The following is a 60,948-nucleotide window of genomic DNA, read 5'->3' as shown; positions in this document are numbered from 1 at the left end:
TCTCATTATGACAGCATAATTAAAATTATTTTAAAATTTCTTCTAGATATTCCTATTGCCAAACCTCTTCTTGGTCTCAAAATGACTGTCTGCAAGGCAAGAGAATGTGAATGCACCAGGGCATAAAAAAAGATGTGTGTTGGAGGGAGGCATGGGGTAGAAGAGATGGCTGCATTGTCTCATTGCTGGCATGGGAGAGTGCTGAAAAGAGAATAGAAGGGAAATGATGTCTGAACAAAAGAAAGGATGCCAAGAAGGGAACAGAACAAGAAGTGGTTACAGGACTGGGATGTTGTGGTGGTATACTAGAAGCTGGCTGGCCCAGAACAGCTATATCTTTGATGTAAATGCAATCACATCACAATTACAGCTCTTTGTTAAGTGAGAACTAAAATGGTCATGATCGCTGACTAGAGACAAAACCGACTACAAACACATGGGCTGGGGATTGCTTTGAGTGCTGTCTGTGAAAATGAGGTGGCTCAAGTATGGTGGAGAACAATAAAAAAATCAAAGACGCATTTACAGCGTGAACCTGATGTAAGCAACAAAAATGCTTCCTCAGTGATCTGGGAGACAGGACTTCATGTTCACTGCGTAAAGAAATAGAATTGAATCAAAGAATCCCAAAGTGGATTATATAATTCCTTTCATAAAGGCAATAAAACCCCAAACCTTCAGATCATCTCAAATATATGCTAAGCATTTGAGTTAAAATCAGTGTAACACAGAGAAACACATGAAGGCATATCAATCTCAGAGGGAGTAAGGGTGGAAGGAAGCTGATAGACAACAATGCAAAGGACGATTAAAGTGGTGGGAGTTTGGGAGACCAGGCAAAAGAAAAGTTTAGAGACCCCTGAGAGTACAATGAATGCCGGGCAAATAGCAAATATAGGAAAAAGAAGTGTTGACAACTGTGGGGAAATGGTTTCTTTACATGAAGATAATATCTCCATCACCTTGTTCCAGACACTAATGACAGAATCAGTCACAGAAAAACATTTGCACTAAAAGGCAATAATGCACATTTTGTTTCTAAATGAAAAACAGAGGAATTTGACTATCTTAATTTCACAGGAAATGCAGGGAAAATTGGTGTTGTATCTCATTTACAAGAAGGAAACTTTTTAATATGTTCTAGATTTTGACCACCAAGGGAAAGGGCATAGTGCTGGGTAATCCAGCTCCTAAAGCTCCCCTGGGGGTCCTCAGGCAGTCCCATGCTAGTACTTCAAGGCTCTTGGTGGTTAACAAGAACGTGCCCTGAGGGCTTGGGGGTTTTGGCACTCCTCTGACCTCTCTGAAGTGTTTGGAAATCTACACTACAGAAGAAGAACAGCAAGCAATGGAACTATTAAGCACCAGGGAAAATACTGACAAGGTTGTGATTAAGTTATTTTATTACTATACAAATATCTGATTGTGATTTGCATACCATTGATCACAACTGTAACTGGCACATGAAAGTAAATTCTTCTTTTTAGTAGTTCTATCTACTGTATTCCTTTATAAATAAAAAAAGGTTTTTTTACCTGAGATTACAAGTTTCAGTTGCAAAAAATAATTCCAGATGGATACTGACATATACAGTGAAAAATTAAACATGTATCAACCAAAGCACATGGCACATTATGCAAACAAGAAATTAGCACAGTGATTTTTATTCCACTTGTAATGCTTGAAAATATCAAATAACTTACAAGTAAGTTTAGTATTGAACAATTCTGATGGTGTTGACTGGACATTTGTTTAAGACAACATATATCTTATTCTCGTAGGGAAAAAAATAACATTAATGCTTTAATATAGTGAATGCACTGAAATTTATCATCTTGTTCTTGATCAGCATATTTAAAAAATCACACATCTAATTGTCACCCACTTTGTTTTAAATGGCCCAGATTCAATCAAATCCAAGACACCTAAATCATGCAATTCCATTTATGTAACGAGGACTACTACTGTGAGTGAGGATTACAACCTTGTTTGGGACAGCATAAGTAGCAATTGGTGCTAAAACATTTGGTAATAATTTTTCCAGAATTTTCCAAATATTCCTGAAAGGACCCAAATGTCACTGGGACCTCAAGTTTTTATGTTTGAAAAACAAACAGAAAATAGCTAATTGTTATGATTGCTATTCTTACATATTTTATACAGGAAACTACCTCCTCCTTTCTTTCCCGTTTCAAAATCTGTTTTATTTCCATTATCTCACTTCAGCAGAAGGAAATCACTTGTAAATTTGATATGTTTATTAGTCCCTAAGAAGAAACTGTTGCACACAAAAATATCTGATACCTATATAAAGTTTGAAACCTAACCTAACCACATACACTTATTGCATAGAATAATTTTAGTATGCAGACTTCTTTTTTAGCTGTTATTCTAGCAACTTTAGTCAGAGCAGGAAGTTAGGTGTGACACATACAGGAAAAAATTCTGTGGGCCCAATTCTGCAGTCATACACAAGCAAAACTCTCACTGAAATCAAGTCATTATTGGGTCTAGAGAAGGCTTATCTTCGATATTTTATTTTGACACTTTTAAGCCTCTTATGCAAAATTAAGTCTTTACTTCTTTCAAAATGAGATCATACTAAATTATTAAAAATCTTCTACATGTTAAGCCAAAACATAAGGAGGGTAAGGCATTCCAGTCAGCACAAAGAATATCATGTGACTCTCTCACTTATAAAAGGAGATTCCCAGCCAGCACGTGAAACTAGCTGGACCACTACAAAGCAAGCTAGTATTGATGGATATGTTGTCCCCACAGTTCTAACCAGGAGTCTCTGCCCTAGGGAGCTGAGATGCAGGTTGTAACAGTGGCACTAATTTGGAAGATGCTCAAATGCTTTCTGGTACTCAGAGATTATCCACCATTACCGCTTAATTCTCAAGCCATAAGAACATGTAAGAAATTTGGAATAGTTTTTCTTGGAAGGTCAATAACCTTATTAGCCCCCATCGCATGCATTCAGAAAACCTGTGAATAACAGTACATTTATAAATTACCTCCTCTTCACATACAGACATTCCTCTGGAGGCGAAACTATTGTTTGTGGCAGGTCATGAAAATATGTTACTCTTGTAAATCTTATTGTCTTTAGTCTTGACATGGAAACAAAGATTATTCACATAATGTGGTAGTTTTTAGATAAGGAGTAAATGTCAGATGACTATTCTGCAGCAGTAATCGTGAGTGTGGTTCTCTTCTGCAACACTACATAGAGGACAGGAGATGTTTTTTGTTATGGCTTGAAATAATTTTGATAAAACTACAGGTGGACACGGTGGTAAATGAGTAGGAGTGGTTGACCTCACTGAGTTTTTAAGAAACCTAGCCTTCTACATGAGATTTCAAAAATTTCAGCAACACACAAGATCATTGTAATCACAGTAAATGTATACATTGCAATAAGAAAAATTGTCTTTTCAAAGTGCTCTGGCACCATGCACCGGGTAACGTTAAACTTTTTTTCAAGTGCTCCCACATCGCACATGTAGATTGCGTTCACTTTGAAACCAAAGAGCTGAATCTGAAGCCAAAAAGCAACAACTTCGAGGACAATCCTTAAGAAAACAGAGAAGATATAAAACCCCGTGTAGGATGACTTTTGGAGAATATCTTCCTGTTTGATGCTCTTACATGCAGCATAAAGGTGAAAAAAGGCTCCAGGTACGAGTACAATCACCAGCTGTAAAGCCCAGAATACCTAAAATGTAGCAGAAAGGTAGCTGTCAGATCATTTACAACTGCATAGGGAGAGTTAAAATGCACACATATTGGAACATTTTGCAAGTCTGTTTTTAACATGTATTAAATGTTTAAACACTTAGATGACAATAAAGGTAAAAATCACTGTTATGTTTTGATTTGAAATTTCAGTTGGTTTCTGAAACATTAGGAGTGTTGTCATGAAGGACAGAAAGCACAAATCCATATTTAGTCACAGATAAAGGGTTATTAAAAGGAATATACTAATGAAAAAAAGATAGGGATAATTAGCCCAGTCAGTTACTACTTCTTATATGGAACACTCATGTTTAAATTTTGCAGTTTATTTTCTTCATATTAGATTTTTGCAATTATAAAAACAAACAAACAAAAAAAGATAATTACCTGAGGAGTTATAGGCCTGAACTGGTTGTAACAGAAAAGATTAACCTCTCTCTTGTCTGGGTCACAGCTGAAATGCAAGGCCTCATTTCCATAAACAGCAAAGCCCAAAACGCCAAGGAAAAACATTCGAATTGAGCCAAAAAAAAGAGTGTGGAATTGGCCAATTACCGTTGGTGGCCTGAGCTGCAAGTCACAGGGTTATTCACCATAAAAACAAAAATGAACACTGTTATTGTTGGAGGTCTACTTGCTCATTTTCATTATCCAAAATATTTATTTTATTCTACTTGTTTTAAAAGGAGTTTGCCTATGAAGGCTGCAGTAGCTTTCTAACAAAATAACGGCTTACAACACTTTTATTGTTCCTACTAATTTTATATAAACGTTCATTTGTCTAGCAGTTGTCAGTTCATTTGTTTCACTGCCTTTATCTGTATTCCGCTGCTGCAGAACGCGCCAGACGGAGCTGAGCGTTTCGACCCAAAGTCTATTCGTTTTGCTGTTGACATGATGTCAGGTGATGGCAAAGCACGGACCGCCGTTCCACCATCAAACCCGACCATACTTATAACCATACTTATTCCTGCAAATTAAAGTTCAGGTCCCCACAGGGCCATTTACAGCCCCCCTCAAGCCGCCTTCAGCGTCCCACCCGGGCAGCACCGCTGCCCTGTGCTCGGGGGCGGCGGGCGCGGCGCGGCCCCCGCGCGGTTTGGGGCCAGACCCCGGCTCCGGGCAGTGCCGTGGGGAGCCGCCCCCAGGTACTCACACATCCCTCCGAGAAGCTCCGGATGTAGTTGGGGGACATGTCTGGGGAAGGTACTCTGCGTGGGCGGCGGCGACCAGAGCCGGAGCCCCCCCTGGCCCCGGCCCTGGCCCCGGCCCCGGCTCGCTCCGCCCTTTGCCCCGGGCGGGCCCCCGCGGTCGGGCCGGCAGGGGCGCAGCAAAAGCGGGGTCAGTTGGCGCCGGACGATAATCCCGGGCCAGCACCGTCAGCAGCGCTGGCCGCCACCGCCGCCCCCCTGCCGGCTGCTCACTTGCCCCTGCCCCGCTGCCTTACGCCGGCCTTTCACCGCCGCTGTACCAACCATCACCCCGGCCCGGCCCCGGTCCCGGTTAAGAACCCGGCGCATCGCTATCGGGGCTGCCGTCGGCTGGAGGACCGGGCACCCAGCGAGCCGGAACATCCAGAGTTTAATAGCTGCTTTTTAACTAAGTCCAATAAAAAAGAAAGGACACAACAAGACGTGGAATCTGTTGGTCCACAATTCTGAATTCAAAGAACTAGCAATTGAATTAAATATTATTAACCACTCTACAATTGCTATTAATAACTTAATGGTTATAATTGCAATTGATAATTTGCCAGCTTACTCAGTATGTGCAGTTGAAAGATCTCTAGAAGAGCTAGGCATGTGAGCCCACACGGATGCTAGACACTCCTGCTGGTAAATAGGCTCAAGGATGTACCTCAACTCAGTGGTCTGAACCCAGTGGGAGTTTTACGAGAAGATGGAGAGAGGAAGAAGAAGACAGGAAAGGGGCAAATGCTAACTTGTCAGTCACTGAAGCGCAATAGTTTATTTGGTATTTTGGGCGCACAAGAAAGTGAAATCCAGACGACAAATCCAAAGAGGGGCATTTATTCTTTTCCCTCTATCATGAGATAACCTCTCTTGTAACTGGTTGCAGCGTGACTTCAGGCTGATGTAACAAAAGGCATTGTTCCCTCTGTGATGAATGCTCAGAGGCATGGAAGCCTAGGCAGAAGGAGGGAAGAGATGGGAATCACGGTTCATTTTATGTATGGATTTAGCTGTTGTGTGTGTACAAGGTACCTCGATGTGACTGCATTAATGACATCATTAAAATAACTGTAGTAAGACATCAGAACATCCTTTGTAAGGGGAATCTGCCCTGTGTCTGCTGAAGTAGCTCAATTGCAAAGATGTTGAAAAATGCTTCAATAAGTACATGTTATTTACTACAATTTCTAGTTCAGGCAGTTAATGAAATGTCTGTTTATCTCATGGAGTACTGTAAAAGGTGCTGTATCAGTAATACCGAGACTGGGTTTCCAAACTTTTAATAATGCAATCTGCTGCTCTGCTCTGCTCTGCTGCATAGAGTGAATGCTGAGGTTTGCGTATGTGGAATGAACTAAAAGCAATAATGCCTCATAGTGGTATGTAATCTATAATAAAGTACTGTGGTTCCCAGACTGTGTGACTAACCTTCACCAAAACGCGGTAATTGTGCTAACAGTGAATTGTTTTTCAGTACATAATATATCTGGAGCTTAATTATCATCCAAAAGTAATTTGAATGTTCCCACAATAGTATGCAATGACTAAATTAGCTCAGCACACTGTGCAGATGTTTAATGTCAGTAATATTTCAATAATTTCATTATTTAAAATGTGAATTGCTATTGAAAACCTGCTGCTGAATATACTTCAAAAAATACTTGTTTTAGTATTTATTATCATCTCTTTAAGCAGAAATGTTTATAAATGCAATAACAGGAAAACTGAAAATTTCCTAGTTTCTAAATGAAGATAGATCTTTCCATGCTTTTCATTATGCTTGGTATAGTAGTAATTATTTGCACATTAATTGATGCACATGAACACACAATAGTCATGAAATTTGGTCAGCATTTGATTCCACTATAGACAGAAATAATATTTAAGAACACATTTTAGGTAAAAAAACTGCACTATACAAATGCTACTTTGTATCTTGTTATTTTTAGGTGAGGATCATGTAATTACTTACCTGACTAGATCATCTAATCTTAAGACAATCAAATCATTCTCTGTAGAACTTCAGAAACAGCACTATGGAAACTTGAATTTCTGTCCTGTGATAAAGATGCTAAAAGAAGAGTTATCTGGCAATGCCCTGATTTAGTTCTGGGAACACATAAGGAATACAGCTGCACTGAACTAAAAAAAAAAATAAAATTCTGGAGAGGTCGTCAAATAAACCCAGTACAAACCCCATGAGCGTCTGCACTGAAACCCCCCTGAGTGTGATAAATGTGCCCACAATAAAATTGTCACTTTCTTTGAAGTGGCTCAATACCTGCCATGTGAGATCAAGCACAGGAATCCCATTATCTTCACACTAGGAGAAACTAATAGCAATGTTTTTCTTTTGTCATGTGTGTTCAATAATGTGCTTTGCAACACCACATTAGGAGGATAACTTGAGATGGAAGTAGAGTAAGTTGGCATTGTGCAGTCCTTTTGAATGCAGTCTGCTGACAAAACTCAAGCCATTGCGTGGGACTTTGTTGACAGAAAATCAGTATTTGTTTTGAATCTATAGAAGCAGCTGTCTGTTAATTGTCTATCACAAACAAATGGGACGGAAGATGTTGATATCACACTTGTTTCCAAGTCAGTCCTAAGCCTATCTTTCGACTCAAGTTGGCAACTCAGCTATGTGCTCTTTAACCTTTTAATGAGTTGGAGTCCTACTGAAAAATCATAGTAAAACAAATGGAATCTAAATGCATGCATAAAGCTGCAGTTGTGCTTGGAGGGATGAGCTGTGTGTTTAACATTAAGCACCCAATTCATTGCTTTAATAGAATGGTTAAATGCAGTGGCCCCTATTACCCTTGTGCCATGAAAGAAACAGCACCGTGAAAATGGCACAAAAAATTGAATAGGTATCAATAAAATAAGTTTTTTTCTGCAAAAAGAGAGGTAGCATGCTAAATATTGGAGAACAGCTGCTTCTGACAGCTTTCCAGCTTTGTCTAATGTTGGAAGCACCTGAATTTCCATTTTGCTTTGCAGAGTTCCCTGTGTTGAAGCTTAGGTCCAGTGGAGGCCTCTATCAGTTGCAGACTGGTGCCTGCACTTCAGTTTGGATCTGAGATGGAGGTTGCTTCACCTTCCACTAGGCCAGGAGTCTTAGGAGTCAGGTGACTTCCTCAGATCCTCCTCACTGCTGATTTATATGTGGCACAAAAAATAGGAGGCAGGATGTAAAGCCTGAGAGCTGAGAGGGGTGGACTAGTGTCTAGGTTTATTGGACAGGGATATGGCTCAGCCATGCCACACAATATGGGAAGATGTATCATAAATACAGCTTCTTCCCCACTTTTTTTTAAAATTAATTCAAAGTCATTTTAATCTAAAAAAGTTAAGAAATACACATGATGAATCACTAGTATTCTTTTCTACACATGGTTTGCCCAGCCATACAGACTTAACAGGAAGAATTTCTATATTGGTGTTTGTTGGAGCTTTCCAGGCTTGGGAGGCCACAAACTTCTGCTTGTAGCCCAGTGCTCCAGGGATATAGTACTGGTGTTAGACAGAGCCCAGCATCAACCACAGAATGTAGGTATTTCTTCTGTTCCCTGGAGTCTTGAAGAGGAAAGGACTACATGGCACATATCAGACATATTTTATGTTAGTTAGCTTATCCCTGAGCAGCCATAGTTGAACTTAGTGTTTCTCTTTTAAACATATTTAGTTTTCTAGCTTATGCTATTTGTGACATTCTCCACACAAATCCACGATAATTCTTATCTTTAGAATAATTCTTCTCATATCAGCTTCTCCCAGGGAGTGCACTGGCAATGCCTATGAGATGTTTAACTTCCAGTGCTATTTTACTAGTAAAAGAATTGTAGAGGCTTGATGTTTGAATGTCTAACCTTAGAGTTTGAGGTCTGGTCTTAGAGATGTGATCTTAGAAACTGAACAGTTGTCCTCCTTGACTCCAAACATGGAGTATTTCATACCGAGCTAGAGAGACCTTGTCTCCTTCCCAGCCTTTCTTCGACTCTGCCTACTCTTCCCAGCTGCTTCTTGGACCCACTTCTAGCTACCCACATAGGAACAGTTGCAAACCCTGTTATGTATTCTGAAACCTGGGGAAATGATCTATTTCAGTAGCCTCTTGTCCTTTAAATAGAGCCCCTAACTCAAGAAGCTGAAATGAAAATCTCTGCCAAAAAAACCCTCCATCAAAATAAGAAAGCCTCTATTGAGAAGTAACAAGAAAGAAAACAGGAGTTACTTAAGGTTATTGTACATTTGACTGTCTGGAAGAAGTCACTCTCTGTTACAATGCATGCCCACTTTTTCCAGCTGTGTCCGCTGGTCTAAGGTGTGATACTACAAAATTTATTGAAAGGCTTGGTTCCCGATGCTCAGTGTTTAAAATCAAATACTATTTCTTCCTTGGTTGTTGCCATGTTTCTTTTTAATGTGACTGATGATCAGGCTTTCAAACATGATCCCTTCCAGGGCTGCATTTGAACCCAGTTTTCATTTAATGTGCAAGCACACATACTGAATAAAGTCTTCGTACTGCAGGTAGTTTTGGTGGCAGATATGCTTGAATTTTCATGGGACTACACAAAGCTTGTTGTGATGTGCAAATCTGGAATTAGCCCTGGAATTATCAAGTGCTTTGAGCCGCACAAACGTGGGAAAGAAGTGTTTTTCTCTGTCAGAACAACTTCTCGGTAGAGGGCGTTTGTGAGGTGTGTGGAGTTCCTCATTCCTACATGAACTGATGAATCCCTACCTTTGGGAATTACTGATGAAGAGTATTTACCTCTCACGTTTGTGGTTCCTGCCCTATGGTGTTGCATTCCCAGATACACTCCATCTGTGCTGGCTGATTGTGCCTGTGCAGTTTCTTTCTCACTAAGGACACTTACCTGTGGCACTCTCTCCCTTGCTCTTGTGCCAAGTACTGTGTCACAGCTGCATGACGAGATGGTCTCAGGGCTGTAATCTGAAATAAGATCCAAAGACGTGGGTGTACTAATTTTGTTTGAAAAGAGAATGAAGAACAGTTTATGTGGAGATCTGAATTCCGACTGGTTTATGTCAGGGTCTGTGGATCTTCCCCCCAATACCTTTTTGCCTCTGTGGGAAATTATATTCATACTGTTTGAGTGTATTCCCTTGTCTTTACACAGACATCTGTTGAACAACACTAGAATCATAATCTAAATTTTTGTTTTCTCTGAGCTGGAGTCACTCACTCTCTCCAAAGCTTATTTCCTTGCTGTTCAGAGTTCTGAAAAACATAGAATAGATAAAATCAAGTACCGATAAAAATCAAGAACATAAATTCACACTGAAAATGTTTCTAATTCCTTAACCTTAGGAATTACTGTGGACTAAAGGACAGATAAAATTTATTAGGATAGAAGAAATTCTCCTGGAAGGCAGCACTAGGAGTGGTAATATTGTGCAACAAAAAGCAAGGAGTCTCACTTCTCTCCACTCAAACTGCAATAAGCTTCTGCCAATAGAAGCTTTTAAAAAGTTCTTCTGATGATATTCATGCAAAAAGACTCAACTTCCTCTTGTCCCAAATAAATTAATATTAAATATATGTTGAATTTAAACTGTTCTCCCAATGGGAAGCATATTGATTGTTCATATATAAACCCACTTTCAAATAAATTAGCAAAAGGATCATACTCTCAGCGTTACAATTTAGCTCACAGTGTTAAAGACATATATTAGATCCCGCAACGGGAACCAAAAAGACTGATTCAGAGCGTTAGCAGAGACCGGAATATTGATGATCTTAGAAAAATTCATGTATGCTCAGCAAAGTAGAGGGTCACACCAATTTAGATAAATATCTAAGCCATCAGTAAGGCTGCCTCGGAGGAACTGTAGATGCATTTAACACTGTGTGGAGGAAACTTGATCAGTAACAAGAATCACTTCCAGAGGAGCTCTGTGACAATTCCAATGAGCCGCCTAGTGGTAAAGGTGAAGTCTCTAGCCTGATCTTTTCTGAGGCGAAGCACTGGCTGGGTCTCTAACAAATTATTCAGCATTATATGAATCAGTAATTTACACAACTTTAACACATTTATATCTTCAGGGATGTGAGAAGAATCACAACGATCAATCAATTGATACAGAGAGGTGTAACTTTTAAGAAACATTAATGCTTTTTGTTTGATAATCTTAGTAAAAATTTATTTAAGAGAAATCTCTGATTTAATTCCTACACTAGACAGCATGCCATGGACAGACTATGTATCACTGCACATGGGACATGCTTTGCTTCTGATATTTGAGTGGACAGACTCTCCATACACCTGTCCTAAACTCACAGAGCTTCAAGAGAACTCTTAATAACATGAATAAGCAAGTTTGCTACAAGCTCATACATCCTCCTTTTGAAAAAAAGAAATAAAGGAATAAGTCTGCAGAGCATGTTAATGGCTAATGCTGTTATTCCTCTGCGTTAATACTTTGTCTTGAAAACTTCAGTTCAGTAGGTCTGCCTGTCTTCCAGCATATCTACACGGCTATGTACATTCATGGCTTCTGCTGGAAACAGATGGAACTGTTTGGAAAGCCTACACACGTGCAGACACTAGGAAGTAAAAGACATTACCTCACTGAAAAGCGAGAAACACTAGGGACAAATGCTACTCTTCAAAAAGGCAAACAACATTCATTCTCCACTGTGTTATACCATTTGCATAGTAAGTCACGGATAAAAGACACCACCTGTCTCCCTTTCCATGTCGAGACCACTATGAAATGCAACTTCGCGAATCAAACCCTAAAACTTTAAACACAGCTGATGCCTTTGAGTAAAATCTATGCAGAACCCACAAATGGATGTCAGGAATAAAATCGCTTTATTTCCAAGTCCCTCGCTCCCCGTCACCCTGCGTTTCAAAGCGCCGTGGTTTCACCTGGGTAAAATGCTGGAAGACTGGTTTCCGGAGGCGATCCCGCGTTCTGCCCGACGTGGCGGACAGCCCTCCGGTTTGTCGGAGAGCACCTCTCGGGGACTGCTTGCGGAAGGCAGCGGCGGGGGGTGAAGCTCCCCTCGCCCCTCCCGCTCCTCCCGTCGTCTCCATCGCGCTCAGGGGCTGGGACCCCGCGGGACGGCGTCGGCTCCGGGATCCGCCTCTCCCTTTCGCGCAAGATCCACCTCGGCAGCTCGGGGCTGGGGGCGAGGGCACAGGCGCCTGCAGGAGGAGAGGCGGGGCGGCCCCTCCCGGTACCAGGTATAAACCGGGGCTGCGGAGTAAGGAGGGAGCTTGCTCTGCGCCTCACCCCCGCCTCCGGCGCCGCCGCCCGCAGCTGCGGGCCGAGCAGCGCCGGCGCCGCTGGACAGCGCTGGCGGCCCCGGGGCCGCTGCGGGCGCGGGGAGGTGGCCGGACCGAGCATCCGAGGGCTCTCCCGGGGACGAGGGCAGGCGGCCGCTGTCCTGACGGCGTTCGCTGCCCGCAAGGCTCAGGATCTCTTGCCCACCTGCCCACTGGGACAGGCTTGTGCGAAAAGCCGAGGGGCAGAACATGGGAATTTTTATTTCCCTCCCCCGCCACTGCACCGTTGGACATTCTTCTGCATTTCTGAAGGGAAAAAACTCGTCAAAGAAGGGGAAGGAAGAAAGGCAGTAGGGAAGGGGGGAGAAAGTTGGTTGACTTGCAGAAAAGTAAAGCTTTCCAGTGGCTCCCACTGCACTTTGCGCTAGAGATCCTCAGTCCACCCGAAGCTGGAGGATGGAGCCAGAGCTCTCGCCCGAGCTCACAACAATGCCCCTTGGGGAGAATGGGAGTGCCCACCTGGTGCCCGACACAGCCCTGCTGCCCCCAGAGAAGGGCACGGCCATGTTCATCATCCGTTGTGTGATCCCATCGCTTTACCTCCTCATCATCACTGTCGGCTTGCTGGGCAACATCACACTTATGAAGATCTTCATTTCCAACAGTGCCATGAGAAGTGTGCCCAACATCTTCATCTCCAGCCTTGCAGCTGGTGATCTGCTGCTGCTAGTGACCTGTGTCCCCGTGGATGCCTCCCGGTATTTCTCTGAGGAATGGCTCTTTGGGGAGCTGGGCTGCAAGCTCATCCCTGTCATCCAGCTCACCTCCGTTGGTGTCTCCGTCTTCACTCTCACTGCCCTCAGTGCTGACAGGTAGGAAAGCTGGGCTGCCAGTTCTCAGCTCTCTGCAGCTTGGGCAAAGGCTGGCCGGAGCTAGCATGAAAGGTGAAGTGCCCCTCTGGATAAGGTGTCCCTGGTTTGCAGTCCCCTCATTCCAGCTTGTGAGGTGCCCGTGCTGCTTCCCTCACTGAGGATGGCAAGTCTGGTATTAACTGGAGTTAAAAGGTATCTGGAAATGGGTGTGCCTGGGCCTTCAGCTTCCAGGGTGTCAGCTGCAAAAACTGGGTTTAGCCCTGTCTTCTGCGCCTCTGGGATGGGCCTGTAACAGGCCATATACTGAAATCTTATTCTTTTGAGGAAGGTTTTAGATGCCAGATATGACCCTTGCCAAGTCACAGTGTTATGCTAACAGGCAGTGAGCAACTTAAACCAAGTCAAGTACAGAGGTACTTTTAATCAATTTGTTTCTTTCTGCTGAGAAAGTGTATGTACGTGTATCTGTACCTTAGTAGAAGAGCAGGTTACCAGAGGTGACTGCCAGAACTAGCTTGGCTTCTGGGAATTCAGAGGATCCAAACTGTTCTGTTGTAATTGTCAGTCTTAAACTTTTGTTCAAACTATTCTTTTTGTCTTCTGAACTTTTAGAAAAGTGGAAAAAAAAGAAAATACCCCAAAACAAATAGAAAGTAACACTTTCATCTTCAGTACTTGTCAAATTAGGAAGAAACAAAGAGCTGGATCCCCAATTTTTCCTTCCAATTACTGTGAATGGGTACTTAAGGAATTTATAACAACTGAGTGCCTGTTGGACTGTGCTTCAGGCTCTGAAAGACAAAATCTTACAGTGTAATTGCAACCTTGAATTAAATGAAATTATCTTTCTTCTGTTATCTAAGCAGGGTTTTTTTAAGTCAGAAATGAAAATATTTAATTCATTCTCCATAGAAATTATCCCATTTTATTTTGTTGGGTTTTAAACCGAGGCACTGCATTATATTGGTGCATAATGTGAAGTCTTGAGTTTAGTGATATATCTTCACAATTACAGTAATGTTTCTTTAAAACTAAACTTTCTTTAAAACTTAACCCCTTTTTTTTAATAGGGTCTTGTAATTTTTGGGGTTTTTTTTGCTAATTCAGTAAATTGTTTGATTACACCTGAGGATAGTCTTCAGTAGACATAAATTTCAGTTGTATTCGAATCAGGACTGAACACACTTGTCTATAAAGACTTCATAACTTATGAAAATTGGTTATATTTTTTTAATAATAGCTTGCAAAACATACCTTAAAGTGAACACCTGTAGCACTCCGATTAACTCAGTTAAAGAGTATGTCAAAATCTGTCCTTAAAGAGCCAAGGAAACCCTGCAGTGCTCTTTCTGCTCTATTTCCACTGTTTAAAATTATGATTGTGGTATCTTATTTGAAAAGGGAAGAAGTTGCTTGTAGTGGAGATCGTTTCCCAGTGAAATGTAATGTGAGAGAATGCCAGTGATTTAAGTGTTCATTCATTTGCTTTTTATATGGATTTGGAGCACTCATTGTTTGATCCTTCCTTTAATATCAGTAAAGATTGAAGAAGTAATAATGCTGAATCTGTTTACACTGAAAGCATTTAGGATTGCACATACCAGAAAACAGCTTCAGTTTGTGTGCTGAGATCATATAAGCTCATAATAAATACATTCCTCTAGCATTTTGGAGTCTGCAGTATATACCAATGTCAGAAGTGGGTTTTACTAGGAATTAAACAACTCTGTTTCTTTAAACTCTGCAATTTTATTTTTGGTTACTGAGAAAAAAAGCATTTATTTTCCAGTCAGAAGATCAGCCACTGACTTCAGAGACCAGTCTCCTAGGGGCCCAAGATATCGCTGAGTGAAGCTGGCTAAACTGTCGGTGGAGTTTGAGCTGGAATCACATCTACTTTTTTTTGTACGACACTTGTGTTGAACTAGAGGGTCCACTGGTGTGGAGGGGTTTGCATCACACTAATTTGTAGCCTGATCCTAACATGTGTCGTCTTGACTAGATCAGTTATGGGTAATTATGCAGGCAGATCAGGAGTGGTGGCAGCATCCTGCACCCAAGAGGTGCTGAGGAGGTGAGGCCTGGCTGGGTGCAGTGTTTTCTCTAGATAAGTGAATCTAGCATAGAATATTTGTATGTAGTGATGTCACTACATGGGCTCCATTATAATCCAGTACATATTTGGTCTGATACACAATGTCTTCTCTGTCTCTTTCACAGATAATGCTCAAAGTACATTTTAATATATGATAATTAAAGCCTTTCCTGCTTTTTATTCCCTGTTACCATGGGACTCTATGGAATGCCAGACATTGATTCCACTAAGGAACAGATTTAGGAATATTTAGAATTCTTTGCAACATGCCTGCGTGAATTAGGATAAGGAAGGTTGTCTTGGTTTCCACAGTGTAATTAGCACTTATTGCTTATGTGGAAATTCTGCATGATGGTTTACATGTATGTTGATAATTTAACAAAAGCAGCTACAGAAGCTATAAACTCTGAATGACTGTTACCAACAAACTGAAGATTTAAGGAAGAAAAAAAATAGTACTAATTGCGTATATATATATATATTCTAAAGTTGCTTTATTTCATATGGATTTTTGTCACAGAAGTCCCTTTCAGCATCAGTAATGCTTTCTGTCTGACAAACATGCACCTTTTAACTGAAAGCTTCTTTATCTTGTACTGAGATGGTTTGAGTTTTGTTTTGGGTTTGGGGTTTCTTTGTGTATGTGTACAAACATGATATGTAATTTTTAACAATTCTTCCCAGTCTTCCCTAGAGCACACTTGGAAACTGAAATTAGCAGCACACAGCATAGGTTGCTACCCACCCCCATCACAGGAATAGAAGCTGGTTCTTCCCATCCCTGAACTCCTGGTGGCCTGACTGACCAGGGAGTGGTGCCCAGATGCAGCCCCACACATGTTGGGGCAGAGAGGGATGGGAGTGGTAGAGATGGTGGGGATGGTGGTGGTAGAGATGATGCACTGGTGGTGCAGGGTGTTGGTGTGAGAGCAGGTTGCGATCTCCCTCTGCTATGGTGTGGGGAAGGCAGCATAGGAGCTGTGCTGCTGAGCCAGACATCCCTTCTCACTGCCATGCAGGAGATGTGTAGGGACAGCACCCGTGCCCCCCATGGCCACTCTTCTCTATTGTGGAGAAACCAGATCACGTCTGGAAATGCTAATATTTCTCTGGTTTATAAAACCAAGGAAAAAAGAGAAGGTGGATTACAGAAAGAGAAAACCTAGTAATTACAGTGGATGACAAATGAAAAAAAAAGAAGGGGGCTGAAGGAGAAAAATATACTAAACAACAAAATAAAAGGAACTAAGGGCACCATAGGGCAGAACACCCCCAATAGCACTCAACACACCCTGAAAGTGCCCACAGGGCTGATGTATGAAGGCCAGGGGTGCACTTCCTAAAGATGCGATGGGACAAGGAATTAAAAGTGGGGTCTCTGATGAGCTTGTTTCTCCAGGGTTCATGAACTGCAGTTTTGACCAGATCTAAAGGATATTACTGAGAAAGTCCTAGGATTTGGTGTGGTCTTTGATAAGGAGGATAAAAATAAAGAGCGTGAAGTGTTGCCAGAGGTACTGCAGCATGACACACATGAAGAAAATGTGTGCCAATATCTCCTCACTGCAAAAAAGGGCAGAAGCCACAGATGAATCTGACTTGGACCATCCCATGAACTTGTTCACTACTCCAAGGAGTGCCTTTCCAACTTATGTCCATGGTGGACCATGCAGTTAGCTCAGAATGCAAACTGGGCCCATGAGGTTCCTCACTCTCTTCTCAGAGTAAGAGGTCTTGCTGCTTTGTTCCTGGGAAGGAGTCTAGGTAGGGCAAGGACCTGTTCCTGGTAAGGAATCCAGGTAGGGTAAAGACATAGACAGCAAGAACAGAAAGGTGTTTCCAAGGTGCTTTTCAGAGCTAGCGGTCTGAATGACACGTAAACCTTGGTGTGGAGGGGTGGCTGGAAAAGCTCAGGAGGCAGTGAATTAAGAGTGAGTAACAATATGTGCCTTTGGCCATTACTGCATTATTGTGTGGTACCCACAAAATGCCAAGACACTGGAGTAAACTTTGAAGGAATATATGTCAGTGTCTTCAAACAGCTCTAGATTTGTCCCACATAGTCTTTTCTTTTCTCCTTGGCTGTGGTTTATGCCTCATTTTTAATGTAATCTGTAACAATAGGATTAAATTTAATTCTGCTACTTTTCCTACATTGAATTTTCTTTCTAATGAAGGATTTAAATGTGTTAGCTCAAATGCAGTCCTGCTACACTCTAATGGAGACAGCAAAGCTGAACTCACCCTGCTGCAGTTAAAATAGCATCCTCTTTGCTTTCTTTCTAAAAAGTGTGACGTAAGGACACCTTTGATGAGACAAATACTTGATTAACCAGGTAAGAGTTTGAAAATTTAAATTCATACTTAAATAACTAAATACAGTGCCTGAGATGTTTAAAATATATTCTATAGATTTGCATAGCTAAACTATTTGATCCTTCTTTTGTTGGTTTTATTTCTTTGTTTATTTGCTTTAAACGTGTAAGATAGTAATCTGTATTTTTAAAACTGTAAAAAGGCTAAAAAATGGTTTTTGCAAGTTTACTATTTATGTGATGACTTCTGATGACAGTTGGTAACAAAATCCGTTTTGGCTCAGTTTGCATGTCTATTATATCCCTTTTTTGGGGGAACTAGGGAAGTGTTTTGAAGATGCTCAGAAGTATAAAAAGCTCCACTAATAACTCCTTTAGGTTTTTCATTAGTAATAGCACCTTAATAAAAATTTCTTTTTACTCTTTTCAGAACTTACTTACTGTTTCTTCTTTTGTTATGGAAGATGCTGATTCAGGCTGAAATACTGTGATTGGAGAAATGTGAAATCCTCATTTCTTATTACATGTGGTGGAGCAGGTGAAGCAGGAAAGTGGACATGATTTCCTTTTGAGCTCTTATAGCTGATATTCAGGGATTAAAGAGCCTTTACAAGGAAAGTAGTATTAAATGACATCTTGAAAATTAACTGAAGAATAAAGAAAAAAAATCAAATGTAAAATGAAAGATTATCTGTATAGGAGAAAAACTGTATATAGTAGATGGGGAAAAAAAAATTATATGGACCAAGTAGAAGTATGAATCTTCTTAGAAACACATACACTTGAGGTAAATGTATTGAATGAATGAGTCACTGAAGAACATTAAAATAAATCACAGTCCAGATGTTTCTCTCACTGTAGGCTGTAGCAATATGGTTATAATTGTGCAATAACAGGCAAAGCAAAAGAAAAATAAGAGTCATTTGGCAAGCTTTGTCTGTCACATTTTTTCAACTCGTATTTTAGTTTATGTGTGACAACTTGATTTACAAAATAAACCTTGCTAAAACACCTTTGTCAAGTTAAACAGTGAAGCCTGTTCTCACCTATCTCCACTCTAAAATGTTCTTATTGATTTATATTCATTTTATACAGATGAAAGAATATGATGGCAAATATTTCAGAAGAAACAAAAGGGATGTCAGAAAACTCCCATAGAACATTGCAGAAAGAATTTTATGTCTGGAGTAGGTTAAAGAGTTAACTATTCTAGGGTAATATTGTCCAAGCCAGGCAAGTCAAATCAACTGTTGGAGAAATTCCACTTGTGTCCATTTTGCACAGCTGAAAATGATTTTTCAGTAAATAACATTTTCCTCCCAAGTTAGGCAACTGTTTCTCAAAATTCATGCAGACACCTACATCTGTTAAACTCCTGCCTTTGTGCCTGTGTCCTGTGTGTGCTCTTCAACTCATACAGAAGCAGCTTAGATAGAGGATGGCAAAGTGAGAAATGGCTGTGATGTTTATCCTGGTCAGTGATCAATGCAGTGGCTGTGTTGCGCTGGCAACAGCCAGCTTTGCTTTGACTAATGCAAATGCCAGTGTCCAGTAGCCTTTCACAGGCCACAACCTAAACCCTGGGAGGCAGTTTCAAAAGCATCCCTCCTGTTTCCGGCTTCTTTGATCAATTCAGTAAAAGCCTGTGCCGGGGACAGACAAAATAGCTGCTAAACACCAAATCCAGCCCAATTCTTACCAAGCATGTAAATCTCCATTCATTTATTTTATCTGTTTGGCTCTTGCCATGACATGGTACACAACTACCTTGTATATTACATTGCAATGGGTTAATACAAATCGAACTGTTGGAATCCTCAAGTCTGCATTTGTCATGTCCTTAGAAATTATGTCAAAGATCAAGTGTGCTTTCTTTAGGGAAAAGCTTTTACATGTTTACTGTGATGATAAATTTGTTAGAGAATAAATAATAGATCTCTTTTCTATGTGTGCAGTGTGATGGAACTCTCAAATATTCTCCGGAAAAGGGACAGTTTAATTGAGTCCTCATTTTGAATAGTTTAATTATAGAAGAACTTCTGTATTTATCATATGAGTTTTGCTGCAGAACCATTCTTCCAGACTATATATTCCAGGTGCTAAATTATTTTTATGTGTTTTTATATGTACTAATGAAACAATGTATATGCAGTCACAATCCCTAGGTCTAGACATGTATCTCCACTACGAAATTCTAAATTTATGCTGAGATTCAGCCAAGTTTGATGGTGTAATTACAAATGGCAAGTAAGTTATTACTAGTTCATGAAATTTGTGGAATGTATGAGGAAACCTCCTTTGGTGTCCATTACAGAGAAGTGTGTTTTGGCATTAACTTCACACAACTTGTCAGATATCAGAGAAAATAACCAGAGACAAACAACCCACATGAAGCTTGGTGTAATTACATCTGCTGCATACAGGTTTGTATATTTCCAGCTTTGTGTGAGCATATATACAAATAAAATTGTGGTGTGTGTACAAACATGAAAGAAATGGATTATTCAATATGTTGTCATTGTATCTCGTATGATTTTGTTTTTTCCCTCACATGACTATCCCCAATATGGTTTCATTTTTTTCCAACTGATTTTCACAGTATTTTTTTAAAAATAGTGTCATGTTTGTGTTTTGGCTCCATGTTTGTCTGATTGTTTGTATTTTAAGGATTGCTATATTAACTTTTTCCTCTGATTTTTTTAATCTTCCCTTTTTTTCCATGGTATTTACTTGTTTTTTCCATCTACACTGATTTCAGGGTAGACTAAGAATAGAAGTTGCAAATGAAACTGAACTGGAAACTTTTAAAAAAGTGGCAGAGTGGAGCCTTCTAGATGATAATACTGGAGCAAATAAATGAAGTTGCTGCTTTTTGAATTTAGAAATTAGAGATTTGGGATCTAAATTCTCAAATAGTAAAATCTAAGTCTGTTCTAGATATATTAATAGAGATTTGGTTATTTAATTCTTCCTGGCTTGTAACATTTCTAAAAATCATCTGACCATGTGATGTTCTCTGCAATAGTATGCTATCTGCCATGGCATGGACTGTAACTGAGTTCCTCAAGGAAACGGGAGGAAATGTTTTGTAACAGCAGAACTTTTATAAAGGTAAACTGGCACTAAACATAGTTTACACTCAGGATTTCTGCTTCCAGGCACTTTAGTGTCTGTGACTGATATTTTTATTGACCTTCTGCTCCATCAGTGATGATTTTGTGAGATCTTCTTCATTCAAATATGTATAGATATTGTTGCTGGGAGACATGTAGTAAGCATGCCGTGAATATGCAGATAAGTATGCATCTCTGTCTCATCAATTGAAAGGTAGGGGTATCAATGGAATTTGGATCAAACCCATTTGGAGATACGGGTTTCTCTTTTCTCAAAGTCCTTTGACCCTTGAAGTTTCAGAACATAAACTCTGGAAGGATAAAACAAGATTAGTTCTTGTTTTCCAGGTGGTTTTTTTTTAAATGGAGAGCAGAGAACGAGTGAACAAAGCCAATAGTAGGTAAGGTGTCCTAGCTCCACATTGCAATGCCTAGTGTCTAGCCTAGGTGCTGACTTTCCCCTCCACCTCTCCACCCCTCCAGAGCAGAATCCAAAATCCAGAATCCCAAATTAGTGTTGGAATGAGGTAAATGCTCCAGAAAGGCAATAAAAGCCAAGAGCATACACATGCTAAACTGCCTTGTACTTTAAGAATAGGGTTCTCTCCTCACAAGTGAAATGTTAATTTTGAGCTGCTGTCTAGCAGGCCTGATCAATGACTCTCAGACACCCTGGCTGAATGAATGGCTCCATTTTGTTCTTGGAGAGCTGGTACCAGAGCTGCCTTTGCCATGGCAGTTTTGTGAAGGTTAATGATTTTGGTGTGCTCCAGTCATTATTTAAACACAACTTTGAGATCAGGCTCCTCAGCTTTTCTGTGCTTAGCTACAGGATCCTAATGAAGCTTAGATGCCAGCTAAGTAGGTACAATCCTGGCATGCACAGCAGGGGAAATACAACTGCTTGCTTAGTTTAGAAGTTAAGAAAGAATGTGCACAGCAGATTGGAACGGGCCACCATTGTGCGAGGCTTCTGGATAATGTTTTTGGGACCAGGCACCTGAAAGTGTGTGGGGTTTTTGCCATACACATAAATATGTTTGCATATATTTATGTTTTATATATATATATTTTCATATATATATATATACTCACAAACCCATATTCAACAGTACCAAAGCATAGGCCTGAGTGCTGGAAGTCAACCATTTGTCAAACAGTTGTTAGAGCAGTTCATGGTGTGGTTTTCACCCGGGTCAATCAATATTCTCCTAAACAATTTCTAGGCATGATCCAGTATTAAACACAAGCTCAGAGGCCATTACCAATAGAAGTGTAAACTGCCTAATTTTGTTGGAAGTGGTGGTCTCATATTGGGATATTAAAGAATTGAACTAGTCATGGATGTCCAGCCAATGCCACTTGTCCTCCAGGCCTAAGAATAGACTCTAGCACTATTTAGTTTGCTCATATAAATGTAACATAAGTGTTTATTAGATTACATTCATGTTTGCTTGTCTTATCTCATCTTGTCTCTCCTCTCTTTTCTACAAGTAGAAACTTAGAGAAACTGCAACTCTAATGAACGCCTCTTTGTCTTAAGATATGTGAACATATGTTGATGAGTGACTTGGAATTATCAAACTTAAATATAAATTTACTGGGAATACTGAAATATATGAACTTTTCTGAATAATAACCACTGAAACAATTTACTAATTTTTCTTTCAGGAGGAGAATTGAAGAAATTACTGATGGTACTTTTAACTATTGCAGTTATAAATAAATGACTTTAGAGAAGTAGAACTAAAAATCCAGATTGTGGGCAATGAGTCAGCATTGCAAGATTTGTACGAGCTTGTAAGAAGCATAGTTATCTAATGTGAGGTGAATAGCAAGGGGAAGAAGTAGCAAGACAACAAAAATGAAAAAGAAAACCAAAATTTCTTCTCTGATACACTGAGTGGACAGGACAGGTAATATATTTCATGCAGAAACACTCATCATCCTGGGAAACTTCTGTTTTGATTGTTTTCAGGGTGGAGAAATCATCAACCAAAAGTTTAAATCAGACTTTTTTGTCGAAGCATTATTGATAGCTTTTTGGCTCAACAAAGCATATTTCTGTAGTAGAAAACTTTTTTGCCTTGGGAAAATCTTGGGATTTTCCCCTTAAGAAACACAGAACACATGTCATTGACATTCACTTTAAGTGTGTTTACACATGGTCTGCTGGTCTTCATTTCAAATACTGTTCATTATATCAAGAGGTGCTCATTCCTGAGTGAATGCAATTCTCTGCCTTTAAGAGATAAGCACAGAATAAAAATATTGGGACTATCTGTGGAAAAAAACACATTAAGATATCTTTTTTGCATTGCAAGAATTTGTAAGAATAAAATAGAATAAATGCAAATTTCAGACAGTTTGTCTGTTGTGAAAGAAATTCCCACAACACAAATGTGGGACATCAAATGATCCCATATTGTTCTCGGCTAGATAAATTGTTCTCCTCTTAATTATTCAACTGGAGTTGAGTCAAATGAACTGCCATACAAGGAAAAGGACTTTGGTCCTATCCAAAATTTCATTCTACTGTAGTGGAATGGACATGGTATTTGTATTTTCAACAAATACTGACCATACAGCTGTGTTTTCTATTCAGATATGTTTTATGTTGTTAGGTTTTTTGTGTTTGAAATCACCATGCAGTGACACAATAAAAGATTATCACATGAATGGTTTTGGTAAATGACTCTAGTTTTCAGGAAATGCAGTACTATGGCACAGCAACATCACTTAAAAAAATTTATTTATGAGTAGGCAAATTATACCAACCCCTCCAGCTTCAGGATTGAAATGAAAATTAAAGCCAGATAATATGGATTTGCCCTCCCTGAATTGTGTCTCTCCTTGCTTTATGACACTTCATTATTATATTTATTTTCATTGTGATGGCATGTAGAAAACTAGATTATAAATTAGTGTCCTATTTGTGATAGGTGCTATATAAACAGGAACAAGAAGAAAGTCCTTGATCTGAAGGGTTTTTAAGAAATGACAACAGACAATCCAGAATCAAAAGGGCAAGGAGATATTGTGGCAATTCTGGTTGGAATTGTTGGCTGTTATCTTAGTCCAGTTGCTGCCTAAGTGTTGTCTAGATGCTTCGTGTTGGGTTTTTTTTGTTTGTTTGTTTTTAAGGTCATCACAACTAAGTACTCTAGAAAAGGAAGCAGCAATGTAGTGGAAAGACAGCTTAGCTCTAAGCATGAAGCAGCTTCTTTTAAAGTCAAGTGTGTGGGAGGGGAATAGCATTGTGGAAGCAGCAGAGACAGGAATAGAGCTTTCCATTCTAGTTTGAAGCTGATAAATACCTTTACGAATGGCTTTGAAAACAAAGGTTAGGAGAATAAGATAGATTGGTATTTATAAGGTAGCAACAAGTTATAATGCTGGAGGAAGAGGATATTCTTTTCATCAATTTTTTGGGGTTGTGTAGAAGGGAGGAGATTTCTTTCTATTGATAAAACACTATACAAACAAAACCAATCTGCAGAATGGGCAAGTTTGTGCTTGTGTCTGTTGGCAGAAACCACAGCTCCACAGAAAGGAAGTGTTTCCTGAGTTGGGGTCTCTTTGTCAGCAGTCATAATGATAAAGGATATAGGAAGACAGAATTTACATGAAGGTTTCTAATTAAAACCAAATGCATATTTATGAATATTTCCTGAACTTCACATAAATCTATAATTTGCTTTTTTTCCATCAGCGAAGTAAAGGAAAAGATGGATTTATTTATTAATTTGACTAATTTGCACCTTTGCTCAATTTACTGGTGTTTTTTAATTGACGGAAAATATGCTTTTTTAAATTTGAATGGTTGGTGGTATGCTTTAGCCTTACATTGGTTTTATACAAAGAAAGAGTTTGTGTATTCACTTTGGGAACACTTCTCATTTCATTCAGTTTACATTTGATTTTACCTGTAACCTGTCTCTTTCTACTCTATATCTTTGCAAAGATATGAACAAGATGATGGATTTTGTACAGCACTTAGTGTCTTTTTCTTCTCGTTGACACTGAGTACTGTGAAGAACTGAGCCCTAGGAAGAAGAAGGACACTTGTAGTCAGTAAAGTAGCAAGTAGAATAAAAGAAATTTTTTTGTAGTAAACTCAGCTGTTTTGTGAAAAGGGGCACTTTGCTCCAATGCCTTCCAACTGGAGTCAGTCATAGCTCAAGGAAAAGCATGATATTTTGCTGAAACAGCCAAAGTAGAAATATATGCCACATCTTTTTCTAATGTGAAGACTTCTGAAAAGATCTTCCATTTAGAGATTAACAAATGCTAAAACAATTATTTGTGATACGGTCATTGTCTTGGGTCATAGGGCTGTGGTCAAAATAGTTTGAAGTAATGCAATGGGAAAGAAAAGCTAAAAGTAATCTGTAGTACAATATATTATTTTTGTCCAATGCCCTCCCTATACCCCAAAGACCCCAAACCAGCTCTTCCCAAAGAATGTAAAGTTTTTTTAAAAATGAGCAGATGTAAGGACTTGACGTCACCTCAGTTGAATGAAATGAGATAGAGGGTCTGTCTCTATGTAATGAAATCAAGGCGGACAGCAATAGGAAGCAGTTATTGAATAATAAGGTCACAGTTTGTGTTGGGTAGTATTCATGCTTTGTGAAGAAGCTTCTGTCCTTCTTATGGCGGTATAAAGGATTTCTTTACACCTTGGTGTCCAGGGAGTTTCTCATTGTGCATTAGGAGAAATGGTAAACATAAATTAACAAAGACAGTTTGCTGAGTTTCATTTTCTAATGCATGATATGGGTGAAGATACAGTAAAAATCTTTCTGAATTCAGAGAAGATATGCACATAAATAGCCATTATTTTCAATTATTTAGTGATAAATAAATTATCACAATTCTGAGACAGAGGACTCCAAGGCACATTTTGACTCAAATATTCTCAGAAGAAAAGATACCAAGACAGTGCTCTGCTCCAGACATTTTCATGGCATAACCAGCTGCAGTGCTGATTGCCAGCAAACTCAAAGTTGCTGTGTGGTGGTACAGCTTTAATCCAAAATTCATCAAATATCTGCTCATGGTGTTGAGAAGCTATGAACTACCTGTCAGGACCTGCAAATTAGCCATAAAGGATATTTGGGATCACAACTCCATTTTCCAGCAGTCCCTTCAGCAACTATGTTATATTTGGGTATAAACTAACCCTTGGTATGTATTTAGACCCCTGCTCATAGCCATACATATTTAAATGTCTATATGCATGTATGTGTATCTAGATGCTTGGATATGGAGTTTTATCACAAAGTGATAGGCATCTAAGTTAGAGTTCTCAGTCTAATCTCACTGTATAGCTAACAGAGAAAAATAAACACCTGAGAGTGTGATTTAATGCACCTGAAATCTGAATCACTCTTTGAAAGTATATCTCCACTGACTAGAAAGACCTGAAGATGGATGAAGTTATGTACCTGAAGTATGAATCTCTCCTGACTCCTTTCTTCTTATCAAATTTTCCTTTAGATATTAAAGAAGAATATTTTTTCCAATTCTCAAAACTTTTGCTGTTTCAGAAAAAAACCCCAGCCGTTTCAAATCACATTGAAAATAAAAACAAAAGAATTGAGAAAGCTAAAAGAACTTATGAGACAAAGCAACCTTCCAAATTACCGCCCCTTAGACAAACTGAAATGTTCTGTTTAAGGTTTAGTTTTTAATAAAAACGTTAAAGCATAACTTACTTACAAAAAAAATAAATTAAAAAATCTAGGGAAAACATTAAGATATCCCCCCTAAATTTTTTTCAAAGTATATTTGCCCTTTTAGCATGTACATTTTCTTGTGGAAAATTTCAGTTTTTCTCCCTTCCTGCAATGATATTGTTTAATAAAATAATTCCTGACCAGAGTCTACCTCTGTTTGTTTACTTTACTTTGCTGTAGAGTGATATTTCCATTCTCTGCAATTCTTCCTGTTTTCATTGTAAGGGCTATGAAGTTATCAATTCCACAAAGGTTTACATGTAATCATATATTATGAGACAGTTTTCCAAAATGCAGTGTAGAGCAGCAGCTTCCAACTATGGATGTGGAAATGTTTACTTTATGTAAGAGTTTAATAGTTGCAGGCTGTTGGGAGTAATTTCTGCCTGACTTTATGGAGATGTATATATTCCTCTGAGGAGGACTGGGGCTATCCTAGAGTAGGAAAGCTATGGTGGCAGACAGGAAGGAACCCTGGGCTTCAGGAGCTGAGGAAGGAAGGAAATGCTAAGTGTGCGTGTGCTGGTACAAGAAGAAGGTGGAAATACAGAGGTAGGATGCACATTTGGGGATTTGCTGGGGGGTATTTGGAGAAAGAAAGTGCAGAGTCATGGCTGATTCTGGGCTTTCACCACACTGGCTTGGGATGGGCACCTACAGCCACAGGTTATGGTGCCTCCCTCTGCCACCTCTGATGAATATGTATACAAATAAAGGTAGAGATTTAGAGAATGCAAATTTAAGAAAGATTACAAGCCTCTTGACATTTCAAATAAGAGCAGAACATATTATTTTAATCAAAGCCATGAAGTGATCTTGTGCATCGCATGTTGAATTTGAATACCTTTTAATTTGCATCTGCATTTTGATCAATTTCAGGTACAAAGCAATTGTAAATCCCATGGACATCCAGACCTCCAGTGCAGTGCTGTGGACCTGTCTTAAAGCCACTGCCATCTGGGTAATCTCCATGCTCCTAGCAGTTCCTGAAGCAGTGTTCTCCGAACTGGCTCACATCAATGACACGGATAATGCCACTTTCACAGCGTGCATACCATACCCCATGACAGATGACATGCACCCAAAGATCCATTCTGTGCTGCTTTTCCTTGTATATTTCCTTGTGCCTCTTGTGATTATTAGTATCTACTACTATCATATTGCAAAGAGTTTAATAAAAAGTGCTCACAACATCCCTGGAGAATACAGTGAGCATTCCAAAAGACAGGTAAGCAATTTGCTTTTTACATCCTGTTGAAAGATTTGTGTTTTGTATACACTTATAAATGAAAGTAAAGGAATTATAACACCCAAATAGTTTGGATTTTACAGAAGATGAGTTCAGTTTCCACATGAACTAAGACAAGGATTATCTGAAAAATCTCCTAGTTTTCACAATTACTCAGTATTAAGCCCAGTATGTAAATTAATATGACCAAGGAAAAATATAAATTCAATGCCATCAATCCACATTCTTAACAGTAAATGACATTGGTACATGTGCTTGTATATGCTGTTAATTTAACCATTACTTGTGTTCTTACTAAAGAATGATGTTTTTTGTAGTTAATGTAGACAGGCTTCACCTGTCTCTATAGGCAACCATTTTGGGAAAGAAATCTTTGAGAATTGTCCCTCTTTTATTTGTGCTTGGAAATGAGAAAACTGACATAAGCAGGGAAAATTTATGTAGGAAATCTAAGGTCTTGTCAGACCAAGGAGTGCTGAAAAGATGAACACAGAGCATTAACTGATTATTTTTTGACTTTCTTAGTAGATCTTCCTTGGATATAATCCTGAACTCTCACTTTTCTAATATCCTTTCTGTTATAGATGCTATAACACTCTTGGTATAGATTCTGTATACCTTTGAGACAAAGCTTTTTAAAATGCCGGACAAAGCCATCTTCCCTGTAAGGCACAGGAAGCAGTAAGATAGCAACATTAGCAGGAACACTTACATGTACAAACACCAGTTTTGCAGTGAAAGTGCCTTGAACACTTTGCAAAAGCATTAGTAGTGATAGAGAAAAATACTTACACCTATTAAAACAACTTTGAATGATTTTCTCTTCCAGTATTTTATAAAACTACTTCCATACTAACTGAAATCTCCTTGCATATATAGTATGTGCATATTCATTTAAAGGAAAGGCTACATTCCCTCATGTCCTTTTTGAGCAGCATTTCATTTCTACTCTGGTCTGTTTCTTGTCAAAAGTGCGTACATATTAGCACTTCAGGTATTATTTTATTTTCTTGTGAAATATAGAGAGCCTTTTGGCTGAACTCTCTAGATGGAAAAAAAATGTTTAATTTATATCACATTTCTGAACTCACATGTATTTTCAAAGTAAGAACATATTTTTTTCATTCTACTTGTTTTTTTTTCTTTTTTTAATCTATGAGGCTCAGAAGAATAGAAAATTCTGGTATACTTGCATGTCTTCCAGCAAGAGGAAATAAATTCAGACTATTGCTATCAAATCATGTTTCTTTAGGCCAAGTGTAAAATTCACTCTCTGCCTCTGCATCTTTTAGTTTGCTCTTGCAATATGAGTGCAAATGCTACCAAATTGAAATGTTAGAGTTTTCCCATCTTTTGGGAATTCCCCGCTGTTTTTTGTTTAGATAGAGACAAGAAAACTACTTAAAGATTAATTTCACAAATTTTGAAACCCTGTTAGAATAAATTTGCTTCATTTTTTTTTTCCAGAAAATTGATCAGAGCTAGAAAACTTTCCCGCATTTGCAAAATTTTCATACCTCATATACATAATAAATCTTTTAGGAAGAATATGAAGAAACTTTCTGCCTCTCTTTGGTGCCTTCTATCTGTCCAGTCTCTGTCTCACTTTGGATTCACTGTGTAGGCTCATATCTTGCCAAATTTTCAGCCATTCTCAGTAGCGTCACTGTAATCCATTATAACTTAGTGCTGAAATTAAGGTACATTTCATGTCATTATTGAAGATTTAATGGAACCTTTCACTTTACCCTGGAATTAAGATGCTTTATACTGTGTAATGCAGTTTTGGTGGTTTCTCTAGGAGAGAGGGGCAAGCTGAGGCACTTCAGGAAAAACAATGGGATATAAATATATGTGTATATATATATAGAATGGCTAACACCCTAGTAATGTCTCTACATTTCATTCACAATGTCTCTAGATTTTAAAGCCAACAGTTTCTAAATAGCCTTCTAACTAAAACTTAAGTTTCAAGCCAAGCACTGAGATCTTGTCAGAAAAGATTACGGTTCATGACATCCTTTGGAGCTTACTTTTAGGCTAAAAGCCAATGTTTCCTTGGGTCATGAATCAGTCTTGCTGTGTATATCGTATAGAAAGAGCAACCTTGTGTAACTGCAAACAGCTAGGATCTGTCAGTGAAAGTAAACTGAAAGTGAGAAAGGAAAGTAAATGAGATGGGACAAGTAATTCAACCCCTGAAGGAAGCATTTTTACTGGCCTTACTTATGATAGTTTTTGAAGCTAATATAAAGCAAAATACTACATGTTTTAATTAAGTCTGTTATGTGGAGTAGTTCTATTCATTGTTGTTCATTTGGGTTCTCTTCATCTTTTTAGATGGAAACTCGGAAACGTCTGGCAAAAATTGTTCTAGTTTTTGTTGGCTTCTTTGCTATCTGCTGGTTTCCTAACCATGTGCTATACATGTACCGATCTTTTCATTACAATAAGATTGATCCATCAACAGGACATATGGTTGTTACCTTAGTGGCCCGAGTGCTAAGCTTCTGCAATTCTTGTGTCAACCCATTTGCATTGTATTTTCTCAGTGAGAGTTTCAGAAGGCATTTCAACAACCAGCTTTGCTGCAGGAAGAAAGCTCAGCAAGAGAGATCTGCCAGCTACTTGCACAACTCTTCTGCCATTCAAATGACTTCCCTGAAAAGCAATACCAGGAACACAGCAACTACCATGACACAACTGAATGGGCACAACTTGAAACAAGAAATGTCATTATGATTTAACATGTGTAATTTTTGACTGTGAAACAAATTTGAACATTTTATTTGCAGTTTGTAACTCACTTTTGGCTCTCGTGATTAGACTGTCTAAGTACTCAAAATAGAGGTTCTCTCAAAGTCTGGCCAGTATCAGATTATCTCACACCTAGTCTGACTCTTAGATAGAAATGAGCAGTACATTTTACTGAGAAACCAAAACTGACTGGTGTTACACTGTACTTTAAAGGACATGCTAGTATGTGTTTAACATGAAGGAAAGCAGGGTATCTGATATAATATTGCTTTAAAAAGTTCAGATTTTCCGATTTGAAAAAATATGTATTTTCAACTGAATATTGATCCAGGCTTATGTTTTACTCTAATAGATTTTGCATTATTTTAGCTGTGTGGTATCTACAAACATTGCTCATTAAGACTGTTAGGCATTTTGGACTCAATTAAAGGGCCATTGCAACACATAAATTCTAGTTTCAGATAAAAAAGTATTCAAGTATCGAGTGCCAGATCTTTACCTCATTGAAATCCACCTTGTTTGTTCACTTTGGTAGACATACATGATGAGATTTTACTCTTTGAAGCTTCTGTTTGCTGCTGAGGTCAGAAGTTTATCTGCTAAAATTTCATTCTTTTCATGGTTAACATATCAAAAGAAAAATGTGTGCAACATGCAGGTTTTCTAGAACTCAGTGTCTGAAAGCTCATTTCTCTGACTGTTAAGACTGTGGCACCATTGGTTTAGAGTTTCTACATGCTATATATTTGCTGCTAACTGATGTTGTTGATATCAGTACACAGCTAAGAAGGATGCTAAGTGTACTGGGAGGGCTGAACATTCAAGAAGGTAAAATTCTGAGTGGCTACTTCACAGGGGTTCTGTGGCAAGTCTTCATACAGCTCAGCAGGATCTCAGAGTGCAGAACACAGATTAATACCAGACAAAACCAAACTGAAGGATGCCATGCAGGAGCGCACTCAACATACTCTGATGGCTAAGGATCATCCAGACCATGGGTCAGACAAGTCCTAGCCTGAAACAACCCCCAGCTAATGAAACATGGGTGGCTGGCATGAGTAGCTGGCATTGGTTGCTCAGTACCAGCTGTTTACTTTCTGTGTTTTTAGCACATGTCTTATGAGGAGTTGCTGAATGAGCGGGAGTTATGTAGTCTGGAGAAAAGGAGGCTCAGGGGGACCTTATCAGTCTCTAAAACTCTGTGGAAGGAGGTTGAAGCCAGGTGGGGATGAGTCTCTTCCAAGTAATAACTGACAGGCCGAGAGGAAATAGCTTCAAGGTGTGTCAGGGAATGTTTAGATTAGATTTTAGGAAAAATGTTTTCACTGAAAGGGTGATCAGGCATATTAGAATAGGCTACCTAGGTAAGTGCTGGAATCACCATCCCTGGAAATGTTCAAAAAGAGTGTGTATATATCAGTTGGGGATATGGTTTAGTGGTGAACATGGTGGTGCTAGGCTAATGACTGAATGCAATGATCTTAGAGGTCCTTTCCAATTTTAACTATCTTGATTCTATTCTATCTTCTAGATCTACTCCTAATGCACACACTGTTTACCAGTCTCAACAAGGCTCCAGTACTGTTGGAAATCTGACACTTTTTCTTTTCCTGAAGGCTCATGTGCATAAATAGTCAATGCACTTCTGAAAATCCTGTCTGAGCTGCCTAAAAAAATGATTTTCTAATGTTTTTGTTAGTCATTCCAGTGCCACGGGCAGCATACATCTTTGTCATTATTCCTAGGAGGACATTTTCAAGGTACATGGTCAGTGTAGACCTGGGATTAAAACAACTGGGAATGCTGTGTGAGGCTCTAGTACCAATTACCATCATGTCCAGAACAAATTTGCTACGAGGATCTGCTCCTCTTTTTTTCAGTTACAGATCTCTGCTAGGGATACTCCATACAAAGTTTGCAAAACTACCCTTCAGATCTCAAGAAAGCAAGAAGTTCAGCCCTAAAATAATATATTTTTTTAAAAATTTTTTTAATCAGTTCACATGCCAACAGAGGTAGTCAACTAGGCACAAAGATGGAAACATATTTCTGCTGCTCAAGCAAGGCTGTTCATATAAAAGCTTCTGGGAGGAGTCAGAGCTGATTCCCCCTTACACAGCTGCACGGTGTCAGATGAATAATTATTCCCAAGCCAGGTGAGAGGCTAGCTGGGGCAGGGTTTGTTTTGTGTCTGAGCTTCAGAGAGAAAATGCTCACAGTGTCCTTCTTAGGAGAAGGGGCAGTAATGGCAGATAAGGGCACCTTGTGAAATTATTTTGTTATGGCCAGTTCATGAGCCAAATGTAATTTTAAATACCTTTCTCTTTGAAATTGGTTGGAACTGCACCAGTACAGATCTGTCACAACATTGTATCCTCGACTTCTGCAGTGACTTGTCTAAGGTGAATACTAAAAGTACACTAGAAATTTAGATTGGATTTCAGAATTAGTTTCCAGCCTTATAATTTCAAAAGCTGAAGTGCTAATGCAGTGTAGCAACTCACTATTCCTTTTGTCCTTATTTATGCACTTGCATTTATTTAGTTCTGTTTGTAACTGTGGAACCATCGGAAGTTCAACATTTCTTTCTCAATTCCCCTGTCTTCAAGACTAGTCATACCCCTACCCCAATTTTTAAAGCAGCAAGAAGTTAAACTGATGTAATCTGTACATGATATAGCGAATTATCTGAGAAAAAAAATCCCCAGTTGTTACCACTCAACAGGGAAAGTAACAGATTGAAGTTCTTAATGTCAACCAGCATGGTCCAGTTGGATGGACCTATAGGGTGATATAATGTAGTTAAAGTTGTGTGCAGCATTCAAATGAGAAAACTTATAAAGTTCAGTGTAGTTCAGCTCCCTACTACCTGCCCTAGCTGATTGCTGTTGCCCTGTGGCTTCAGTGGCTCCTTGGAAGGCTTTACACAAAGGAGCCAATTGATTCGAACTTGTAAATCTGTGTGTAATGGTTTAGCAAATTGTCAGCTGTCGTGGTTTAGGAATGGTATTCCACAATCTAGTGTTCCCAAAGTTTTGGATTCTGCACTTCTGATCAGTCTCGAATCCTTTTTACTCACAAATATTTCACACCTGCAAACCACAAAAGCTTAATCTTCCTTTGTCAATTCTTAGTGCTGATCACTGACTGCAATCAAGTTTCCCATTCATTTGTGCTGTTTTTTTTCTGGTTCCCAGCTCCTGATTTTGTTTAGCAACTTTCTACACTGCATAGCATTTCACAGGACTTCTAAATCCATTGTGTTCTTTATTTCCTAAATGCATTTGTCTGATGGGGACATTATCAGATGATACAGGTGCCCTACCGGAAAAATAATAATCTAATTTGTAGTAGATTTGATGCTTGTGTTTGATTCATACTCTTCACTCAGCATCTTAAAGTGCTGTGTGTGTTATGGACAGCATGAGCCAGCTTTCTGGCAGAACTGCAGGCTACATTATGTTTCTTTTTGTTGCGAGGGGAAGGTGTTCTAGACTATAACTCCTTCTTGTCAGGAAATCCGCACAATTTTTGTTCATTATTTCCCAGACCTAATACTCCAAGTCTGTTTTGAGTAAGTAACCTAAACTGTATATTGCTCCTCTCAAATTCTTGTAGCATGGCGTGCCGGAATTAGTTAATCTTTCTGGAGCTTTACTGGATGTATTGCTAGCCCAATATACACATTTTGGAAGTGTCTGTTACTGTGTTTCTGTACATATTGTATACAAGTACAGCTGTATGTATAAAGCTATTTTCAGAGAACACTACTTGCTAACAATTAAATGATTGTAGAACACATTTTATGAAGTATTTTCTTCTAACTGTAGTCAAAGAAACAAAGGAAATCCATAAATGAGATCATGTCACCTTTTCACATACTACATTTAGATCTGTGCTAAAACAGTTGTTAAAATACCACCTGATTATTTCTTTCTGTTATGAAAACTTTCTCATTTCAGAAACATCAGTTCTTTTCTGTCTTCCTCTCCTGAATTTTGAGATGGTGTCTTTCAAACATATTTTTGCAAAAATTGAGAAAACTACCATCCCTTCTCAGTGTTTGAAAAATGAGGGAATAGAGGTAATTACTGTTTCCTCAGTGTAAGACTTTTTTTTTCTCTAGACTAAAGCTAGTACAGAATAAGTCTGATAGCATCTTGTCACTCCACCCTGTCAGTCATAAAAGCATTATATACACTGGTGAATTCTGAAATGTCAGTATGGTTAAATTCTTAAATGACCTGAGGTACCACATTTAGTATTACACTGTGACATGATAATTATCTTCAACAAAACCACTTCAGTTACAATATGGAACAAATCTTTGCAACATGCCTGCCCCATAAATATTTTTCTTAGCTCAGTCAAATAGGTTTACAGAAATTATGTCCCAGAAGTTAGTCAGGCTGTGAAGTCTAGGCTCAAAGGGGGAAGGTAATAGGACCAGTGTCGTAGTTTGAGACCCTTAAAATCCAATTCTCGAGTCCAAGCCCCCCTCCCACATCTCACCCCAGTGAGAGGGGTTTTCCAGACACTACACAAGACTCAATATGGGGGGAAAGGGAATTATATTACAATCACTGTACAAATAAATATTACAATACATCATATACATAATCTTAACTGTCTCTCCTATGATAAATCAGTATTTACAATGGATCAATCTCTTCTCCGTCCAATAAAAGTTCAGAAGGGAAGAAGGAAGAGATCCTTTCCACTCTCAGAACAACAATGTCTCTCCTCTTCCATACAGCAGCTGTAGCTGGACTGTTGTAGCTGGATCTCCTTCCATTATACACAAGAGGGGTCTCCTCTCACCCCCTCTCTCTCCCGTGGACTGGAATATCAGGGACAAGCTCGCGTCACCACGTCATATCACGAAGTGCAGGGGGTCTTTGTGACGGTCCTTTTCCTCAGGGGATTCACCCCTGAGTCAGAATGTCTCGGGCAGCTTTCAGTTGAAAGCCTTTGCCTCAAGAGTTCTATCAGAGCTCCTGTGCTCTGTCTCATAACTGCCAGCTTAGCTTGGCAGCAGCAGCGGCGGGGAGGGGCAAGGTCACCCCCTCCGCATTCCGTCTGGCCGTCCCAGTCCAGCTCCGGGATGTCTTGAGCTTCTTAGCTCCTCTCTCCGGTGCATGCTGCACTCCAAGACTCCTCTCAAATAGGAGTCCATCTCCTCCTCCTCTCTAGGAGGTCTCAGAGGGGTTTGGGGGGTTTGTTTCAGTTCTTACTCCAAACTCTCTCTCTCTGTAGAGCTTAGTCCTGCTCTCTCTCTCTCTGTTAGAGATCTCTGTGTCTTCCTGCTTGGCTGCAGGCCGTCTCTGCTGCATCTTATCTCTTTCTGGTTCTCTGCCATGGTTCTGTGTCCACTGCTGCTCTGCTGCCACTTTTAGAATCTCCTGCTGCCCACTCACAGTGGAGAAAGACTCTCAGCTTCTTAGTCACAGACTCTGGTCCAGTTTAATACTGTTTCTGAGTTTCTATGACTCCAACTGGGGGCTGGGGGGCTGTGGCTCCCCAGAGGGGCTCTTGCCCCTTCTCCTCGTGGCTTTACAACATGGCCACTTCCCAACAACTACAACATCCTTCTTTTCTGGTCTGGTTGTGGTATGTTTATATTTTGCAGGAGCGCTGATTGGTTCAACCCCAAGGGACACCACCCCCTTGGGGGTTACCATTTTTTTAACTCCAGGGGGAAAACCTTTTTTCCCCCACCACACCCAGGCTCACTAAAGATGAGCCTAGGGGTGGCATACCTGGGATGGAGGCAAAACCATTAGCCCATTTGAAGTGCATCTACACCAGTGCACTCAGTATGGCCAGCAAGCAGGAGGAGCTGGAAGCCACTGTACAGCAGGAAAGTTATGATGTAGTCACTATCACAGAAACATGGTGGGATGACTCTCACAACGAGAGTACTACAATGGATAGCTATAAGCTCTTTAGACATTGTACAAGTGGCTGACAAAAGTCTCATGCTTGCTGACCCTTGTACTCATGAGTGACTTCAACTTGCCAGTTGTCTGCTGGAAATACAGTGCAGCAGAGAGGGAGCAGTCTAGGAGGTTTCTGGAGTATGTGGAAGACAAATTCCTAAAAAAACTGGTAAATAAACTTTCCAGAGGAGGTGCTCTAGTAGTCCTGTTTTTTCTGAACAATGAAAGACTGGTGGGTGATGTGGTGGTTGGTGGCCGTCTTGGACATAGTTACCAGGAAATGGTAGAGTTTTCAGTCCTGGGCGAAGTAAGGAAGAGAGCACCAGCAGAACTGCCACCTTGAACCTCCAGCAAGCAGACTTTGGCCTACTTAGGACATTGATTGACAAAGTCCCTTGAGAGTCAGGGGACTTTCCTGAAGGGCAAAGGACTCCAGGAGTGATGGGTGTGCTTTAAAAAGGAATTGTTAAATATTCAGGAGTAAGCTGTCCCCATGTGTGTAGAAAGACAAGTCATCAGGAAAAAAGACTGGCCTGATTAAGCAGAGAACTTATGCTGGAATTTAGGGAAAAAAAGAGAATCTATCATCTCTTGGAGGAGGGTCAGGTAACTTGCAAGGACTACAAGGATGATGCAAGGTCATGTAGGGAGAAGATGAGAAAGGCCAAAGCCCAACTAGAACTTGATTTTGCTGCTACAGTTAAAGACAACAAAAAAAGTTTCTATATATACATTGGCAGCAAAAGTAGGGTCAAGGAGTGTCTCCTTCATTTGTCAAATGCAGAGAGTAGTGCAGTGTCAGGGAATGAGGAAAAGGTAGAGGTACTTATTGCCTTCTTTGCCTCAGTCTTCAATATTGAGACCAGTTTCCTCAGGATACCCAGCTCCTAGAGCTGGAAGTTGGTGATGGGGAGATGAATGAAGCCCCCATAACCCAGGAGGAGATGATTACTGACCTGCTATGCTAATTAGACACTCCCAAGTCTAAGGGCCCTTATGGTATCCACCCCTGAGTAATGAGAGAACTGGTGAAAGAACTTGCCAAACCAGTATTTGACTGGAAATTAGCAAAGGTAATGCCCATCTACAAGAAAGGTCAGAAGGATGATCTGGGGAACTACAGGCCTGTTAGCCTAACCTTGGTTCTGGGAAAGGTTACAGAAGAGTTCATCCTGAGCACCATTACACAGCACATGCAGGAGAACCAGGGGATCAAGCCCAGCCAACATGAATTTATGAAAGGCAAGTCCTGTTTGACCAACTTTGTCCTTCTATGACAAAGTGACCCTCTTAGTAGATGAGGAAAAGACTGTGGATGTCATCTATCTAGACTTCAGTAAAGTGTTTGACACTGTCTCCAACAGTATCCTCCTAGAAAAACTGGCTGCTCATGGCTTGGATGGGTGGACTGTCCAATGGCTAAAAAACTGAGCCCAGAGAGTTATGGTGAAAGGAGCTAAATCTAGTTGGCAGCCAGTTGCTAGCGGTGTTCCCCAAAGCTCAGTTTTGGGGCTGGTCCTGTTTAACATCTTTATTGATGACGTAGACATGGGAATTGAGTGCACCCTAAGTAAATTTGCAGATGACACTAAGTTGGGTGGGAGTGTTGATCTGCTTGATTGTTGGAAGGCTCTGCAGAAAGACTTGGACAGACTCTATTAAGGGCTTAGCACAATTGCATGAGGAGTAATAAGGCGAAGTGCTGGGTCCTGTAGCTGGGTTGCAGCAATCCCACGCAGCACTACAGGTGCTACAGTCACTGTAGGAGTGACTTGAGAACTGTTCAGGAGAAAGGGACCTGGGAGTGCTGGTTGACAGCCAGCTGAACATGAACCAGCAGTGTGTACAGGTGACCAAAATGGCCAACAGCATCTTAGCCAATATCAAGAATAGTGTAGCCAGCAGGAAGCAATCATCCCAACCTGCATTTGGCATTGGTGAGGCCACACCTTGAGTGCTGCATTAAGTTTTGGGTCCCTCCCTTTAAAAAGGACATTGAGGTGCTGTAGTGTGTCTAGAGAAGGGCAATGTGGTGGGTTGACCTTGGCTTGACGCTAGGTGCCCACCTAGCCACTCTATCACTCCCCTTCCCAGCTGGATAGGGGAGAGAGTAAGATGGAAACAACCCGTGGGTTGGGATAAGGCAGTTTGTTAAAGCCAAAGTAAAACAAAAGCTTGCGTGGGCAAAAACGAAGCAAAAGATAATAAGATTTATTCTCTACTTCCCATGGGCAGCAATGGTCGGCCACTCCCGAGAAGCAGGGCTTTGGTAAGCATAATGGTTCCTCAGCAGGCAACCATTGCAGACAATGAATGCCTGCCTTCCTGCTCCTTGCCTTAGCTCTTATATCTGAGCTGATGTCATATGGTCTGGAATATGCCTTTGGTCAGTTTGGGACAGTTGGCCTACTTGTTTCCCCTCCCAGGATCTTGCTCTCATTTGAGGAAGGAATGTTACAGTGCTGATGCTGTGCTCAGCAGTAGCCAAAACACCGGTGTGTTATCAACACCCTTCTAGCTACCAATACAAAGCACAGCACTGTGAGGGCTACTGTGGGGAAATGAACTCCAGCTCAGCCAGACCCAATAAAGGCAACAAGGTTCATGAAAGGTCTAGAAAATATATCTTACGAAGAATGGTTGAGGGAGCTGGGTTTGTTTAGTCTTAAGTAGAGGAAGCTCAGAGGGAACCTCATCACTCTCTACAACTACTTGAAAGGAGATTCTAGTGAGATAGGGACCAGTCTCTTCTGCTGCACCTGAAGTGAGAGGACTAGATGAAATGGCCTTAAGCTGAGACAGGGGAGATTCAGAATAGATATTAGAAAAAACTTTTTTCACTGTTAAAGTGGTCAGGCATTGGAATAGGTTGCCCAGGGTGAGTCATAATCTCTGGAGGTGTTTAAGAAGCTTCTGGATCTGGCACTGAGTGATATGTGTTAGTATTTTAGGTTACATTGGTAGTGCTGGGTGGACGGTTGGATCCAATGATCTTAAAGTCTCATCCAACCTTGATGTTTCTATGATTCTAAATACAAGCAAAGGGAGAGTCAATTTAGAAGTTGAAGAGAAAAATGATTTCTCATAATTTAAATGGCCTCATGTTAAGTTGAAAATTTCCAGTACATTTCTTTCTTCATTTATTTCTAAAATAAGAGCCTGTTGTACAATAGTCAGCCCTTCAATGACATCACAGCTCGACCTCACAGAATCACTGGATGCTTTTGAAAATCTACCTGCATGTTTGTGGTACTTGTAACACAGGATGCTCAGTGTCACCTGCTACAGGCTTCTTCCCTCTTTGAGTCTTCTCGTTCACCTGCCTGCTACTGGGGTCCCATCTGCCGTGCCAGAAACGGTTATAGGAGAAAGAAGAATGAGCAAAAGGATAGACTAAAAAGATATTTCTTCAAATGGTCTCTACTGACTCAGATTTCCAGCATGACGGCATTTCAGCAAACACAGTCTGAAAGCATAAAACTTCTAGTAGGCTAGAGGTCCCTTGGGATCTACAAGACATCTGAAATGTCTTCTGCATGCTATGGCTCAAGAGGTGTAGCTTTCCAAAGAGATGAAATGTTTTATATTTCAAGTTATGGAAATATAAAACAAACATAGAACTAAGTACAGTTCACGAGTGCATTCAGGCACTTCTGGGATTGGTCCTGGTCAGTGGAGTGAAGGGGCAAGTTTGACTGAAGAACTTGACTGCATGCTTTACATTAAAGCACATTCTGCAGCTGCTTAAGTGGCAGGTTGGCATGAAAAGTATATTGCTCAGACAGATCTACTTTTGATTTCTGATTTGATTTAGACAAGTCTAATACACTTTTGACATGTTGCTTTTATTTGTAGTTGTTTCTGACTTATTTCTGACTCCCTATTCTACTCTGTCTTGGTGGCTATCAAGAATGTAAAAAAATTAATTTTCCTTTCAATGAATAAATGACTTTAATGGCCTAAGTCAGTAGCAAAATGGCAATATACTGGAGCCAAAAATAATGTCGTTGCCTTTGTTTGTTTGTTTATTTCTTTATTTCTTGATACTATACACTTTTAGGAAGTATAGTTGAGGATGTTAGGTGTATGACGTAAATTAAGCTTGGATTTTGTATTACAACATGATGCACACAGAAAATTTCTATAGCATTAATTTTGAACAGAAAAGGTATAATATATGGCCATTCTTAAGTAATCTGGTGAACTGTTTTTAATCTGTCAAGAGGTGGATTTTGTTACTTCATTCTTTAAATAAATGGAGTCATTTGTGAGTAAGAAGCCTTGCATCATTAGTGGCTCAGTGCTCTATTGATTCACCTTGTAGTGGATGTTTGACTCAGAAAAAATACTCTCGAGTGAACAAAAGGAGATATTAATGCTGTCTTTCTCGAGGGGAGGATGGTACCACAGCTTAGCTGGTTTTAACTCTTCATGTTTCTCAGTGCTTCATGAACCATTCTGTATTACTGCTGCCCAGTGCCTATGGACTGCATTTCTTATGCATCTTCAACAGTCTACCTCCAGCTGACCCACTGTGTAGAGTGTGAATGCAACTTGCTGCCTTAGCTTCCATAAAGCTGGAGGGTCCCATCTACATGGCATCTGAGACAAGATGTCTCTGCTGACATTAGCAATTTTGCAAGACCTTGCTCTATAGCAGACAGCCCCTTCTGCATTTGTACCATGTACTGCTTACCTGCCTGTCAAATAAGATCCTTCTAATTTCAGTCCTCTCAAATTCTTCTCATTGCAAGGCCAAGGCATGTAGCAGCCTCACAGTAACTGGGAACTGAAAAGTAGAGCAGGAATAGGATGAAAAGATGTTTCAGCTATATCCTATTCCTTCTTGTCCTGTCCCTATATGCATAACGGAAAAACAACTCCACCACAGGTGAATACCTTTGGAAAGTATCTGTGCTCCATCTGAACTATTAACAAAAATGTCATATGTATTTTAGGCATAAAAGACAAGGGTAGAGCCCCTTGTGTCTTCTCTCCGTGCATTGTGACTGTCACCCTTGTCACTACAAACCCCAGATGAAAACTCTAAACACAACCCAAGATTTGTCTCCTTTTGCTGAAAGTCTTTGCAGCCCCTGGCCTAGACAACTCACTGTTGCCTGTGTGCCATGACTATTGTGGTTGGAGCACCACTATTCCCAGCAACATGTAGTGTCTCTTGGCCTTTTTGCAATGCTCTGCAGAGCAGTGCATAGCCCTTTGCCCAGGCTGAGCTGAGATTTGAATTCCACTCTTAAGTTATACATAGTTTTGAACTGTTTGTATTTTAAGAACTATGAAAGTCTGGAGTTATCCTTAGAACTTAGGGTTCTAAGACAGTGAAATAGAATCAATAACTTAGGGTTCTAAGACAGTGAAATAGAATCAATATTATCTAAAACCACTGCTGGTTCTAAAATTGCAAAGTACCCTTACTTTTAAGCATCCCAATGTCTGAAACTAAATGTTGCCAAACCCTCACCAGCTTTGCTTGTCTGAGAGCAGAGTTACTTAATATCTGTAACAGCGCACACATTTCAGATCAGAAAAGCATAACATAGCTTTTGGTAGGCTTGTGAATCTACAGCAGTGTTTCCAATCTGATTCTGAGGCTGCAGAGAATGAAGCTGTCAGCAGCAGGGGAAGTATCTATCCGGAAGGGAGAATGCCAGAACAGAGAATATTATAGCTTTTACTACACACAAGCCTCATTTAAGTGCTTCTCCCATACCTAGACACTCTTTGCTTTCATTTCCTCCGCAGGCAAAAGCAGATATATTCAAGATGTTTCATTATTACCATTTTCCTATAGATTCATTGAAGAAAACCCAGGGCCTGTAGTATGTTTCCACTCAGTGAAGGAATGGTAGTGTTCCAAACCACCTTTGTACCCCCAGGAGCTGTATGGGCTCCTGTGCCTCAGTTTAACATTATAACTTCCTAAGCCAGGTCATAGGCAGCCTTACCAGAGGGGATGCGTTACTGTGTCTGTTGGTCACCAATGCAAGTGAGCTAATCAGGAACATCAAGTCTGGAGGCAGGCTGGGCAGCAATGATCATGCATTGCAGTCCTGAGGGGTATGGGTGAAGTAAGGTGTAAGGTTATATCCCTGAAACTTAGGAAAGCAGATTTTCAGCTCTTCAGGAAGATAGTCGGTGGAATCCCCTGGGATACTGCCTTCAGGGACAAAGGGGTGGAACGGACATGGCAGATTTTTAAGGAAGTCTTCCAGAGAGCACAAGGGTTAGCAACCCCCAGGAGCAAGAAATCAGGCAAGGAAGGCAAGAGATCAGCATGGTTGAGTAGGGAATTGCTAGTCAAACTAAAGGGAAAGCAACAAATACACAGACAGTGGAAAAAAGGACAGGTAATCCAGGAAGGGTATAGATATGAAGTTAGCTTGTGAGGAAGTGAAAATGGAACTTTACCTGGAAAGGAACACAAAGAGTAATAGGAAAGGCTTCTACAAGTATGGTCAAAGAAGGTGTACCCCTGCTGATGAACAACACTGAAAAAACTGGTAACAATGGAAAAAACTGAAGCACTCAATAACTTTTTTTCTCAGTCTTCAATGGCAACCTCCTTGCCCACACATCTCAAGTGGATGGACAGCAGGACGGGGACTGGGGGAGCCAAGTATCTCCCATTTTAAGTAAAAATCAGGTTCAAGACCACTTGAGGAACCTTAATGTACCTAAGTCTATCAGACCCAATGAAATGCATCCCAGAGTTCACAGGGAATTGTCTAATGTAGTTGCCAAGCCACTTTCCATATTTGAAAAGACTTGTCAGTCAGGTGAAGTCCCAGGTGACTGGAAAAAGAGGGCCTACAAGAAAGATGGAGAGAAAGTATTTACAAGAGTATGTAGTGACTGGACAAGGGGGAATGGCTTCAAACTGAAAGGAAGTAGGTTAAGGCTGGATATTAGAAGAACTTTACTGTGAGGGTGGTGAGGCACTGGAACAGATTGCCCAGATATGTTGTGAATGTCCCATCCCTGGAATTATTCAAGACCAGAATGGATGGATCTCTGAGAAACCTGGTCTAGTGAAAGGTGTCCCTCCCTGTGGCAGGGTGATTGGAACGAGACGATCTTTAATGTCCCTTCCATGGCTGTATGATCTATAGCCAGGTTTTTCTAGTAACCTGGCTCAGCTGCTGGACCAGAGTGCTGATAAAGCAGAAAAAGCTAAAATCACTGGTGCATCTCTCTTGTCTTTTGAGTGAGACATCATTGGTATCATGACTTCTAGGACCACAAACCACTCCCATAGGACTTCTCTTTATGCATGGCACAGGGAAGGAGCTAAAGATAGCAAGGATCACTGTAAATCCAGTATTTCGTAATTTTGGAGATCTTTCCTTTGTCACTCTAATGACCTTTTACTGTGGTTTTCTTGAATGTTCTGTGTGGTGTTTACAGAGAAAAGTGGTTTTGTGGGTTTAACCTTTATTGAAACGAAGTGTTTGCATCACACTGGCAGCTTGTACCACAAGAAGTCAGGCCGCATTTCCCAGCACACTGACCAGTACTAACAACAGCTCGAGAATACATTTCAATTAAACATCAAAGCTTCAAATCAGCTTATACCTGGACAGGATTTAGCAGTGCCTGACCAGAAAAGCAGCTAATAAAGATGTATTTCTGAATAATATTATTAAAAGCCGAGCAGATGCAAATTCCCAGTTTGGCTCTTTTGCCCACAAGTGCAATACAGGACAGAAACTACGTGCAGAGAGGAGGAAATGGTCTTTTACACAGTATGTACAGGAGGGCCAGTGCGCCTGTGAGATTCCCAAATGGGCAAGTACGTGCTAGGAAGATAATCATCTTCTCAGCTCCTTTTCAAAGATGAAAAGATGTTTTATGATTATTTTATAATGACAGTAGCAGCCTGGTTTGGGTTAAAAAAGGAGCACATTGCTAAGGAGTTTTCTACCTTTCAGCAGTGTGTAATCAAGCATTGAATAGAAGAAAGACACTGAGGTGCTGGTGTGTGTCCAGAGAAGGGCAATGGGGCTGTTGAAGGGTCTGGAGCACAAATCTTATGAGAGGTGGCTGAGGGAGCTGTGGCTGTTTCCCTCAGGGGGAAACTTATCACTCTCTACAGCTACCTGAAAAGAGGTTGTGGCCAGGTGGGGGTCAGTCTCTTCTCTCTGGTAACAAATGACAGGATGAGAGGAAATGACCTCAAGTTGTGCCAGGGAGAGTTTACACTGAATATTAGGGGAGAAAAAAATCAGAGAAGGGGTTATAAAGCATTGAAACAGACTGCCCAGGAAAGTGGTGGAATCATCGTACCTGGAAGTGTTCAAAAAACATGTGGCTGCCACACTTGAGGACGTGGTTTAATGGTGATCATGGTAGTGGTGCTACATTGACCGTTGGACTTGATGATCTTAGATGTCTTTTCTAGCCTTAAAAATTCTATGATTCCATGATTGTATCCTGCAGATCAATGATTGTTTACATAGGAGGTCATAGAGTCCTTCTTTCTCTTTGGGAATGCTCATCAGCTTTCTGTGGCAGTGCTCGGATTGTAGATGTAAGTGTGATCTGAGAAGTTAGTGGTGATGTACAGTATCAGCATTCAGTGACATTCAGACGCCAACAAGCAGAGCTGTTGACAATTCCCATGACATTGTCAGGTCTACAATCAGACTCTGTAACTGGAGAAAATAGACACAATATTTTTAAGGCTCTTGTATATAAGAGAATGAGAAGAAGTAAGAAGAGCTTTCCATTACAAAAAAAGAAAAGTTTTTTAGGTCTTAACAAAACACTTACTTAGTATTTGGCATCTTACTGCCATTTAGCTAACCTGCCAAAGCTGATCATCATGCTGACCATTCAGAAAATTGTTTTTAAAATATAGGTTTCTCTCTTACAGAAGCCATTTTGAAAACCCAAAATGATTTTTGGAAAAAATAGCTTGAGCTTTACAAGTTAACCTAAGTCCACATCAAATTACCTTGTAGGAAATGCTAATCAGGTAAGCAACTAATTACCACCTAATCATTAACATTTCCCATTAAATATTAAAAGATAAGGAATCACAGCTATTTTTCACTTGAAATTTGACCAAAACTTAGTAAAGAATGAGTCAAGAAGGGCCAATTCTTCAGGCCAACTGCTTTTGACCCTTCTGCCCTGCATTGTCTTGTACCTTATGTTGCGCCTTACATAGAGAGAGCATGAAAATACTTTCTGCTATAAGTTTTGGTCATGTAACTAGCAAGTAATCTCAGATACAAGCCCTTAAAAGTGTCAGGAATTCTCTGAAAGAAAAGTGATGGAGGTAAGACAGTAGTCTGGATCTTTGGTTTTGGTCTTTTTTTAAAATTTTTTATGCTAATGGATTGACATATAGCTTAGAGATGTTTGTTAAGACCTCATTTTAAGTCTGGAATAACTAGAAATCATGAGTTCAGAAACATTATTTTGGGCTTACATTGGTGTGAGTACAAAACAGGAAACCTTACTCTGTATTTTCTAAAAAGGTTTTTCTGTACTAAGGAATTAGGTGATACTGATATTTCAGATTCTCTTACTTTATCTTTCCAATAGAAACTCTCAAGCCCTGAAATTAAACATGAATTTATGCATGTTTATTCTTGGTGGTGTAAAGCCATAGTAAATATATAGTAAAATATTCTCACACAACTTTAAATTTTTCTCAAATACATGCAAACCAGTCATATAGTTCTTATTTATATCCATAGGAAATGCATATAAATATAGAGAGGACAATAGTTCCTCAAAGTGCTTGTGGGTTATAAATCAGACCATGTGGGACCGAATATCCATTGCACTACCTCAGCAGTTGCCTGAGTTGCAAAATAATTGGGTTCTAATTAAATTTTACTTTTGGAGAAAAGCTGCTAAAAATTAAATCTTAAGAGCTTTGAGTTTCAAGCTGAGAACATGTTGGCAAATGTTCCTTGTAATAAGCCTGTTAAAAATCCATTTATTCATCTCATTTAGCCTCTGTAACTCCCACAGAAGCACAAAACCAACAAAGAACAACTGAAAACTAAACTCAGGTGTCCCATGTGATGGTTTCCATTAGGATTGTTAGAAAAATTGAAATTCTTCCCAAGAAAAGAAATTATACAAAAAAATCTCAACAAGTTCCTCTTGAAAATGTCACATTTTAGGTAAAAAAAAAATTAAATCTCTTAAGAAAAATTACAGTACTACTTCAATCTAAGCAAAAATTAATGGTTTTGAGGAGAGGAACACAAACTGCCCAATTCAAACTCTGGCATAAGTCTTAGATCTAGGGAACTGTTTGACAGTCCCCATGAAGAAGTGATATACGCAAAAGGTCAAGTTTTAAAGGATCTGTCCTGTATACTGAGAATTTTTACCAGGAAATCACTTTTATATTAACTACATTACATTTGGCTTTTATTTAATGTGAAAGATATCATTATGAACAAGCACAACACAGTAATTTGATGGAAAGACAGAAGGTAAATGTGGTTATTCCATCAGTCTGTCCACTGAAAATAAAGATGTTTTCTGACACAGTTTAATATCAGACACTGCACAAGTGAAGCCATGGCACATCAGAACACTTCAGTGTTTTCCCAGAGCTTGCACAATGGCAGAACCAAGAGAAATTTTTAGTGCAAAAGCATTTTCTCTTTTTACTGCATACCCTGCAGGCAGAGCCCTTGGGTACACCCTTCAGTCATGTCAAATAGATTAAAACTTTCCTTTTTTGTAGCTGTCTTTCACAAAATCCTGTTGGATCAATGGTTGTGTGCAGTACTTATAAAGAATAAGAGAAAATGTCAAGTCTATGACTTTTTAGTTCTCCTGTGTTTTCTAAAATGTGGCAAATAAAGCCACATAACATATGACAAGTGAGCAGAAAATACTATAGGTCGTGTAATCAACTGAAGAATGCTGATTTTGCAGTGCATCTGTTTTGCACTTTCATTGCTAAGTGGCAAATAAGTTTCAAAGGATACAAAACCCTCACAAACCATACATACATAGCAGGGAACCAGAATAAATCACATACCTGCTACTGCTGAGTAGACACTCCCATAGGCCTGCTGAGGGCTTCCATACCCTTCAGAGAGTGTGTTGCCGTATGGCATTTGTCTAAAGTGGGGATGGCTAACAGCACAGCACTCATCAAGAAAATGGACTTGATAAAACCCCACAAAACCAGACCACTATCAGTCTGTTGATAAATCAACTACAATATTGTATTAATTTCATGTTAATGAAGCTAAAGTAAAAGTTAACATCGTGCTTCATTGCGCTGTAATCATCCATTCAAATATAGGCTAGACATCTAACACTGATGTGTAATTTACCTTCTACAGAGTGTGCTGCAGTGTATATGTCTATGATCTCATCCAGAGTAATGCACAGCCTGAATGCCTGGATGTTTATACAATCTTGCAACTAGAAGGAAGCTTTTTGCTGTCCAGTCATAAACGAACCCACTCTGTTTTTCTGTACGCAGTCCTTCCTCATTGTAATCATCAGAACTGTTGCAAAGAAAGTGGTCGAAATCCTTCCTGCTTTTCAGGACTCATTAACAGAAGAATGCCATTATCTGCAAAAATGGTGTTTGCCAGAAGAGAAAGGCATAACTTTTGTAAGACCAGTGCTGAAAGCAGAAGTGGTTGAGTATCTCAGAGAACACTGTAACAAGTACCATAGTGCATGCTTCACTGACTGCCCCAAAAAAACCCCTCCCTTCCATGTCTGGAAAAGACAGCTTGATCAGTCCTGCAGACTTTCTTGTGCAACTGAATAGCTGCTCAGCATGCCCAACAAGTTGGACATTATACATGTTCTTATGAGAGCACTATGGTGGCATGCTCATTAAGGAGGAGGAATTCCTCTGGCATCAGATGAGGAAATAATGAAAGAAGACAATAAGAAGGTAGCAGAGAAGAAGCTCCTAGGGTCTCCCAAAACAGGAGACATTACTCTGAAAATCTGACTTGGTTTCACCAAGTCCCGGGGGAAACATACTTCAGAGACTTCACTGTATTTTGTTAGGGTGTGGGTGACTAGAACAAGTCAATGCCGTAGATGTATCTGCACATCTTCCTGCTAGGGGAGCCCTTTCTAAAGGAAGATGCATGGGTAAAGTGTCACATAAACAGAAAGGAAGAATCGGGTGACACATCCCTCATCAGTGATTTTGAAGAGTTGGAGCTTCTTTTGCTTCCTTTCAGCAGGCATTTCTAATTGTGTACTGCAATGTAATGTACACACAAGGATTTTCCATTCTGTCAGGCATTCTGATTGTTCACACCATGAGAAACATCTGGACAATTTCATATGCTGCAGTTTGTGCTGTAGCAGTTAAGAGAGCTATTTTTTCTCTTCTTATTTAAATTTGGTGAGAGTTTTTCAACTCCACAAGGGAAAGAAAAAAACCCAAAGCTGGAAATGAATCTTTTATACAGTAATATCATGATAGAAATGTCTTAAAAAAAAAGGAAGAATGTTATATTCTCAGTCTGTTTTTACACCCCCAGGCTACGGTGATAAATAACACTTTGCTTTTCCTCTCCTTCCCCATTCCTGTGGCAGTTAGTGTTGTTCTTTCTGGAAAAACTCCACGGGCTAAATAATAAGACAAACCCACTTTTGCTATGGTGGGAGTTGAAGACAGAACACTAACTTGAAAAATCAATGGTCCTCATAAGATTATAGTTTTATGGATGGGGAAACAAGACATCTGAGACCAGCCTTTAAGTCTTAGGAGGTAATATATGAGACTTCACAGACTATACAGAACTAACTTTACCTACATAAAGTTTATGGTACTTAGGAAGGAAAATTACTTAAGATGTTTACAGATTACAGTCTGTAATATGCTGGAGGATGTAGCAAGTGCCAAAGTCATGTACTGATATGAAGCTGGGATAGAGGTAAGACAGGAAAATGCCTAAAAATACAGACATGTTCTTGCAGCACCAGTATGCCTTTCAGGAAGAGATAATACAATAACGTTAAGGCTGGTCTCTAAAACTTACCACATATATGGAGTTCTAGTAAAAAGGAAACTTCTCTTTTTAGTGATTATCTTAAAAAAGAATGGTAGGTCTTTGTGGTAGGACCCTTACTGTGATTTGGAGGAGCACTTTTAATAGAGGTATGACAGAGAGAGTGGGAAGTAGCTGAAAAAGTAAGTAAAAGGACCATAAAACACCATTATTTATTTTTAAAATAAATCCCGACATCCTGTATTGACAGAAGAGGCCTTACATCTATTTTAAAAGCCTTACTGAAACAGGACATTGCTACTTTACTCTGAGCAGATATTGGAAATTTCAAGGGCAGATCATGTCTGGAAAAATACTCAAACTATTGTGTAAAGCAAAAGCTATCTCAATACCTTCTTTCCAGTTTTTACATTCAAACACTGCCTTGTACTGAGAAGCAGCAGATTTCTAGAGTGTGAATGTGCCTTTTGTGCTGACTGAACCAACTTGACCTTACTTCAAAAAAACAACCTTAGGAGCATTAGGAACCACAGTACATTCCCATCACGAACACCAGCTGAGCAGTCCAGCCATGAGGACAATTTGTACTCAGGGTACTCAGGCATGCAAGATATGAAGGCTGCAATGTGCTGGTGCTTTGGTCCCTCCTGGGACTGTGTGAGCAGGCAGAGTAGACCCTACAGTCCCTACAAACCTCATCTAAAACTTCTCTTATGCACAGACTGGAACTGCTGATGGATATACTACACCTCCACTAAATCCCTTATACGTACACCTGATAGTCACAGGCTGTAACTCTGCATGAGTTACATTGCAGGAAAACAGAGTCATAGCCTGGACATACTTGGACAAGAGTCCAAATACTCCCTCAACACACTGACACACACAAGTACTGATAAGAATTAATACTCAATGGATTGTCCTGGTAAAAATTATGATGAGCTGCAAATCTAATCAGAACTGTTAATTTAAATATTTATGTGTTGGGTCTGTGTGCTTGTATAACTGCACTCTCTAATCATATATACAGTCTCAGGCAGGTTTAGGTGTGTTATAGTGCACGTTGCTGCTGAGATTTCCACTGGTCCAGCATAACAAACACGGACACGATAATTACAAAGCACTGTAGAATGGTTTGGGTTGGAAGGAACCTTAAACAGTTCCAATCCCTGACATGGGCAGGGACCCTCTCACTAGATCAGGTTTCTCAAAACCCTGTCCAACCTGTTCTTGAACACCTCCAGGTATGGAGAGTACACAACCTCTCTGGGTAACCTGTTCTAGTGCCTTACCACTGACACAGTAAATAATTTCTCCCTAATATCTAATATAAACCTACCCTCCTTCAGTTTAAAGCCATTCCACCCTTAACCTATTGCTACATGCCCTTGTAGCAAGTCCCTCTCCAGCTCTCTTGTAGGTCCCCTTTAAGTATTGGAAAGCTGCTATAAGGTGTCTCCAGCCTTCTCTTCTCCAGGCTGAAGAACTCCAACTCTCTCAACCTCCCTTCATAGGAGAAGTACTCCAGCCCTCTGGTCAGCTTTGTGGCCCTCCTCTGGACTTGTTCCAGGAGGTCCACATCCTTAAGCTGGGGGACCCAGAGCTGGATGCCGTACTCCTGGGGGGATTCCACAAGAGCAGAATAGAGGAACAGAATTGCCTTCCTCAACCTGCTGTCCCTGTTTTTTTGATGCAGCCCAGGATGCTTTCTGTGCTGCCAGTGCACATTGCTGGCTCATGTCCAGCATCTCCTCCATCAGCCATCCCAAGCCCTTCTTGGCTGGGCTGCTCTTGATCAGTTCATCTGCATTAATACTGGGGATTGCCATGACCCAGGTGCATGTTGGCCTTGTTGAACTTCATGAGGTTTGCAGACGCTCACCTCCCAGGGCCCCTCTGGATTGCATCCTTTTCCTCCAGCATGTTGAGTACATGATGCAGCTGGGTGTTGTTGGCACATTTGCTGCGGGTGCACTCAAGCCCACTGTCCATGTTTTATACAAGGATGTTAAACAGCGCTGGAGTGGTCTTTTCCTGGCCATGATGTGTTTTAAGATGTGTCTTTCATTTATTTTCTTTTCTTTCTCTGACTTATGTATTTGTCTTGTAAATATGTGTCCATGGAGTATCTTTGAAGGTTCCTACTCTTTTTTGCTGTTTTAAGCATTAGCAGAATGGAACCAATGCTAAAAAAATAATGTCATATTACCTATTTATGAAATCTGAGTGTAAAGTTAGGCAAATATTTTCATTACATCCTACTCAAAGTATCTGCTTCATAACTCTTATTCTTTGTAAATGCTAAAACATAAATCACTTGCCTTTTGTATACTCTATGACCCTCAGTGATTTACCACTCAGGAAATAACAGTGCGAGGATTGAGAGCCTGAATTTTACTCATCTTACAGTTTATTTCTATAAGAACATTTTTTTTCCTTTTCTTGGCATGATAAATGCAATCTTACTTAGAACAAAAAAATGCTCTTCTGAACTATGCATCTTAGCTTTCAATTGAAAGTATCTTTGATAAACTGACAAAAAGTGTTTTCCTTGATTCTTCATTCCCTATCTATAAAACTACTTCATAGTAAAACTATTTCATAGCTGTTAAGAAGCGTAAGAATGATATGCAGAAAGATTGTTATTATGTAAAAAAAAAGGTGAAAAATCAAAAGCCTAATCCCAAGTTTGCATATTTTAGCCTTAGTTCTCTCCCTTAATGACAATATTCATTACCTAGAACGTGTAATACATAATATTTTCTCAGGTGGATCTTGTATTTCCAAAAACTCTCAGGAGTTCCCTTGTTCCCAGACTTCATGCTCATTCAGCTTTCGGCATATCTGTAATGACTGAAGAGGGTTGATTAGTACGTACTGTGGTACCTTTTCTAATTAAGACTTTCTCTCCAAGGGTGTGAATTTCACATTTTGGTAGTAAGCCACAACGGATTAAACTCTTTGTTGACACAGCTGAATGAGATTTGAGGTTACTTAATCCCCTAATGACTGGCCCTGCACATTTTTTGCTAGTTCACTTCCCCAGAATAGTATTTCATAATATTCAACCTCAAATCTCTTTTTTTTTTAAAAAATTTTTCAACATAGTACTTTTAAACAGAGTTGTTACTTTTTACTAGTTCTTGGCAGATATTCTGGCTCTGCAGAAAATGTAATCTGTTTTGACACAGGATTTCCAAAATATTCCTGTACTCAGAACTGACCAAATATACATATTTCTCTCAAGTGATTAATCCTCTAGCTGTTTTCTTAAAGCCAATTCTTTTGTTATGCTTACGGTTTTTCATCAATATAAGCACAGAGAAGATTTTTCTTGAGAGGAAAATGAAGCTGAAGAGTCAACCCTGCAGAAAGAGAAATATTTTCTTCATTGGGCAGAGGAGTGCTCTTTTGGTGTGTCTACAACAATGTAATGGACCATAAGTAGCAGTGGCTCAGTCCATCACTCGTAAAGTGAAGTGGCTGCAACTCTCTAAGACATACAGAAGACTTTTATTTGAGAGGAATGTTCCCCAAATGCCATACTTGGGGTTTTAAAAGTCAGAAAATTATCACAGTGGGCACTAATGAGGTTAGTAGACAAGAAGTTGAAATGTATGCAGTGAGTTTCAACATCTAAATGTTATTCACTAGTATACCCTACCAATCTACCATATTCTCTGGGGATCCACAGTGAGTTTGTCTCCTAATTCTCCAGTTAGCCTTGGGATTAACATGCTTCCATCCTACCTTCCACCATTTGGTTTACCTTTTCTAAAGCATGTGTTCTACTAAACCTGTCAGGGAAGCCAATAATCCTAACAGAGCAGTTTTCACGCACTGTACTGAATGGTGGATCCACTGTACTGAATGCTGGAAAAAGAGGGCAATCTGCTTGTGGCCATCTTGGCTTTTGAGTAAATGACAGGAGTGAATAGGATAGGAAGGAGAGAAGTGATTCCTTTGCTTGCCAGCATTACCTAGAATTAAGTAGGTGTTAGAAGATAAACCATCTGTGAAGAACAGGGAGGTGCCAAGAAGCTCTCATAGAGTAACAGGGATGTGAGAGGACACACAGGAAAGGCTGAGGTAGGCAGATGAAATCAAGCAGTGGCTTGGTTAGCCTGAAGATAAAGCAGCAGGGGAAACAGGCAGAAGTGACCTTGGAAGCAGGACACTGGTTTAGGGGAAGTTGAATCTACTCAGTACATGTGTCAGTAAGCTGCTGTATGCCTTTTGGCCATGCAGAAGCTCTCATAGCCTGCAGGAAGGAAGCTGCACTAAGAGATAGTGGCTCTGTGATAAAACTGCAGTACCTGTGGGACTTCTGGCAGCTGCTGTTAACAGCTTGATGTATTTTCAATTTACTGTATATTGTTTTCTGTGAAAAAGGTCTATCTGGGAAGCAAGGAGTAAGGTTGCTTATTTCTAGGTGATATTGCTCAACTCTCACAGCACTCTCTGGAGGCTTCCTCTCCTGAAAGCAACTGGAAAGGGGGAAAACCTGCAGAGTGTGCCCAAATCACCTGATACCTTAATTACAATAAAGTAATTGTGTTGATTGTGGGGTGGGTGTGGTGGATATTGTGGGGATTGGATGAATACCAGACAGTCCAAATCCTCCAGGATCCATGTTCTAGGGAACAACCAGGTATTTTCTGCAACAGCTTCCATGACATAGAGAGAAAGTATGCCTAAGACTGCCTTTTGGAGAGGCAGACTCAAAAAACAAATTGGGACAGAAGCCTTGTGTACCTTTGCTGAAAGCTCCAGATGCTGGTTCACTGGCAGCTGCTGGCTATCACTGCAAGTTGCAAAGTCACTAATTATTATTATTTGCAGAACAAACTGGTTGTCCTTCTACATATGTCTGCCTACAAACACCTACCAGACAACTAGCTAATTGCTAGCCAGTGGTCTTTGGACAGAGCATTTCATGTTCTTGTCTACATTTCAGCTCATTGTTTTGAGGCAGTACAAATTAACAAAAGCTGCTTCAAGTGAAAAACTAGTTTAAAGCTGCTCTAGGTAATGTCCCTGTCACTGCCAGCTGCAGTGAAAGAAAGATCTGGCACAAAAAGGCAGTGCAGTTGTGTTCTCCCAATTCTTATCTCGTATAGCCTTCATACTGACTCAGATCAGCGCACAGCATCAGGAAGCCATAAACGATACTTTATAGTTTCTAGATATCCTTCTCTGAATAAACATTTTTTGTGTGCAAGAGGAAAAATTTGTGTTAAACATAAGCGCAAGACAGGATTATTACTAAAAAAATAACATCTACTAGCAACTACACAGCAACAGTTGTTTCCTATTGCTTAAGCTAAGAGTATGGTAAAGATAGAACTATTTTTAAGGTTCAGCAAAATTCAGTTGACTAACTAAATAACAGGTTATACAAATGATGATATAATACTGTGATAATGAATTTTTCTGGCTACCAAGTTTCTAAGTGTCAACAGAAGACTGGTTTTTGTGCATCCAGTTTGTTGGAATCATTCATTCTAAAGCTGGTGTATCATCTGGTCTATCATCTGGTGTATCATCTGTGACCATGACAACCTTATAAAATCAATACATTGCTACAAAATTATCTAAAAACTTACCTTAATTGTCAATGTATTGATGCTGATAACTCATACTTCATTATCTGAGTTCTGAAATTTTCATACTTCAGACAAATGTTCAAATTAAAAATAAAAACATAGTTTCAAATGTTATAGAACCAATCTGAAGAGAGGTAGCTACTTGACATAATTCAGGTCACTTATTTACTTACCTGCAAGGTGTACTAATGATTTTGCAAGGAAAACTTTCTGCTTTCATGGGAGATGGACTTCATTTCTATTAACAGAAAAAACACATGTTGTTGCTCTATTTCACTCTAGATATTTTATTTATTTATTTATTTATTTATTTATTTACCCTGGTGGACGCTTAGTTGTGACCTAAGACAAAACCTCCTGTTGCTAATGATGGCCACTGAAAAGCACAGAATAACAGAGATGTAATGAGTAATTCTTACCAGGATATCAGCCCAGAGCATGTGCTTGGTTTCCCACCATTCTTTACCGCAATCTGCTAACTCATATGACAGCTACAAGAATGTTCTTCCATTACTAGGATTACTTGATATTTTTTAGGTACCACACAATGGAAATGCCTTTTTCAATGCCCAAGGAACCAGAAACACAAGGAAGAGAGCTTCGATGTTCTTTCCTAACCAAACTGCTTTCAAATGACGACAGGAAGATGAGCTAAGTAATTTTCAGTAATGAGATAAGACAGAGCTAAATTAATGGATATGCAGCTATAGAAAAGAGAGAATGCTTATAAATGAAACACTTTTCATTTAGGTCTGAATACATAGATCCACTTTGATGAGTTAACAAAATGTATTGCCTTTTCAGCACAACATTAGTTCTTAATAATATTAAAGGTATTTGATTTCTTTGACTGGGAAGAAAACCAGTCCTGGTCACAGCCATTGTAAATACTAATCCCTTTGTCTGTTTTATTTTCTGCATGTAACACAACAATATTTCTATTAATTTCTATGCATTGCTAACATAGGACAGGACAGTCTTCTAGAAGGTAATTATTTTATGCTCAAAGAAGGTTGCTGTAATCCCTTTCTTAATCACCTTATTCATCGTATGGACACTGTGGTTTTGGATAGTGTGAGTTACAACTATTGAATTATCATAGCAAAGAGTGAACAGAAAAAAAAAGAAAGAAAGGGGAGGAATAGCAGCAAAATGAAATAGAGAACCATCCTAGTGAAAGGAAGATAAAATCAGTTTTAAAATTCTGTTTTATCTATTCATCGTGGGTCCTTCACAGATAATAGACTTGTATAATTTTATGGGAATTCAGGTATAACGTTAAATCACAAGGAAGAATGATTTGCTTAAACACATTTAATAAGCTTCTTTAACTTTCAGAATGATTTGTATTGTCAGGAAATCTCCAATGAAGACTTCTCTGAGGCTGAAATAATACTGTATATCTCTTGGGGTGAAAGAAGAGATATACAGGTGAAGCCTGAAATAACATGAATTGAGAAGAACTTTAAAGGCTCTCTATAACAAGTATAACAACTGATGTTTTGTCTCTGATAAAGAGATACGCGTTCTAGCTTGAAATAAATGGATAATTCCAGTCATTGTGATTTCATAATCTGCCTTACCGATGATTACCACTGACCTGGCCTATTTCTTCTGTGTATTAACAGGACAGTAACTTATTTTGTTCTCTGAATTAACCAGAATAGCTGGTTCCTGTCCTAAAACACAGACTTACATGATCTTTTCCAGAATTTTCTTCCATTCATTTTTTCTCCTTAATAAAGCATCAAGTCAGAGAAATGTCATTAAAAACCCCCTCTGAACCCTTTTTCACTCCTTAGAAAATTACTGTCAACCTTATACTCATTGCAGTGTTGGCTTAGACTCCTATCTTCTTGAATTTAACTGAAAAAAAAAACATAATCATATCATGATACAGTTTGATTTTAATACTGGAAGATCCCAAAGTGGTTTTCACTTTGATTTTCTATAAGTCACTCTTAAGAGTACTTCCTAGGACCATCATCTAGGCCACTAAACATTTTTACATGCCATGGAAAACGTGCCATCCCGTGCCACTGCCTCAAGCAGGTCTCCCAGAGGAGATATACCTTAGCAAGTTAAAAAGGCTTTAAGCTGAAAACACCTTACTGCACTAAAAAGGAGTGTCCTGTTAAATTTCTCAGGGCTTCTTTCACTGTAATAGCAGATAGATCCTGTAAAACCTTATGTTCCCTTGTACAAATCTGCTATTGGCTATTTGCACAATTAATAATATAGCATGAAATGGGATTCTAAGGAGCTACATGTTCAGGAGAAAAGATACTAAGGCACAAGAAGTTTTCTGAATTAACCATTATTTTCTATCTCTTGGACAGTAAAGGGAAGTCATCCTGCATTTAACAGTTGTTGTCATCTCACATTAAATATAAGCAATATCTGTGAGGATGCGAACAGTAACTGCACAGGGAAACACTGCATCCTGTGGTGTTCATGACCAAGGCCAGCCAGTTTTCAGTTGACTCCCTGATGCCACACAAACGACGTGGAAAATTAAGGTCTTTATATTTGTACTGAAATTATATTAAAATAAATTAAAAATTATATTAAAATAAATTATAAATATTCCTGCCTGCTTACCATAGGAAAGAGGGCAAATGATTTACCACATTTTTAAGGGATATGGCTTATCTTCTCTTGTTTTCAAGTTTTATTATCTTCTAAAAAGCAAACTTTGCTCCTATGACCATGTTAAATATGAAGAAAGAACAAATCATCTGGATGCTTTGCATCATTTCTACTCTGCTCTCAAAGACTATAACTTTCTGAGACACTTATGCTAGAATATGACAGGGACACCGGAGAAAATAGAATTACACATAACTTTCCTTACTTCAATAGATTCAGCATTTGTATCTCTATGAAAACAACTGGGTATTTTTATCTCACTCAGAGTCAGTACCTCCAGCAGCAAAACACCTTCTAATATTTTTCAGAGAAGATGTTTGCATGGAGTTTGAGAAACTGAATAAGTGGAGCTTCCTACAAAATAAAACTCTAAATAATATCTAATGCTGACTCAGACTGAAAGTCTGAACGCTGGATTACCCTTAATTACATTAATCAATGTATTCAATTACCATCTCCATTAATGACAAAATCTCAACTTATCTGCTTGAATAATTGCTAGCTGTGATCAGTCATCTGACTGAGCTTTTGAAGAAGAATGTCCTTTTACATGAAGCTAAAGTGCAAATTCTCTCTTATTTATGCTTGGGTTAAGTTCAGCTCATGAACATGTGCTCTCTGATTTCTTTCTGAGAATTGGTCTTAGGCACAAACACTTTAGCAATGTTTCCTAATACTGTAGGGCTTGCAGGTGTTATGAGTCTAAGTCTAGCATTGGAAAATAATTCCAGTACATCTCATGGATGATTTAGTCATCAGCTTTTCTCATTTTGAGTTGAAGTTGTCACTATCTTCTGATGCCTAGGCCTGGAATAATAAGCAGCTTCACAAGCTACTTGGCAGATCTTATAAAGAAAGATTTTAAATATTTTGAACATTTTGGAATGCACTATTAGATCTCAAATTATGTTTAGATTTGGTTCATTTCTCCCTATTATTAAAATGTGCCATATAGTAAAACAGCCTTTCCTGAGAGGACAGGATCCTTGCAGCATCCTGCCTGCTTTCTTCTGCATCATTGCCTCTAAGAAACAACTTTTCTCTTCCCTTCTGACAGAACTTGCAGCTATAAATGCTAGCATTATTACCTGCTAATACCAGGAAGAGTGCTAACGTTTTACCTTGGGAATACCTGGTCCTTACTTCACTAGCCCTAGGGAAGGAAGGAGGAGGGAAAAGGAGTGCCATGGAAGTGGTCTCCTGTCACTCCGAAGTCCATGTTTCATTAAGGCGGGGAATTTAAACTCTTCCTTTCTACTTTGAAGAGCAAATAAATTGCCTTAAGTTACACTAGCAACAACACTCCAATATGTGTGGGTACATGAAGAGAAAACGCAGTGTTCTATGGCCTCCAGTTCCAGATTTTGTCATGTCTCTGCCTGCTGAGAAGAGGAGCAAGTCATATATCCTCAAGATAAATAGATGTCTTTGTATATTCACAAGGATCCTGGCAGTGAGCATCATTTAGACTCTCATGGTGCAGCCTTTTCATTCTAGACTGATGTAGAGCTCTGTAGCAAAATTATATCCCTGTATTTCCAATAGCAAAACAAACCACCACATTTTTGCAATTATAGTATCTGTAGGGTTGGGTTTTTTTTCTATAAACACAATCAGTTAAGGAGATGTAGACATTTTGCAAGTGTTATTCCCTAATCCATGATTTAGCATGTTAGTTAGATTATATCAATATTAGGTACATCAGACAGTAACACAAAATGTTGGCTCATGGAAGCAATAGCTTATTTCTATTTTTTGCTCAATTTTAGGGTGAAAATCTAAAACATTAGAAGGTTTTCTTTGATATATGACTCATCTTCTTCTAGTATTGAAATATGAAAATAAAAGCAATTTAAAATTTTCTTTATTTCTTGCACATATTCAAATACCTTAATTCTTTTCTTCTGGTTTCTATCTTTAAAGAAAAAAAAAGAAGAAAATAAAGTCTGAGGTATTCTTTTTGTTGCACCATTACAATAAATTATTGTTAAGTACGGTGTCCTGAGTTCTGTTTGATTCTTCTTTTTGTTTTGTTAACTTGATGAAATAACCTTTGTTACATTTCAACACAGCATCTTGATAAAGAATAGTATTTGTTTTAAGAATAGCCACATGTGTTTTTTGTTATTGTCACCTCACATAAAGCCATGATTCTCCACAATTTTAAGACAATGTTCTCAGCAAGAGACTGAAATATCACAAAGAATGATCTCCTGGTGAGAAGAAGGAAAAAACAGATTTCTCTCAGCAAAATGCAAATTCATTTCATGGGGTTTTGCTCAGCACAGCAAAGGGAGCCATAGCAACATCAGCAAGCATATACATTCAAAAGCTGTTATTAAATGATACGACTGAGACAAAAATTAAAGAGCAAAATCAATAGTGTTCAAAGTTTGCAAGCAAAGATGTGATGATCCTTCAAATTTTGCATTTGGATTCGGTGTTCATACAAAATCACGTATAAAGGTCACAGATATGTAAATTTTAAATCTCTCGGTTCCATTTCTACTGATATAACAAACCTTAGTAACTGCAAGGGTGCCTTGTGAACTGCAAAGTCTTGTGCAGCATGTAGGGTGTTTAGTGTTAACTTTCCCAGTTCCTAGAGGTTCAATGAATTAGAAAGATAATCTACCGTGCTGGCTGCTAATGAATATATTACACTGATTAACAGTCTTGATCTTTTCCTCCAGACAGCCTGTCATGACACCAGAATCAAATGCTGTTTTACTTCTCCTGCAGATCGGACATTATTTTGCTTGGAGAGTCACAGTCTACTCAAGAATAATAACAGAAAAAGTCAGACTGGATTCAATCCATAAAGAAGTGATGGGAGAGAATATTAATAATGGCAGCACTGTAGCAAAAAACCCCAGAAACCAAAAAAATCACCCAGAGTATATCTGTTTTACAATATATAACGTAAATTTGAATTGAGATAATGAGTTTGGTTGATAAAGACTCTGTAAAACACAAAGTCTTTGAGTAAGCAGTGTGATTTATACTTTATGACCTTCAGATTAAAATCTGGCATTTATGCACAAGATAATTAGATGAGAGATGACCCAAAGATCTCAAACCTTGTCATTGATAAGAAATAACAGGTGAATGGAGTATCTAGAATAGGAATTTTCATTGAAGATTTTCAAGGAGCAGCTTTCAGTGCAGCATGACTTGATATACTCATCAGTAATCAAGAATCAGATTAAAAAAAATAATAATACCTATGTACACATTAGACAAAGACAACACTGAGTCACAAGTAATGAAGGCTAGATAGTCGTACTTACAAGTTTCGTTAAATAATTAAAAAAAAGAAGATGTATGAATGTTACCAGATCCAAGTACAGAAGTTGCTGCCGCACCCCTCTTGGCAAAAAGCATTTTCCAAACTTAACTAAGAATAGAATCACAATGTTATGTT

General features: G+C 39.4%; 2 protein-coding genes across 2 annotated transcripts; one reads left to right on the top strand and one right to left on the bottom strand.

Moving 5' to 3' along the window:
* Window positions 1-380: 380 nt before the first annotated feature.
* On the bottom strand, window positions 381-5,055 carry GJE1 (gap junction protein epsilon 1). The gene is made up of 3 exons (XM_051801625.1): window positions 4,898-5,055; window positions 4,129-4,311; window positions 381-3,721 (listed from the first exon to the last, which is right to left on the bottom strand). Exons 1-3 carry the CDS (start codon window positions 4,934-4,936, stop codon window positions 3,326-3,328), a joined length of 618 nt encoding a protein of 205 aa, XP_051657585.1. The 5' UTR covers window positions 4,937-5,055; the 3' UTR covers window positions 381-3,325.
* Window positions 5,056-12,652: 7,597 nt separating this feature from the next.
* Window positions 12,653-32,375, top strand: NMBR (neuromedin B receptor). The gene is made up of 3 exons (XM_051801611.1): window positions 12,653-13,071; window positions 27,215-27,563; window positions 29,925-32,375. The coding sequence occupies exons 1-3, from the start codon at window positions 12,656-12,658 to the stop codon at window positions 30,324-30,326; spliced, it is 1,167 nt and encodes a 388-aa protein (XP_051657571.1). The 5' UTR covers window positions 12,653-12,655; the 3' UTR covers window positions 30,327-32,375.
* The last annotated feature ends 28,573 nt before the right edge of the window (window positions 32,376-60,948 follow it).

The sequence above is a fragment of the Manacus candei genome, unplaced genomic scaffold, assembly GCF_025592945.1.
Source record: "Manacus candei isolate 608988 ecotype Guabito, Panama unplaced genomic scaffold, ASM2559294v1 h1tg000052l, whole genome shotgun sequence".
Classification (NCBI taxonomy): domain Eukaryota; kingdom Metazoa; phylum Chordata; class Aves; order Passeriformes; family Pipridae; genus Manacus; species Manacus candei.
Note: the sequence above shows the minus strand (reverse complement) of the source record. Positions and strands in the feature narration are given on the sequence as shown.

Excerpts from the sequence above, each read along its gene's own strand:
- GJE1 (XM_051801625.1), bottom strand. The coding sequence starts at position 4,936 with ATGTCCCCCAACTACATCCGGAGCTTCTCGGAGGGATGT. Across the intron at positions 4,312-4,897 it reads GGAGCTTCTCGGAGGGATGT|CTCAGGCCACCAACGGTAAT; the intron begins GTGAGTACCTGG and ends TGTGACTTGCAG. Across the intron at positions 3,722-4,128 it reads TCAGGCCTATAACTCCTCAG|GTATTCTGGGCTTTACAGCT; the intron begins GTAATTATCTTT and ends GCTACATTTTAG.
- NMBR (XM_051801611.1), top strand. The coding sequence starts at position 12,656 with ATGGAGCCAGAGCTCTCGCCCGAGCTCACAACAATGCCCCTTGGGGAG. Across the intron at positions 13,072-27,214 it reads ACTGCCCTCAGTGCTGACAG|GTACAAAGCAATTGTAAATC; the intron begins GTAGGAAAGCTG and ends GATCAATTTCAG. Across the intron at positions 27,564-29,924 it reads GTGAGCATTCCAAAAGACAG|ATGGAAACTCGGAAACGTCT; the intron begins GTAAGCAATTTG and ends TCATCTTTTTAG.